Raw genomic sequence first — 72,089 nt, 5'->3', positions numbered from 1 at the left:
CACACTAGCCCAGAATTCTGCCAGATCACTCCCTCTTCATCTCCCACTTCAAAGTGATGTTCACTGTCTGAAAACAGCGATCGCGCGTCGTGCAATTTCGCTAATCTTTCTTTTTACATGAAATCCTCTCAAAATAGCTGAAAGCTACATGCTTTATTTTACATGTTATCCTAATCTAGAAGTTGTCTACAGTTTTATAGATTTTTACAAGAGATAATATCTAAAATATCAAAAATTGGCCAAAACTTGTCTAAAAATTGAATATTTTTGAACCATGGACACACCAACACTAATGCCTAAAGTGGCATTGGCTCTCTAGATCTATAAGGAAGCCGCACTCTAGAGTTTTTCACACGATGTACATGTAGCGGCTCGACACCACCCCCTCATTATGAGGAGAAGCCATGTGTGAGCACGGACATTGGTTGGGTCCTAACTTATATGTGAGATGAGATCTATGTGACCAAATGGAAAAAATGTGACTTTTGTGGATATAGCCTTTGGGTTAGATAAAGTAGTTATGATGGTAGCAACTCAATGCACAATGCATCGAGTTGTGAGGTGTCGAAGTTATCAAGGACCCCTAGTTTGGGGTCCCAGGGCTGCAAAATTGGCCCCTGGTTGGGGGTTCTCAAGGCACTGGCCCCCTTGACAAGGATCTGGGGGTAGCATTCCCGGCCCGAACGGTAACGGGAAAGTCCCTTGGAATATTTCTTGGCCAACTAGGAAAGGTTCATAATATAGTCAAACAGGCCAACTAGAGTACTACCTTCCCAGGCTATAAAAGGAAGACCCCTCCAAAGCCATCGTCATTCTATCTTTCACCCAATCAAAGTTCCTCTAACCACCCTTAAGCTCTTTGCCTATCATCTATCTATATTGCCATCTAAGCTTCACAATGGAAGCACACAGGTGGACACAACTATCTTTTTATCAGTTCGTTTGAAATTAAATTAGTTTCTATTCTTTTCATATTTGTTGTGTGTTCTCTACTCCTTGCTCAGATTCTATCTACTACTCCATGTAATTTCTATAACCTTGTATCCATATAAGCTAGACCAAAGTATAATACACACCATGACATACACTAGTGCACACACATAATATACATTACTTAGTACTCACATGCATTAGCACTCTCCTTACACTGTCCCACCCCTATCCACTCATATTAGCATAGCCTACACATTGAGTATTGCACTTAGATACTCTAACTCTCCCATTGCACTACAGTGTGTACTAGCTCATGTACTAGTGAACACGCACATTAGTACGCCTTCCTCACATGTAACCTAGTGTACATGTCCACTAGTATACCTCCACTTATGTTGAGAAATATGCAATCACACCCATCATATGTGCCTCTTTGTATGGAACAGCTAGGCAAGGAACATGCAGCTCAATCTAGGTAGAGTTGACTTTATCCCATAGGCATAGTGAGGAAAGTGGTACCATCATGCAACTATAAAAGAGTGTACTTGACAATAATTTGAATGCAATGCTATTGTACTTTGTACTTTCAGTTCTTGTCATGTCTACTCGAGATTGTGTTTATGAGTCCAAGCTAATCTAATCTTGGAACCTAATTCACTTGAGTAATAGTTAGTGTGTCTAGTCTTAGTCATCATGTCACTTGTCACTGACTTTCATAGCAAACCTTGCTCAAGGATCCATGTTTCTTAACATGGTATAGGAGCCATGATGAGCATGGTTCAGCTTAGCTCACTGCTCCTCCAACTCCCCACAACCTCAATCCAGCTCAACTTCAACAGATGACTTCATCTCTCACTCCATTTTCACTCTATCTCTCTTCACTCTACCATAACTAGTAGTACCTAGTATTGGAGCTCATGGATCTCTCAATACAAGCCATATCTTTGCATGATTTCTTTTGGACATCAATTCATGGCATTAAGCTCTTAATAGCCTTGCATTTTGTTTTTTTCCATTTGCTATCCAGATCTGCACCAATAATGGTCGTATAGTTGCCGCCATGGATTTAGGTCTCGATCAATTTTATGACCATATGGCAATGGAAGGTTACTATATAAGCTCTCTCCTCATCCAAGCTTTCATCAAATAATTGCTTCTACGAGCTGTCCTAATTGAAAAATCAGGCCCATGTCCAAAAACCCTAAAGGCAACCATAGCCAATTTCACACAAGCTCTTTTTTCACTCTATTTTCTCACTCCTCTTAGTTCAACCAACCTAGTGCCACTCTAATCCACTATACCATTAAAGTTCCAACAAGATTGTCACATCAAATTAGCAATGAGGGGAAGATTCAACCATCAAATTTTAACATCAAGCTCAACAAGCATAGTATATTTTGATACTCATTAGTACTTCTTGGCACTTGTGTCTCTAGACACATCCAAGCAACTCATTTGCTGGTCTGATCTGAGTTTTTTGGTGCTAATTTGACATTTCTCCTACCATCCAGTATGGGGAAAGATACACCATCATGTTGCTTCAAAGGAATGGGTTTCCATACTTGGCAGATAAGGATCAAGTTGATCCTGATGAAGAAGGGCCTTTGGTCAATAACCAGTGGCCAAGAGAAGAGACATAGAGATGCTGCTCTTATAGTAGTATGGCAAAAGAATGATGAGAAAGCCCAAGCAATCATCAAGCTTGACCTTGATAACAATTATATCCACAATGCATGTGATCCATCTCATGCCACTTGGGAAGAGTTGGACACACTTTTTGGTGCCTAATCTAAATCCTCAAAATATGGATTGTTGATTGATTTTTTTAGGTTGGATATGAAGTCTAATATGTCCTTTGTAACTCACCTTAATTATATGGAAAGTTTGCTAACTCAACTTGTAGGGATTAACTTAAACATGGATGAAGACATATGCATTGGAGTCTTGCATAAGAGTCTTCCTCTAGAATTTGGTAATGGCTCCACCACACTAATTAATATGCCAAACTCAAAGTTTGGTAGACATCAAAGCATCACTCCTTAAAGAAGAGAAAAGGCTCAAAGGTAAAGAAGAAGCAAGCACTTCAAAAGAAGAACATCTGATCTATGTTAACAACAAGTACAAAGGGAAGAAGACATTGTTTGTGACTTTTCCAAAAGAATTGGGGTACATTGAAAAAAAAAATTATGTTAGGAAAAGATCATACAAGGCTTACCTTACAACTATCAAAGATGAAGAAGACTATGAATAAGAAGAAGAAGAAGAAGAAGACACTCAAGAGTAGAAGGACAAGCCTCACCAGTCCTTTTATTTCCACTATTCAAATTGACCATTTTAGAGCATTGTATGTACTTGCCTTAATGTTCTTATCATCAACCTTGTACTCCTCATATAACCTATGCACTATAGCATCTACATACTTAGTGAGGCATTGTGACAATATCTAGCTTTGTATGGTTGGTTTTTCTATGTCTACACGTAGCAAGGTTCAACTCATGACAGTGTTTTTTTTAAATGGTTGTGAATGAGGAGGGGTGTTGAGAAATATGCAAGAAATATGCAATCACACCCATATGTGCCTCTTTATATGGAATAGCTAGGCAAGGAACATGTAGCTCAATCTAGGGAGAGTTGCCTTTATCCCATAGGCATAGTGAGGAAAGTGGTACCATCGTGCAACTATAAAAGAGTATACTTGACAATCATTTGAATGCAACGCTATTGTACTTTGTACTTTCAATTCTTGTCATGTCTACTCAAGATTGTGTTTATGAGTTCAAGATAATCTAATATTGGAACCTAATTCACTTGAGTAACAGTTAGTGTGTCTAGTCTCAGTCATCATATCTCTTGTCACACTAACTTTCAGCCTCCATAGCTAAAGCTTGCTCAAGGATTCGTGTTCCTTAACAACTTAGTCATTGCATTCAACCATCAACACACACACACACACACACACACACACACACACACACACACACACACACACACACACACACACACACACACACACACACACACACACACACACACACACACACACACACACACACACACACACACACACACACACACACACACACACACACACACACACACACACACACACACACACACTGAATGAGAAAGATATTTTCCACAATAAAAGAAGAAAACCTACAAGAGAATACAAACTCGATAGGAAAAAAAAAACTATTAGGAAAAAAAACTGAAAGTACCCACTTTTAACTTAAACCCAAAAACATATTCTCTCAAGAAGTTAAGGTGTTGTATATTAAGGTGTCTTTACACACATCATTTGAGGAAAAGAGAAAGCATGTTTGCACACAGTGCATAAGTAGAAGATGAATTGAAAATAAGGCAACTTTGCTTGCTAAATAATTAAAAGATTGTAAGGACAAAATGTAAGGACCAAAGTAATGAAGCAAACTAACTAGAACCCTGGGCCTCAAGCCAATGCCATAGATCCATGGGACTAAGAAGAAGATGAGAGCTTCCAACTCCTATTGCTAGTAGACGACCTGGCCTCAGACTTAGAGAATACTCCTATGCATCACTTTATCAACTACTCATTCACTTAGTCAACTTAGAACCATGGGAACAACACCAAGCACAATGGAGAGAGCAAAAATCTTAGGAAACATGTCTCAAATGTTTCAAGGACACAATCAACAATTTCCAACATGCTGTGGAATTTAACATCTCAACCATGATCCCTAAAGGATGAGGCCATCCATGTGGACAAGATTCACTTGAACGTAGTAGGAATAAAAGTCCACATAGATCTCGTCATGATATACTTATGGCAAAGCCACACAAAATTAAAGGAAACCTAGGATCAACACAACCATGGAAAAAGTACATGGGTGATAGTAAGGATCTTCCTCCTCCTCCTCTAAGGGATCAAATATAGGTGGATGTATAGAGTTATCCCAATCATTACATATGTTTTTAAATATGCAATCATCAACTAGCAATGTCTAAGTACTGTCTTATTCGGGGAGATTTCTTTAGAACTAAAAAATGGGGCTTAAAGTACATAGATTTATTCGCAAATAAGTACAAACTACAACAAAACAAAAATACTATTTTAGAGTTAGGGAAACAAAGAGATCAATTGATTTTGAAATAAACAATATTGGGGGTTTGAAACAATGTAGGAAACTTCAAAATATTCAAGATATGAAGTTGTGAAGTAGGGGTATTAAGAAAAGGGTACACGCAGCGAAGCGAGTAAGATGCTTGTTACTTCTTTCTCCATCTCATAAAGTATTTGTGAAGAAGTATTTTGTAATAACTGAACATTTTGATTCTACATCTATAGATATCCTACAACCCAATGAAGAAAATAAGTCAAGCATGGAGGCATTAATTGCACATGTTAAAATGCTTCTCAATAAGGAAACTATCAAAGGGATCCTTAAGGATCCAAAGTATCAAATGCTAACAAAACAAGAGATTGAGGCACTCTTGAAAGAAAACCAACTTAAGTTAAGCAATATGCACGCCTTATTAGATGAGCCAAGTATATCCAGCAAGGGATAGTACCCTTCAATCAAAGACAAATGAATCCAAGCTACATGGATCAATATTACCAAACCCAATATCACTCAAAAGAATGTGAAAAAAAGTAAATGATGAAGTTCTATAGGTCATAGGAGCTCCATTTCATATCTAGGTACTTACTATGGAGCAAAAGGAGATATGATGGTCTATAACTATATATTTTACAACTTCAAGGCCTTACAATCATACTCTATTGAATATTTGAGGTAAGTACAAATGAATGTAATGGTGTTCTAAAATTTGTACTCAAGCTTAATGAGTGTCAGATTGTGAAGGATACAAAGTTAGAAGAACGGTCACCATCACCATGATGAACATGACACTTGATCCAACCATTTCAAAGAAAATTCAAAATGGCACCATAGTGTCCAATCTAAGAACAATGTCTTCTCTCTAGGGTCCTTTGAGGTAAGTAGTATATTCATTAGTTATACTAATGGTGTGGTTGTGTCACATCCTTGTAATAATATGTGTGAATTCTAGGTTTTGTTTGAGAATTCTAGAACCTTTCATTGGATTTTCCATAATACAAGTATACCCCAAATTATTAGTAATCAAAGAAATGGAAGAATCTTAGATGTAGAAGGATTCGAACGATTCAAAGTAGAGTGGCATCCAGCAAGTGATCTAAAGACCATGAAGTGCATGTACAATGTCTCAAAAGGAGCCAATTCAAAGAGCCCATGGATATATTGCATGTAGTGTTGCAAAGAAACTTGACAAAAAGAATCAGAAAATGCACCTAACATGCACCTCAAATATTCAAATTTTAGAGCAATTTTGGATATTCCCTTTTCTACTATCTATATTTGTACAATGCATGGTTTGTAGAAATTGTTGAGAAATTAGTTTTCTTGTATATATATTTTACCTGGATAATGTGACCTAGGTCTGCACACATCAATGCAATTGCAATTCTTGAGAAGGCATTGTCAGGACACTGGTTTGCATGGTGGAAACGTGAAGATTGAAAAGGATAAGAAAATGTCAAAAGATGATCAAGACATGTCAAAGAAGCTTTCCATTGGAGGTGTGAAATTAAAAATATTTTTATCTACGTAAACCTTAAATAATCATTGCTAAGTATCATTTCACTTAGACAATTCAAGTTAACATGTGGAAGTTCATCCATAATGCAGTTGTTGACCATGTTGATAATGGTGGTGCACTATCATGCAAGGCAAACATTTGGAAGCCTTTAGATATAATCTTTAAGTTTTGTGATATGTGGGTATAGAAGTCACATGACTATTATGCCTTTGAAACATCATTAGAGAGGTTTTAAAAGTTAGTGGTTAGTGGTTAGTGCATGGACAGATCAATATGGTATGTTGTTTTTATAATGTTTGGTAAAGTATAATCACTTAATTGAAAGTACATCACTAATCAAGTACCCTTTCTTATGATTTAACAATACATTATATATAATCACACCCCCCGGTTTGCCACTAAGGAATATGGTAGTCTACCAGTGTGGTCAACTCAAGGTATAGAAGAAACCCATTATTAAGCTCATACCAACTATTTCAACCATACAAGCATTAGGGATATTTGGACTCACTTTTGGGCCCTGTAAGAATTTTTATATTATTGTTCTATTAAAAAAGGGTGCCCAACTCAAGGTATGGAGAAGACCCATTATCAAGCTCATACTAGCTATTTCAATCATATAAGCATTAAGGGAGATTTGGACTCACTTTTGGATCTTATAAGAATTTTCATATCATCATTCTATTAAAAAAACGGGGCCCATGGATAACAATATCCATTAAACCTCAAAACTATATCATCTAACATATCATTGGAAAGGTCTTGATGAGAGGATTCTAACGCACCAACTTCAATTTGGGGTTTATATGCTCAAGTTATGGCCTCTCGATCAATGATTAACCTTTAAAGTTCCATACATTAGCCTTACTCTCATTGGTCCTTATAGAATATTCCCCATAATTCCAAAGCTTAAAAGGCCCAAACTTGAGTCCAAATCTCCCTTAATGATATAGTGGAGGACTAGAGAAAGCTAATGCTTAGGAAGGATTACACCAATGGACCTATAGAAAGGTTATCCAACCATCAAGAGAATAGAAAATAACAAATAAAAAAATTTAAAATTAATAAAGCAATGCAACATTTGGAGAGACAAAGAAGAAAGGAATCGTAGGAGAGTTCTAATGCAGCAACATAACATACTGTGTTGGTGACAAACTAGACAAAGATAAGGAAAGGCTTGGATATCCCCATAAACAATAATTCCTCATCATAAGCCTATATACAATGGAATAAATACTTAAGACATTGTGAAGAAATATTGACACAAATGAACACTTATCAATTTTTGTAATGATCTTCTACATAGATTATCTTTTTTTTGAAAAACATAGTTTCTTGTTAAAATAACAATACAATACTCAAGCTCACTCCTCTACTCGTGGACTCTTTGAAGATTGCCCAACCCCATCATATAATTGTTTCTCTATTTCTTTTAGATCTTATTAATAAATTTTTAGAATTGATCTACTTCTAAGTAGACACACTTTTCCATATTCTATAAGCACATTTGGATCCTTAATCCTGTTCATCAGGAAAAATGTTGCATATACTAAGTGGTGTTTACCATATTGCGCATGGACAAACCAAGGCCTTGGCTAAAAATTCATAGAGCTTCATGTTTCTCCAAAACCATTATCTTTTCTCCATTCCACCTAGTAGGATACTCTCCAAGGTATCTTGATAGGGTCTTCAATGTAAGAAGAGGGAACTCTGCATTGCTCCTTGAGAACTTGTGATAGAAAATAATAAACTTTGAAAATGTGAGGTCTTCGATATAATGGCCTAAGGCAGAGTCCTTCCTAAATCTCCCTCCCATTTTCCGACCGGGTGACCAATGAACCCATCCTCTTATACAAAAAACTAAAAAATAGCAAACATACCTAGTGAATTATAATGAATTTCTTATGAAAATAAATATCATATCCAAATAAACATAGCTTGTGAAATAAAACTTTTGATTTTCATCTAAATTTAGCAACTCCTCACTCCATATTTGGATACTTGACTGACCAATCTACAAAGACTTGGAAGTCAAAATTCCTTCTTTGATTTGCCTAAGTGAGATAAATTCAAATTTTCTTGTGTTGCTTTGAACTCTTCCTTTGAAGGAAGGGTTGACTCATATCGGAGCGCATCCTTGTATATCATGGACGAAGTCTCTGCTACGGGGTAGTATTATGTATCTTGACATTTGAATCCATAAGCAAATACTTATCCCAGTGTGGAGCAATAAAGTTAAAATCGATCTCAAGATTATATGCAATGACGACTAGGTACTAGTCTTCCCTAATGTTAAAAAGGGCTTGGATATCAAACAAGAGAATATATTGCCTTTTGCCAATAGGAAAGGTGGGTAGCAGACCTCAGATCTCCAGTTTGCTCTTTCTCCACCCGATGTACCACATCCTGAATCCAGGAGGGATCACCTGCTATTAGCGACTTCGACGACTGCTACTACATCCCAGGATAGTATATCTCCCTGCATCTGTTACATATACACATCACACCACTTTATCACAGCCGACAGTTGTTCCCCTATCACAGCCGACATTTGTTCCCCTTTTGTAGCCATTATCTGGAGTACCAGAGCTACATACGCACATACACATACACGACACTTATCACACTCAAAGCACCGTATTTTCAGTTTCCAGTTTTTAGCTTTTCATTCGGCACTTTTATTTTGGATAGCTGGACCTCAAACTAGCCATATCGGCTGCTGCTGGGAAACCTCTTGCATCTCATCAGTCTTCACTTCAACAAGCTATTGTCTATCTTTTGGGTCTTGGATAGGATCTTTATCCTCATCCCCTAGCAACACATGCAAAAAAAAACCCATGAAAGTACTCCACAACACAATGCTTGTGATTGTGTGCATATCACTATAGATATGTGTGCTTCATGCCCTCGAAAACCCTCAAGCCATGTTGAACGTTCTTCTTAAGGGCTTTTCAACAAAGACATCCTTAATTCATATGAACATGCCAAAAGATCTCAATACGAACCTTTGTAGTAGATGTCTACTCTACAAAAGTAGCATATTGCTCATCGAGGTACACTCATGAGGCCATGACTAGTTTCTCCACAGAGACAATAATGGAAGACACCCAAGACACCTATGGTGGGTCACAAAGCTCTAGAAACTTCACTATCATCCTTCTCAACCTCTTCTTACTTATTAACTAAACCCACCTTTGTATTCTCCCTTCCCAAAGCTTCAACATCTAATTGACCACTTTGCTCCCTCTCACTAGCCATATCAGCTAGGAAACCTCTTGCATCTCATTAGTCTTCACTTCAAAAAGCTATTGTCTATCTTTTGGGTCTTGGATGGGCTCTTTCCCCTCATCCCCTAGAAACACATGCAAAAAGAAAAAAAAAACCTATGAAATTACTCCATGACATAGCACTTGTGATTGTGTGCGTAGCACTATAAACTTGTGTACTTCATGCCCTCAAAAACCCACAACATTGCCCTATTGAACGTTCTTCTTAAGGGATTTTTGGCAAAGATATCCTTCATTCATATGAAGATACCAAAGGCTCTCAATATGAACCTCTATAGCAGATGTCTACTCCACAAAAATAGCCTCTTGCTCCTCGAGGTACACTCATCAGGCCATGACCCATTTCTCCATAGAGACAATAATGGAAAACATCTAGGACACAAGTGGTAGCAAATACTTTTGTCCCACTCAAGAAAGGAAATCTAAATGCATGCTGCTAGTAGGGGGTGCCTTTACTCCTCCTAGACTCTTGTTAAGGAGTACCTTAACTCCTCGTAGGCTCAAGTCATAGACTCTTGAGCCTCCTTTACATACCGCACCTCGGTAGCATCCATATGCAAAACAAATTGCATAAGAAACTCCAATGGGCATCGATTTTGAAGGTGAACCTACACAATACGAGGAGGAAGCACCTGCATAGTGTGGAGGGGGTGCAAAATTCTCTGAAATAACACACTATGAATGAGAAGCATGCCTCTAGATTTGATCTTCAAATTGTCTCAGGGAAGATCAATCATAAATATATGTATGTATCACATGGGTTCAACATAAGGGATTTTTTAAATACCATTTTTACACATTTTTTACATACAAAAGGGTCCCATATAATGTTGTTACTTACAAATTGAATAGAAAAGGGTTATGTTTTATTAAGGAAAAATTCAGAGATAAGGATATTTATAAATGACCCACATGATATAAAAGATATACGTCTAGTGAATTCCTTGGGAAATTGTCTTGCATAACCAAGCCAGTGCTAGACCTATTTCCTTCTAAGTGTGCATTATATCTCACAATATTAATAACTTACAAGTAGAAGTGCACATTCTTCATTAAAAATAATAGTCTACATTATTACATCTCAAGCATCCTAAGCATCTACTGACCACATCATTCAAAAGATAACAATTAGAAGTCACATATTCTATCAATGGATGTCACTCATTTTGTTGCTCCATTCCATACATGACTCATCTACTGTCAAAAGGGGGTAGCTCAAAGGCAATGCAACCATCAGAATGCTTTGGTAGTTCTTTGACTCATTTAAAAATCTTCATGCTTTGAGACATAGCATAAAAGCTACTATTCATAGGCAAGCATTTGATAAGGTTAAAGACAATAGTGAATCCTTTAATCAAAGAAGGATCAACATCTTCCTTTTCTCCAATCCCCTTGCAAAAATTGTCGCACTGATATCCATAATGTAGAATTGATACATGATCCAAACCAATTGGTACTAAAGAGAGAGAACTTCCTTGTCTTCTTTTCTCCCTCTATCTTATTCTCCCATGCATGTGTTGCAAAGCTCAAACCATCTCCTTCCCTATAGTTGCTTCAAGTTTGGACCTTCTCCTTCCACACACATGCTATAGAGGTCCTAGTACACCTCAAACCTATTAGGATTTTTGTCTGTTGTCATTGGGAATAAATTTTAAATATAGTCAATATGCACATGATTTCATCTCCAATTTTTTTACAAATTTTATTACTATAGAGTTCATCACTGAAATTGTCTAGCTCAAGTGAAAGATCTCTAACTCTCGTGCAAAATTTATGTGTTTTAACTCTTGCTAACTTCTCATGGAATTTCTTTATATTGGTCACACTTGGTTTTTAATCACAAAAGCTATCATTCATATACTTCTATGCAAGTTTCTCTTTATAATGTAGTGCATATTAATGAAAAAATAGTTACATCATCCAAAAAAAGGAGAACAAGCCTCATGATTAAACTTAATTATTGGTCTTAAGTACTTTGTAAAAGTACTTAAACTTAAGACCTTTATGAAAAACTATTTTCATTAGGAAAAAATAAACTAAAAAATGGACCTTTTAGCTGCCCCCCCTTTAAAACAAGGAAAGGAACAGAGAAGAATAGTAAAATAATCTTCTTCTGTATCCATTTTGCAATCTTGCTTTTCTTTTTTATATTATCCATAAAGACTTTGCTCAGATTCCTTCTCTCTTATCATTCAAAAGTTCTTTTTCAAACCAAATTTTATGTTAAAAAAGGAGTGAGTTATGGGAGTGTGGTGCTTGGTTTTCAATGCAAAATGATTAGTAAATATGAAGTAATTCCTTACTCTCTCATAGCTCTATTGTGACCTCTTCTTTGTGATTATGCAACCTTTATTAATGCAAAGAACTAGTTGTATCCCTCTTGTTCACAATCACTCATCCATAACCACTGTACTATGTAATCTATCTATCCTTCCTCATTTCACTAAGCTACCTCCTTTCCCTTGATACCTTTGCAGGTCTCTCTATGCATCTCTACTAGAGCCTCTTGAGACAACCAAGCCTAGCTCTCTATTTCTATTAATATCTCTATGCATCCTCTCCAAACTATCTCCTTATTATAAGCACCAAATCAACTATTTCCATTAACGTCTTTATGTATTTATCTCAGTGTAATAGCACTATTCCTATTAATATATAATTGTATCATTTGGCTTCTCTCTAGGATAAATCTCTAAATAGTAAACCTCATATTCCCATTATCATCTCTGTGTAATCAATTCATATATCTATAACTGGGGCACAAGCAATAAGTAAAATGCATTAAGAAAGAAGGAGTTAAAAGGGAAGTGGAACCCAAGAGGAAGAAGCTTGGCGGTGAGAGCTATGGCGGATGGAGAGCAAGAGCCAAGAGAGAGAGAGACTCAAAAGTGGAAATTCCAACAACCACAATGTGTGGCCGGGCTTTCCTTTATTCAAACTGTCACTAAAAGAATAAAGAATAAGTGACTGTGACGAGCGCTCACCACCTGCAGTGTGTAGTGGTGGGTACTGTCAATGTAGTAATATACGGGCGGCTAGGTGGAGGCGCCTTTACCCCCAACAACCTCCCACTTAAAGGCGAATATGCCCCAGTGAGAGAGAAAAAAGAAAAGACAAAACAACATGTACACATGTACAACAGGATGAGGAAAAAGATGTCATCTCATCCAATGCCCATCAATCTCCTGAGGAAGGCAAAGCGCTCGGTAGTGAGGCTCTTCATGAGCAAGTCTGCAAGATTCTTCTCACTCGATGGAATCTTGACAAGATCAATAGACCTTCCTCAACAACCTCACAAATGAAGTGATATCTCACCTCAATATGTCTCGTCTTTGCATGGAGGACCGGATTCTTGGCCAATTGAATGGCACTCATAGAATCCGAGCGCAGTGTAGGCATAGCATCTGTTATACCAAGGTCAGCAATCAAACAGCCTAACTAGATAGCCTCCTTGCAAGCCTCTATGGTGACAATATACTCAGCCTCTGTCGTAGAAACGGCCATACACTTCTACGCCCTAGACATCCAAGAGATAGCGCCTCCAGCATAAGTGAACGCATAGCCAAAAGTGAACTTTCTACTATCTGCATGTCCTGCATAATCAGAGTCAGTGTACCCCACAGCTCCTGTATCCTGGCTTCCATAACAAAGACACATATCTATTGTGCCCTTCAAGTACCTCATGATACCCTTCACGGCATCCCAATGTTTCTTGCTAGGTGTAGCCATATAACATGCCACAACCCCAACTGCAAAAGCTATATCTGGACGGGTGGCTATCATGGCATACATAAGACTGCCCACGGCTGATGCATAGGGAATCTTGGCCATCTTGGCCCTCTACTCATTTGTCTATGGACAATCGGCCTATGAAACCTTCACATGAGAAGGTAATGGACAACCAATAGGCTTAACATCCTGCATGCGAAAGCACTCAAGGACTTTATGAATGTACTCCCTTTATGACAGATAGAGTAGACTCTGAGATCTATCATGCGTAATGCACATACCAAGTATATGAGAGACATGTCCCAGATCTTTCATCTCAAAGCTCTTCTTGAGCTGAACCTTAAGAACATCTAGCTCCTCGTGAGCTGTCCCTGCTAAAAGCATGTCATCCACATATTAGAGTACCAAAATCAGTAAAGAACCATCACGAGCTTTCTTCGTGTACAAGCACAGATCCATAGGACTGCAGCTGTAGCCTTGTGACTGCATGAATGCATCAAACTTATGGTACCATTCCCTAGGTGCCTGCTTCAAGCCATATAGACTCTTCTTTAGCTTGCACACTAGGTGTTCCCTGCCAGGGTCTGCTAAGCCCTTAGGCTACTTCATTTAAATCTCATCATGCAAGTCCCCATGTAAAAAAGTTGACTTGGCATCCATCTAGTACAAGTCCAGGTCAAGCTATGCAACCAAGGCCAAGACTAAGCGTAGGGTGGTCATCTTGACCACAGGAGAAAAACTTCATCAAAATCAACACCATGCTCCTGCTTAAAACCCTTAGCAACCAATCGAGTCTTGTATGCTGGCTTGGGGTGCCCAGGGGTACTTTTCAGCTTGTACACCCACTTGCATGGCAAAGCCTTCTTACCCTGAGGCAAGGAAACCAAATCCCAAGTCTGGTTCTTATGCAATGAGTCAAGCTCAAACTGCATAGCCCTCTCCCAAGAGTGACAATCACCCTTGCGCATAGCCTCATCATAAGTGAGAGGCTCTCCTACATCTGTAACCAGTATATAATCCATAGAGGGTGCAAAATGGTCAGGAGGTCGTCTAATATCAACATATCTAGCATCTAGGCCATGAGCATCAGGTGATGCTGCACGCTGTCTAGCTGGCCGTGGAGCAGGCTGAACGAGAGTAGGTGGCTCCTCATGAAAGATAACTCTACGATACCTCAACCACTTTTTCAGGTTGCATATGCATTTTGTCCTCATGAAAGATGACATCATGGCTGTGGATCACTTTCTGCGCCTACAGATCCCATAGATGGTAGCCCATCTCTCCTACATCTCCATAGCCAATGAAAATGCATTTGACACTTTTAGGATCCAGCTTATTGCATTTGTCCTTGGACACATGGCAGAATACCTCACATATAAAGACATGCAAATGATCATAAGAGGGGGGACTTGCCTGCCCATACCTCCTTTGCAACATGAAAGTCAATGCCACTGCTAGGCGACCTGTTAATGAGATGTACTGCAGTAGTAACTACCTTAGTCCAAAAGTGTTGTAGTAAGCCAGCCTAGCTAAGCATGCTATAGACCCTTTCTTGTGAATTGTCATATTCATGCGTTCAGCCATACCATTCTGGAGTGGGGTGTAAGGGGCGGTCAACTGACGCTTAATACTCTGCTCATTACAAAACTACTCAAAAGCATGAGATACATACTCACCCCCATTATCTGACCTTAGGCATTTGAGCCTTTTCCCAAACTGGTTCTCTACCAATGTAAGCCAACACTGAAATGTGTCTAAGACATCGGATTTTCTCTTCATGGGATAAGCCCAAACCTTACATGAGTAATAATCTATGAAAGTAACAAAGTACTTTGCCCCACCAAGTGACTGATAGGGCATGGGCCCACATACATCTAAGTGCCCAAGAGCCAAGGGCTCACCCATGCGTTTCTTACAAGACTTTCTATGCGTATTTCTAGTCTGCTGCCATACAAACAATGATCACAAGAATCAAAATGCGAAGAGTCAAAAGGCGGAAGATACTGCAAAGCTCGGAGCATTTTCATTCCTTTAAGAGACATATGTCCCAAATGAGCATGCCAAAGGGATACATGGGGGATAGAACCCACAGACAAAACATGATCCAATGTAGCTCCAGATATAAGTAAGGGATAGAGGCTACTAGACTTGGCACCTCTTGCAAGCACAAGCCTGCCACGAGTAATCTTCCATGCAAAGTCTCCAAAAGACACAAAATACCCTGCATCATGAAGCTGTCCAGCTGACATAAGGCTGCGAGTCAACGCATGTACATGGCGTACATCATGCAAAACAAAAGAACTGCCAGAAGGAAATTGCAGCCTGACATCTCCAATGCCCACAATGTCAAGAGACATGTCATCACCAAGACGCACAGAACCAGAGATGGTACGATAGGTATGAAACCAATCTCTACAGAGTATCACATGAAATGATGCACCTGAATCCAAGAGCCAACACTACGTATACATAGAATGTATCTCAAAAGTCTGTAAGGCATCACATGAAGAAGCTGCAAGTATGTAATCATCATCTGAATCAGTGGTCTGCATGACATTAACCTCTTTTATCTTCACATTGGACTTTGCAGGTACAATATTGCACTCAGAAGACTTTTCATGCACTTTTTCTTTTCCATTTTCCTTGCGCTTATCATTGTGCATTTTATGGCACTACGGCCTAATATGTCCTGCTTTTCCACAATAATGACACGTAAGATCAGACTTCTGTCCACGAGACTTACTGCGACCACGTGACTTGGACCTCGACTTCTAAGAGTCCATGTCCTTATGATCATTATCATGCTTGCCATGCATGCCACCTCTAAGTCAATGCATGTGAAGAGCAGGAAGCATCATTGTTTCTCCCGTTGATTTCCTTAGTCAATAAAGCACTCTCAACATCTTTGATTTTCAGCCCATCAAGCTTGTTCGTGCATATGGTAGTACGAAATACATCCCATGATTCAGGCAAGGTGCCAAGCAGAAACAACGGGTGCAAGTTGTCTTTGAACTCAATACCCTATGACAATAGACTCTTCATGATAGCATGAAACTGACTGAAACGAGATGAAAGGGAGGTCCCCTCCTTCATGCAAAGGTCCATTAATTGCTTTAGTCAATACATCTATGATGCAAGACTTTGATGCGCATAGAGCTCTTGAATCTTCTCCCATAAATCCCATGCACTCTAATTTTCATCTTCAACAACATTATGATTGAATCTCTTCTGAGAGTGACAAAATAATGGTAGACTTGCATAGCTCATCAAGTTCCATCCAAACATCATCATCCATATCCTTAGGTTTAACACCTTTGAAACATAAGGGTTTAATCTGCAACTTTTACACCAATACCTGCCATATTTGGGACTTCCAATACCCATAGTTGGTACCATCCAACTTGGCAATGTTAAGAGAGCTGTATCTTTCAGATGATCAGCCATACTGTTCCAAATCAAAGCAAAAAAGAAAAATTTCAAGTTGATATAATTAGTAGAAAATGCACTAAAACCACTGCTAAAACTGGCTAAAAGGATGGATTTCACCAAGAGAAGCACTTGTCCACCAAATGTGACCAAGATAACATAAAAAAGTAAGCATTACCCTCATAGAAGTGCTCAGAATCTGCAGATTTTAGCTTGCTGTAATAAATGACAGCAGTATGTAAAATTGTCCCAAAATGAAGCAATCACTAATACATATGTCACTGCAACTGTCAGGTAGCAAGATACATCCAACAGTGAGTGATCAGGGGCAAGGAGGTAACAAGAACTATCAAACCAGCAACCTGCCAGGCAAGAGACATCTCATAGGTCTAGAAGTCATGCATGTAATGGGTCTCGGGATAAGAGAAGAGACCAAGCGCAAGCACAACTGATAGAGCAAGAAGCTTGATATATAACCATCCAAGCTGCATACAAAACTGACAAACCTGTGGCAGAGATAGGTGCCTATCCCAATAGGCGTATCAAATCAGCCCACCATAGATAAACTGCAGACATAGAGCTCTCAAGAGAGCAAATGCATGTAACTGTCCCACAAGCTCAAGCTCATCTATAAATAAGACTCTGTGTACATTCGAACATACCAAGAGGCTCCCACTCGAAGTGAAGTCAGATACAAAGAGAGCAAGCAACGCTCTAATACATCAAATATATAGCATTAGACATGCCAAATCCCACTAGGGTACATCCGGAGCATAAATCCCAAGCTATCTCAGACCCGTAAAGCATAAGCCTGAAAGCATTCAAAGAGCATGTAACTGACAACCAAATGTAATGCCTAGTAGATCCAAAATGCTCAAATATATTTGAAGATGAAGCTCCAAGTAATTGTCAAGCATGGGCAAACCAAGTGGCATCCATATATGACCAAAGCATAAATGCAAGAAGCCTAAATGTCAAGTAGTGACAGTAGGCATAGACCAGTCCAAAGCATGCCAACTGAAACCAAATGCCAGTGAATAACGACCAAGTCAAAGCCTAATCCAAGCTCAAAAGCATTCCGGAACCAAGAAGAAGCATTTGAAAACCTCCAAATACATCGGTACGATCATTCAAACCTCCAGTAAGCACCCTTTATCCATGAACCAATGCATACACCAAGTAAATGAGCTTCAGCCCGCCGTATTACAACAAGCTTTTTATTGTTAAATGAAGCTCAAATGGTATTCAAATCTCTTTCAAATCGGTCCCAAAGCATAGACATAGCATCCCATAACATCCAGGCATCTTCGGGCATCAATAGGCATCAAACAGGCAATGCCAAGAAGCATCAAACGGTAAATGTCAAGTGCTGCCCTGTTTTGACAGTCCTAGGATTGTGTATACAAAAAAGGTCTAAAGGGGGAAGCACTCGAATTGATCCCCTGGAGCCAAACACTGATGTTGGGGAGTCCAAAAATGCTCGGGAAGGTTGCCAAGAGTGCCGGGAAGCCGAGGAAGAGCAGGGAAATGCTGGGAGTAGGTCAGCCCAGCCCCCTAAAAATGCACCGAAAATTGCGTTGGCTATTCCTGGGGGATGGGGGGTCTTCAATAGGCCTCGGGGGCACTTGGCAATGTCAAGGGGGCTCTAATGCAACCTAGGAAGAAGCTGATGAAGGTTCGAAAGCTCGGGGAGGAGGTAGGAGATCAAAACATACCTGTGAATGAAGGTGCCATGGTTGCCATTGAAGCTCGAGTTGAAGGTCTTCAAATCCGGGCTGAAGAGAATGCCGGCAAGCTCCAATACCTTTGCTGTGATACCAGTTGAAAGGGAAGTGGAACCCAAAAGGAAGGAGCTTGGCGGATGGAGAGCAAGAGCCAAGAGAGAGAGAGGCTCAAAAGTGGGAACTCCAACAACCACAATGTGTGGCCAAGCCTTCCTTTATTCAAACTATCACTAAAAGAATAAAGAATAAGTGACTGTGACGGGCGTCCACCACCTGCAGTGTGCAATGCCGGGTACTATCAGTGTAGTAATACATGGGCGGCTAGACGGAGGTGCCTTTACCCCCAATAGGAGCCACATATTGCAATAGAAAGCTAAATACACTCTCTTATTTAAGAGGACCCAATGTTCTAGTGACAACCCTTAGGTTTTACAAAGTTACAAGCACATGGGATTGAAGCATGTGAACTTGTGGGTTGATGGGGGGAATCTACCCAATTGATCCCCTAACTAATAAACCTTCAACTTTCTCAAGAATTGCAAATTTTCTAAAGTATGTGTGTGAGGGTAATAATGGGTTGCTTTGTTATACTAAGCAACTCAATGATTAGGCATTCAAATTATTTACTGTTAGAATATAAAGCTCCCATTACTCTTCAGTCAATCTATCTTTATGTATGTGATTGACATTAGCTGGATACAGTTGTACACGTGTGTGACATTCAATAAGTCGGTGTAGTCGGTGACTTAACCACAGTTAGTCTTGGTTAGTCATACCTATGTGTGTAAGTTTCTTTCAGCGAGTATGATGGAAGATAATGGAAGAAGAGCAACAATGAGATGAGGCTCATCTTCTGCTCCACTCTGTCTCTCTCCCTCTCTTCCAACATGGTATCAAAGCCTAAACGCATGAAGCTTGAAGGCTTGGTAGTGGCCATTTGACATCAAGACATCAAATCTAAAGAAAACGTCATAAAACGAGACTATACCTGCAGCCCGTTTTTTTTTTTGCAGAAGCTATATCTTGCTATAGAAATGGTTTTTGGAGAAATGGCGTGCGATTCTTGACCGTTTTGACGTGGTCTACAACTTTGCAGAAAAAGTTTTTTCAAATTCCTCACAAATTTTAAGATATTCAGCACAGACCTGTGCAAACTGGCTATTTACTGCAGGAAACAAGGAGGCATTCATTATTCTTGAAAGGTATGCATTTGCTTGTGTGAGGTTCTATGCTTCATGGCAATGGTAGAGACTTGTCAGGTAAGCTTCACGAAACATTCTTAGCACATTTGAGTGCTCATCTCCATCAAAATCAACATGACATGTTGTTGCGTGATCAGCCTAGACCTGCGTGATGGCGCATGGTTGTATGCTGATGTTAGATCTCTGCAAATGATTGACAACTTGGTCTAAAGCTTGTGTGGAGCCTTTTTGGAGTATCCTTGAGCAATACCTTGCTGCTACAACCTACATCATGTATGCACCTCTGACATGAGCTTGGAGCTCTCAAACTTGTTAAGGAGTACCATTGAAGCATAGGTATATACTGGGAAGAAATATGGACTTGATGTCATGCATTGGAGTTGGGATTTTATACTGAAAAATATTTAAATCTAGAATTTTTTAATGGCTAGAAACTGTCATTGAATGTAGGCAACAAGCATTGTCTCTTACTGAAGCATTATATATAATTTTGGAGCTCCTGTCATTTGTATGACCTGACATATGTATGTTGAATGCTTGGAAGACTAAAGGGAGCATTGGATGCAACTGAGGATTGAAATCTGGAGATGAAACGAATGCAATGACATCTACTTGGCTGGTCATTTACAATAAATGCAGTGTATGACATTGCCTCTCTACACTCCTAAAGAAAATAACATCATTTATCACTCAGGATCTTGAAGGAGTTGATTTCTTGAATGTCAGGTTGCAAGTTTTAGACTGCGTATTCTCTTCACTGCAATAAGAATATATGAGACAAAGATACAGTGCTTGTAGAGTATATATATTGATTAAAACAACTTCGAGTTATCCCACATGCTTGTGGATGTTTCTGAGGCCGTAAAGGGCTGAAATACCATGTTTCTTTGGTGCAGAAAATTACTATAGGAAATTGTCCTGAATTGCAAGAAACTGCCCTGAATTGCAGGAAATTGTCATGAATTGCAAGAAACTGGTCCTGAACTATAGGAAAAGGAGTCAGATACTTATAGGAAGATGATGGGCATAGAATGAGAGAACATCTATTTCTCATCCTATTATACATATATGTACACTTGCCCTTGTCACTTTTTTCTTATTTTCTCCTGACTTAGGCACATTCGCCTTTAAGTGTGAGGTTGTTGGGGATTAAAGGCCGCCCATGTCTAGTTGTCTATATATATCTTGTACTTACTGTGCCTGCATACCTATACACCACAAGTGGTAATTACCCATAACTATTACTTTATCATTTATTCTTTCTATGACAATAGAATAAGGGAACACATGTCACATATTGTCACTATTGGAGTTCCCACATACCATCATCTTGCTCTCTCTCTTGCTCTAATCTCCATTGCTCTTACTTGCTTCCACTTGTACTGCCACTCTTGTTCAACCCTTCCATCTTTCAACCATCCTTAATAGTTTGCTTAGGAGAATTAAGATACGAAAGTGGAGAGTGCATAGCAAATAACACAATGAAGTGGAGAGCAAAAGTAGTGAATCAATGGCCTTATCATATAATGGGAAAATAGAATATTTTGATGTGAATGGTAGTGACTAAAACTGAGATGAAGCCAAAGGGTGAAGGTGAACCCAATGGAGAAGGCTCATGGATATCATTGAGGATGTCAAGCTATGTTTGAAAGCAACCCATAACTTATCTCGGAAATCCTTAATAGGGATTGTAATGCGATCGATTACGTTTTTGCGATATCATAATAATAATATGCCATTAACTCTACAATGTTATGTTAATAACATTAAAAATAACAATAACTAGGTGAAAACTTGATGTGTTGGTTAACCTATAGAATTTTTGTGTTTCCTTGCAAGCCAACTACGGTATTTAAGTAGCCCAATAGGCCCGATGGGCTATGTGGAAAACTTGACATCCTAAAATCGTAGAGGGCTCAGACCTCATTTCTCACTTTTTCATCTTCCTAGTGAGTCCATTGGAAAGTATATTCTTCTTGGGTGAAGAACTTTCCTATAGGATAAGCCCAGTAGTATCTTATGCATTGAGTGGATGGTTTTGATAATCTTTTGATAAGTCAGATTTCATTCTTTGCATAGGGATACTTAAAATAAAAAACTAATGCACATGTAAACAAGATTGGGTTACTTATTCCAATGACATGATGAGGTAAATCTTGATCGTTTGCTAATCTTGGTTCTTGTTTCTTAACAAACATTGGGGCAATCGCAAAGTGCTTTATATCTTGGGTAGTTAGTCCTCTCATGGATTGTATATATCCTAAATATGAAGCAATGGGTTTTAAAAAATAGCAATTAAATCTCCACAACTTTTTTTAATGGGCTAATATCCTATCTTGAGCAATGTTGGTTCATGGTATGGTTGTTGTTTAATGGTATATCCGGACTATGTTGTCCCTAACCAATAGTTTATTAGGTTTGTTTCTCATTAGTTTAAATATGTACTTTAAATTTTAATATTTTACTTATTGTTGATAAGTTGTATACATTCATTGCAAATTATTTAAATATGTAATATTACAATATAACTATGTGAACACTAATGTTCATGTGGTATAAAAGTTATGAATGTTTATAATATTTTTGCATATTTACTTATGTCTATGCATATTTCTTAGTATAAAAGCATTCAATATTCACATATTTATTGCATGTTTACTTATCTTCTTTATAATTCTTTCATGCATTATGTGTTTATTAATTAGTATACAAAGAATTTAATACAAATTTTCACTTTATCATCCAAAAGAATAGTGTTTTTATTATTATATGCAATTGTAAAAAAACGATATAGAAATAGCATTCACATGTGAGTATATTATTTTTTATTTTTAATTACACTTAATTAATATATTGAAGATTGTTAAGATGGCAAGCTCAACACGTGTGCGAACATTGATGATAGACCGCCTGGCTAGATGGATCCACATGTCTACACTTAGCACGTCGGTGGTCATTATGATCCTCACATGGCCATTGACTTATAACTTATTATATTTAGTTTGTTACACCTACCTATAACTGGCATAGTTATAGTGCCAGTTGATTAGTGTAGTTAGTTATGCATTGTTTGACTTAGTAGGCTACTTTCCTTTATGTTGTATCTTATCTATACTTTGTATACATTGTATTGTGTGAAAAAGAAGAAGAAAAAACTATCACAAAAACGTTTTGCCATCTCTCTTCTTATGTACTTGAGTGAGCTTCCTCTTGTGTGTATGGTGTGTGTTCGGCGCAACAACTCAAGCAAGTTTCCCCACCACGTGATTCTTGACATGGTATCAGAGTGATGTCAGTGATAGAGGTGATTTTTAAAGGCTGAAGTGAAGGAGAAGGAACAAGGATTCAAGCAAGCAAGCAACAGCTAGAAAACTCTCCTATTTTCCACTGTTTCTCTTGGATACTGCCTTTGGAGGTATCTGAAGCATGACAGAGTGAAAATCTCAGATTGTTGTGAGATTTAGTGTGCGAGAAAAGTACTGTATATTTTGTACATAAGTCCTTTAAGGCTTGCCCACACGTTTTTTGGCCATATAAGGCCGTTTCAAGTCCTCTTTTAGGCACACAAGATTGTGGACAACAATTTCAGGGCTTACTACAATTTTGGCTATATTGATTGAAAGTGGGTTACACACGTTACAGATTTTAAATATGTAGTTTTTGAGGTGTTTGAAAAGAAGCAAACATAAGTTTTATCTACAAACATGTTGCATATTATATGTATTATTGAGTAGTCATGGTGAAAAAGGTTACTTGTATTGCTGTGCACTTGTTGTGAAAAGAGGTTGTAGAAGACTTGCTTGTTATTTTGTATCTATTAGGACCAAAATGGGCCTGACACTGACTCTCTAAGCACTAGTCGAGCCTCTCTACACTCAAAGAACATACCCTCTCAGCCTCGTGGCTAGGAGCGTCTAAGCGACACACTACCCTAACTTCTATAAAAAAATTTGTGTTTGTTTTGGATTGTAATCCAACGGTTAAACCTTTCTTCGCACACTCCTTAGAGGGAGTCCCTACACATATTGGTGTAAAACACCACGTAAGTACAGACTGAGCAGACGCCCCCTCGGCTAAATGCCACAGCTCCACTACGACTCTCCTACACTTTAAGGATTGACCCCTCGATGCGCCGCTAACACAAATAATATATACATCACAAATGCCACTCTTGTTTTCAAACATTCTAGGAGATATAGATGTTTTCCTCACTAAATAGTCCCCAAGGAAATTGATTGTCTAAACCTATAGCTTAGTATATCTCACATACTCAACATAGATCATATGCATGAATACAATTGCATTGCATCCCCAATAATGATACCATGAGTTGCATGCAATGTAATTGTGTATGAAGCATAGTGCTCAATCATTTTATCATTCAAAAATCAGCATTGTGAGGTGAAAATATATTTCTTTTAATGATTTTAATATACATGTAATTCTGTGTTGCTGATGGTCAACCAAGCACCAAGCATTCTTGTGTTGCTCGACCCTCTTAAACTTAAACCATAAACATCATATATGCCATGAATAAGCAAAAGATCAAAATTTAGAATCTTATCAGCAATTAGTCAACCTCAAAGCCCCTCCTTCTTCCTACTGCTTAGATTATGCATGCGCTGATAGGTGTAGGAAGCATTTTTAATGTGTTTTTTCTTTATAAAAGTAATAAAGACTCCACTTTAACACAAAGAAAAGGCTGAACTGAGGCTCATCCCTCATGATCTAGCCATGTCACACATCCACATACATAAATCTTATTTTTTCTTATTTTTCGAATACAAATATTTATTTATTTATTTATTTTTTCTAATTTTTTCTTATTTATTTATGTAAAAAAATACTATTTTTTATTATCTATTTTATATCATTTTTTATTCCACACAAACCCCATAAACACCACAAAAACCCCAAAATTGACCAACACAAAGCATCCATCTCTATTAAATCTAACCTGCAGAATTTGTTTGGCCATTTGTCCATATTGATAAAAGATTCTTGGTTATTGTAGGTACATGTAGTACATCATGCATGCTCTTTTTCTTGCCTTCAGGCAAGCATCAACAAAGGTACAACTCCTTTATATGCTGAATATTATGCTGGGTGTCATCCCCAGCACAAACATGTCCATGCAAACTTGCAACCATCTCATCAAACCATTCTCCATGGGGTGTCATATGATTTGAAGCCCCTAAATCAATGCACCATCTCTCATCTCTGTTCTGCCTAGATACATTCTTAGACACATGCTGCATGGCAAACAATCTGTCATCTTGATCATCAGGAACTCCACTAGATGAAGCATAATTATTAATGATTAAAAATATGAAAAAGATTAGAAGAATATTTGCTGACAGAATTTCATTTACTTGGTGATAATAGTTTAGGGTGGTTGGGCAGTGCATTGAAGTTTGGAAATTGGAACTTGGAATGGGTAGATTCTAGAATGGGAAGGGTGGGTAGTATCCAAAGTGAGTTGTGAGTCGTGACCATTTTTTCAAATTATTTTTTTACTCCCATCTCCTTGAGTCCCTGGTCTTTTTCATCTTCTAGGCTCTAGCTCGTTCAACTCCATCTGCCACTTACATCTTCATCTTCATCTTCAGCTCTCCATCTTCATCTCATCTCCTCTCCTTATCTTCATCACCCTCCTCCTCCTCGATCCTCCTCCAGTAGCCGGGCTTGCTTCTTCTTCGACTCCTCCTTCTCCTTCTCCTTCTCCTTCTCCCCCTCCCCCTCCATCTCCATCTCCATCTCCATCTCCATCTCCATCTCCAGCTTTGGCTCCTCCTCCTCCTCCTCCATCTTCCATCAACGGCCTGCTGCCCTACCTCCAACAACCCAACGTCCAGTGGCCTCCTTTATCTTCGGCTCCTCCTCCTCAATCCTCCTCCAGCGCCAAGTGGGCCCAACATCCAACGGTCTCCTTGCCCTCCATCTTCATCTTTGGCTCCTCCTCCTCGATCCTCCTCTAGCAGCCTACTTCTTCTTCAACTTCTCCTTCTCCTCCCCCTCCATCTCCATCTACGACTCCTCTTGCATCTTCCTTCGGCGGCTTGCAACCCTTCATCCCCCAGTGGCCTAACCCTTTGTCTAGCACCCTTCCTAAGCCCTTTATCCAGTGGCCCACTTCAATTTTTAGAATGTGGAATTATTTGGTACAAGGTTTTTGACAACCAAATTATGAACTTAATGTAAAATACCTTGAACTTTTAGACAGTAAATTTGTGACCTTAAAGTATCAAAAAAAAATTACAAGTCCACACATCCAAAGGTTTTTGTATTGGCTGTAAAAAATGTTTTTGGTGAACACTGGGAGGGAAATTGAAGAATCAGGATATGAATCAGCCTAGAACAAGGCCGTAAATGTAACGTACAGGCGAGGAAATGTGGTCGATGTCAGGATTCGATTCAGGAGAGAGGCTGGGGAGACTCATCAGTGCATAATGGAGTACGGGTCGACTGCGGGTCTCTTGGCGCTCGCTAGGATTTCTGGTGTTTGCGGTCAATGATTTAGAGAGAGAGAGAGAGAGAGAGAGAGAGAGCGAGAGAGAGTGTGGTACGTTAGTAGAGAGCTGAGGAGGAGGAGGAGGAAGAAGGGGAGCGATGGAGGAGCTTGAGGTCGTCCTGGACGTCCAGGGGGCGGGCGGTGTCGTTGCGGATGCGGGCGAGCCGGTGGGAGGAGAGGTGCTTGTGCCGGAAGCCATACATCTGCAGGATCTGGTTGTCCGCGAAGTTGAAGGCGCGCTCCATGTGCCTGAGGCAGCGCTGGGCGGCGTAGTCGGAGCCCTTGCCGCAGGGCTTGCACCCCACGAAGTGCGTCACGAACGGCCAGCGGTCGTCGCCGAGGCCCGGGTGGTACTTCTCCATCATCGCCTCGTACTTGTCCACCAGGATCACCCAGTAGCCGTGCAGGTAATAGGCGCTCTCCAGGTACACCTTGCTCCCCCACCGGGCCCGCTGCGTTATGAGCAAGTAGATCATGGCCGACTGGTCGTCCGCCTCGAACTCCGGCCGCCCCTCCAGCGCCCGCGTCAGCACCCGCCCCGCCTCGTCCCGGACCTTCCCCTTCGGCCCCATCGGCGCCCACGCCTCCAGCAAATCCAGTGACCACTGGCAATTCCTCAGCAGGAAGCTCCCCGTATTCAGCCCTATCCACGTCTTCTTCTTGTACACCAGCTCATCCCAGCCATGAAACACCGCATTGTAGTCCTTGTACCTCTCCACCGGCAGCTCGAACACCATGTCCGTGAACATGGCGTCGCTGTCCATCCACCATATCCACTCCACCTCCGGATGCGACAGCATCAGCCGCCGCAGCAGTGGCAGCTTCGCCCAGAACCCCGACATCACCGTGTCCAGGTGCGCCATGTTGTAGAAGATCTCGATGTTGTGCAGGCGGCAGTAGTCGATCTTGTTCTTGATGGACTTCACCAGGTAGTGGTCGCCCACCGGGTTCTGGCAGGGCGCCGGCTGCGACCCCGTCACCAGGAGGATCCGCGGCTTGCCCTTCACGAAGCTCGGGTACTTAGGGTTTCGGGCCAGCCACGCCGTCCGCTGCTCGTCCCAGTCTGAGATCTTCATCCCCAGTGAATATGGCTTCCCGGCCGCATAAGGCTCCTCCTTCTCGTCGTCATCCTCCGCGCCTTTCTTCGACAGCGTCGTCCTGGATGCAGCCGCCTCCCTGCGCGCAGACGAAGAAGCTTCTCCTGCCGTGAGCCTATGGGAGATCACCTCCGCTGTACCGTCTGTGGAGGTCGATTTGCTGCGGGAGCCTGAAATGAGGAGGAGGAAGAGGAAGAGGCCGAAGCAGCTAAGCGAAAGCTTGAACATGTTTGGCAGGCCTTTCAGTACAGCCAAGCCTGGGGGCCGAACTCGAGCATGCATGGCGGCGGCCAAGAGCTGCTTCGATTCTCTGTATGTGGAGAAGAGGAGGCGGAGAACGAACGAGAGAGACTCTCGACGAGAAGGCAAAATAAACGGAAGAGTGGTGGTTCTTCCCTAACGCCATACTGTCAACGGCTCTGCCTTGGCGCCCGCATGCTGAGGTGGCCAGCAGAGCCAACGGTGTCAAAAGGCCACATCAGCATTTCTCATCAATGACATGTTTCTTTTGCCAAGTATACAACGCTAGGCATTGTGCCACGTAGATTGGACGATGCGTGTGGGACCCACCCTCGCCTTTGACTTGGGTCAGACTTCTGTATGTTCAGGACCGCGGTCTTCCCATCGACCGACGTATGGTCGGCCATTCGGTGATCATGGCTCCCAATTACTAAAAGAAAGCGTCCACAATTCTGAGCGAGGACCATCTTTTTGCTTCTTGATATGTGTATATCAAATACTTGCAATATATATGACAGCCTCTCGAAAAACACTCTTTCATAAGAGTATCCATATATTTGGCTTCCTATCGCAACTTTTAAGGGCAAGTTAGCACAAATAAGATCAACCTCAATTATTCATTTGGCAATATTTATTGGACTCCTAATATACTTGTTGGATGCATCAAGTGTTCAATGAACGTATGTGTGGTGCTAACAATTATGGATAGGGGTTTGAATCAACTCTCATCCTATATAAAAGCCACGATAATGTACAAGGTTTATGAAGTGTAGGTGGGGCCCGAAAACTATTGCAATAGTCTTGCACTCAGAGGATAATAGTAGTGGATGGCACCATTGTTCAATGGTTTGGTAGGATTGTTGAAATAGAAATTTGTTGTAACAATGACAAAAAAAGGCTAACATTGTAGCATTCCAAATTCTCCCTTTGCATAGACAACACCACCATACACATGCTAAACCTACTAATCCTAATATGTAAAGAGACTAAGAACTTTCTAGAGACTAGTAAACAATGAGATAATCAAAGTAAGTTTACATAATCTTAGCTCATTGAAGTGTCATACATGTGGCACATTGATCGAGACATTGGGCTCAAAAATAGTTATTTTTAAAAGTTTGTGTAGCTTCACAATTCATGAGAAATTAATTTGCGTTGGAAGAATCTTCCAATACCAATCATATTAAAGTAGGTTAAGATCATGTGAATCAATTTGATGCTCCAAAGCACATGCCCGATAATGTTAAAGCGTGCATTTGGTAGTATAAAGTCAACATAATGCTTCAATTCTCCATGTCCTAGCATAAGAAAAAATTTGGTTATACTTTTGTTGAGAAAAGAGGAGAGTAACACATGGTTAGAGATCCTCAATTTCACCTCTCTTTTGCAAAAAATGAAATTAAATATGTAAAGTGCATTGTTGCATTAGAAAAGCTAGTTTGAAACTCAAACTAAGGAAGCACATATGTTTTATAGCCAGCCACTTTGTTGGTGGAAAAAGACATGTTTAGTTGTTTAAAGTTTGTTGTACATAAGTTCCACTTCAGAAAATAGGACTCCTCCCTAAAAGCAAGCACAATAGAGTGAAATGTGAGAGGATGATTATTATACTACTCTTTAGCACCAGCTTCTACGAATAAAGGCATTCCTTTAACTTTCTAAATGGTTTGCAAGGTCGCTAAGTTTATGATTTTCCATCCTTTCCAATTTTCATAATCAATCCTACCTCAATCATCAAGAACCACATTCTTGAAGGTAATGCACCCATTCAAGGAAGCAAAATTAACCACTCTCTCTCATGGCCTCTAATTTCATGATCTAGCCTAACCAAGAATCTAATTTGCGGTCAAGTGTAGCTCTTGAATCAAAGGAAGATAGACAAGGACAAGAATCACTTAGTTCTAGTCTAAAGATGTGTTGATTAGTTGCAAGGCTCTTGCTGATTTTGATAGTCACATCTCCTTGTAGCTTCATAAAAGGCAGAGCTCGAGTGGTAGTACACAAGCGGAAGCAAGAGCAAAGTGAGAGCTATGGTGGAGAGAGAGAGAGAGAGAGAGACTATATGTGGGAACTCCAACAGTCACAATGTGTGATTGGCCTTCCCTTATTCAATAGTCACTAAAAGAATAAAAAATAAAGTGACAGTGACGGGCACCCACCACCTACAGTGTATAGATATGTGATCATGGAGTGTAAAATACAAGGTAGCATAGGCACAAGCGCCTTTACCTCCAACAACCTCCCCCTTAAAGGGGAATATGCCTCTAGTAAGGAGATAATAAGAAAAAAGTGTCAAAGTACAAATGTACATTAAGTACAACATGATGAGGAACATATGTCATCTGATAGTATGCCCATCATCTTCCTAAGGAAGGCAAAATGTTCTATTGAGAGACTTTAAGTGGGCATATCTACAGGATTCTCATCAATCAAGATCTTGACAAGCTCAACATACTTGTCCTCTACCACCTCCGTGATGAAGTGATAGCACATCTCAATGTGTTATCACTTCATCACCTCAATGTGCTTTGTCTTTGCATGGAATACCAAATTCTTAGCCAATTGAATAGCACTTAGAGAATCCGAATGCAATGTATGAGTAACAGTAATATCGAGGTCTCCGTTACTAGATGGCCTATAACAGTAAGGCCTTCTTGCAAGCCTTGTGCATTTCAGCACCCCCTTGGACATCCAAAAAACAACACCTCCAGTAAAAGTAAAGATATACATAGAGGTGGACTTCCTACTATCTGCATATCTTGCATAGTCACAGTTAGTGTAACCCATGATTGTAGTATCTTGCCCACCATAGCAAATGCTCATATTTGCAAGCAGTGACTTCTAGGTACCTCCTGATACTCTTCAGTGTCCTAATATCATCGGCTAGGTGTAGCTATATAGCATGCCACAATTCCCACATCAAATGCTATGTCTAGATGCGTGGCTATCATGGTATACATCTGGTGCACAGATCGGATGCCATAAGTGCGCGTAGTGAGCATCAGAAGGTCCCCAAGGACAAAAGAAGTCTACTTTTTACACAAAACTCAAGGTAGAAAGCATGCACGACATGAACAAGAGACCAATTGGGTGCAATCTCCCCCCATGCCTTGTGTGAGCGCTCCACAAAGCATGTATTTTATGTATTAATCATCTTCAAGCTCAAATAATAGCCCAAATTACAAAATAGCACGCTTTTGGCTTTTGAGTTTGCTTTAGTGCTAAATAGAAATAAAGCTAATGGGCGGGCTCCCAAGGAGTCAGGCATACCCAATACAATGCCCAAATACAAATATAATAATCGTGCGCCCATGCGCATACAAAAATAATAAATAAATATCCAACGCCTTAATAAATAGGCGCGACAAAATATAGGTGCCATGCCTAAGATATGCGCCCATCAAAATATAGGTGATAACTCGAATACACGCTATCCTCCAATGCTTTCCTCCCCACTGCTGCTATCTCTACACATCAACTGAAGCATTCACAATCGTTAGTAAAATAATACAATTAAACCGACAAAAGTGAATACCTAGCAGTCTTCAGCTACATAAATAAATCAATTGGTTAGAAATCAATCCTAACCTTAATTTATCACGAGTGCACACTCTAAACTCATAAACGTTTATTAATTTAATATGTATTTTGCGGAATCACCCGCTATGGAATCACCCATGTACACACTAAATTAACGAAACGCCCGAAAAGAATAGGCGCCCCCATCGACTTCTCGCACAAAGAATCCACTTTGTGTATGAGCCTCGGTAAACAAAAGTTTACGGAATCCATCGTAAAACCTCATGGAATCCACCATGTAATATGCCTCCTGGCATCATACCCCCGAGGTGGGATAACAATTATCCTCAATTGCTATTAGCTCAATGTGGAGTTAACAGAGTGGGGAAAGCATTTAAGTCTCTAGCGTGCATCCATTGGGCCTCTTCAACAAGATGGTTTTTAAACTTGACCAAATATCTAGAGTATCTACGGCCAGTTCTAGTGGTCATAAAGTCAGTATCTATAATAGCTTCAGGCTCAAGGATTTCAATCTCTTCATCTAACAAAGGTGGGTTTTCATAAACAGGGTGTACAGGTAATTGGCCTCTAAAGGGTCGTAATAAACTAATATGAAAGGTGTTGTGAATTTTCCAATGTGGTGGTAGTTCTAGTTTAAATGCATTGTCATTGATTTTGTGAATGATCTTGAATGGTCCATAGAATCTAGGTGCTAATTTTACAATTGGATGTTTATCTGCACTTTGTAATCTACGTTTTTCTATTCTTAACCAAACATAATCATCAACTTTGAAATTCATGGCCTGTCTTTTCTTATTTGTTTGCTTTGTATATGATTGCTGGGCTTTGGCAATCATATCTTTAACTTCATCAAAAATAGTAGCGTGCATGTTAGCAATATCATCAGCACTCTGAATCTTATTTGATAAAGATGCAATAGGTGTAGACAATCTATAACCATAAATCACTTCAAATGATGCTTTCTTTGTAGCTGTGTGTGGTGTATTGTTATATGCAAACTGAAGTAAATGTAGATGTGTATCCCATGTGTGTGGTTTTGAAATAGTGTAAGCACGTAAAAGATCTAAAATAGTATTGTTAGTAGCTTCTGTTTGACCATTTTTTTCAGGATGAAAATGCAGATGAAAAATCAATCTTTGTTCCTAAGTTAGCAAAAAAATCCAAAAATTATTACAGAATCTAGAATCACGATCAGAAATAATAACTTTTGGTAAACCATGATTAGTGAAAACAGCTTTCAAAAACGATTGAGCTGCTTGAGATGCTGTTAAAGTTTTCTTGCATGGAATGAAATATGCTTGTTTGCTAAACCTATCTACAATAGTCCAAATCATATCATGGTTAGCTTTAGTGTTAGGTAAACCAGTAATAAAATCCATAGAAATATGTTCCCATGGTCTTGATGGAATAGATAAAGGCATAAGTAAACTATACTGTTTACCATGATGTCTCTTAACTCGTTGACAAACTAAACATTCAGAAACAAAGTTAGATACACCAGCGTCCATATGTGGCCAATAAAAATCTTCAGTCAATGTACGTAAAGTAGATATAATACCTCTATGACCTTGATATGGAGGACAATGAATCTCATTCAAAACAAAAGATCTAAATGGAACTGTAACACATAATCTCTTTTCATAAAATATGAATCCATCATTGTAAGACAGTGAATCAATAGGAATCCACTTATTTCCAACTAATTTATTCCAATCAGCTTGAAAAGTAAGATCCTAATGATAAGTATCTTTCATAGGGATAAGAGAATCAAATGATATGATAGAGATATTATGAATGGTTGGTCTTCTACTTAAAGCATCGGCTACTACATTTTCTTTTCCTGGTTGATATTGAATAAGAGGATGAAAACTCTGAATGAAAGCTGCCCATTTGATATGTCGGTCAGATATTTGAGATTGACTAAGGAGATGTCTAATGCTTTGTTGGTCAGTCTTAATCATCAACTCAAAACCCATTAAGTAATGTTTCCATTGTCGTAAGGCTTATACCACAACTAGTAATTCCTTATCATATGTAGAATATTTAAGTTCAGATGGTTTTAGTTTACAGCTAGAATAGGCTATGGGATGATTATCTTGCATAAGTACGGCTCCTATTCCAGATCCGCTAGCATCGGTAACTACTAAAAAGAATGGTCTATTGAAATCAGGTAGTTGTAATACAGGAGCATGGGTTAATGCATGTTTCAATAAATCAAAAGATTTTTATTGATTATCAGACCAATGATAAACAATACCTTTCTTTAAAAGTTTAGTCAAATGCAAGGCAAGTAATGAAAAATTTCGCACAAACTTCCTCTAAAAACTAGCAAGACCTAGAAAAGAACGTAACTCATGCACATTTTTAGGTATGGGCCAGTTTAATATTGCTTCTATCTTCTTAGGATCAACCTTAATACCTTCAGATGACACAATATGACCTAGATATTCAATCTCTGTTTGAAAGAACTCACTCTTTTCCAGATTAGCATATAATTGATTATATTTCAACAACTTGAAAACTAAAGACAGATGTCATAATGCTCATTCTCATTTTTACTGAATACCAATATATTATCGAAGAATACTATAACACAATGCTGATATTTCAAAAATATGCGATTCATCATTTGACTAAATGTAGCAGGTGCATTAGTCAATCCAAAAGGCATCACTAGAAATTCATAATGTCCAAATTGTGTTCTAAATGTAGTTTTGAATATATCAGATTTATCTAATCTCACTTGATGATAACCAGATTTAAGATCTATTTTACTGAATATAGTAGAACCTTGTAGTTTATCCATAAGATCATCTACCCTAGGAATCGGATATCTATTCTTAACAGTAATCTTATTTAGGGCACGATAATCAATGCACATGCGATAAGTATTATTATTATTCTTTACTAATAAAACAGGTGCGCCAAATGGAGAACTACTAGGTCTAATTAATCCTCTTTTTAATAATTCCTCTACTTGATTTTGAATTTCTTTCTGTTCAATCTGGTTATGCCTATATGGTGCTTTACATGGTGGTTGTGTACTAGGAATTAAATCTATTTTCTGATCTTCAAGACGTGAAGGAGGTAGTCCAGGTGGTAAATCTTCAGCAAAACAATCTTTAAATTGTGCAAGGAATTGTTTATGCCTAGGGTGCATATGTTTTTCTGTAGCTTGAAGTTCATTAACCCAAATTAAATAATATTTACTACTTTTACGTAGTGCACATTTAGCTTGAGTATGAGTAAGCAGTGGAAAATTATTAGATGCGTACATACCATGCAATGTAATTTATTTTCCTTGAAAATAAATTTTAATTGAATGCGTGGAATAATCTATGTTAGGATTATGCTGATGGCGCCAATGCATACCTAGGATAATATCACTAGACTGCAAAGATACAACTAGGAAATTTCTACGTTCAGTATATTCACCAATTTTAATTTCTATGTCATGCACCTCTTGTGTTCCATTATATCTTGTGCCTAAGAATGTTGCTTTAATGCGATAATGTGTAGAAACAGTTTGTAATTTCAATTCTTTCACTAACTTTGCAGAAATAAAATCATGTGTACTACCATCATCATGCAAAATAATCTTTTCTTTTTCATGCACTAAACATTTCATTGTCAATAAAGAATGTGGAGTTGGCATACCTGGTAAAGTATCTGAAGGAATAGCAATGTCGTCTTCATCTTCCATAAAGTCAGGCATTTCCTCATGGTCTTCATCTTCCATTGCTCCAAGATAATTGATATGGCCAGGTGGCTTCTTCGATTGGCAATTGATATGGACAGGTGGCTTCTTCGATTGGCAATTGGCTGCTAAATGTCCAGGGTGATGGCATTTGTAACAAACTATAGGTTTGGCTTTAGATACATTGATGGCAATGGCAGAAAGTCTAGGAATATTAGGATTTGGCTGTGAGGATGGCTTAGGGTTTTGATTGGTATTTGATGGCAAAGCAGGTGGTTTTGTCCAAGACTTACGGAAAGATGATGAAGGAAAACGACTTTGATTGAATCTTCTAAAATTTGAATTGAATTGCTTAGAACCATAGTTACCATTTGCTTGAAATTGTTGTGGACTCTTGTCTCTTCCTCGAATCTTGCCTTCAGTGTCATGAGCCAAAGAAATTGCATCTTCAAGGGTTGTAGGCTTAAACATATTGACTTCAGCGTAGTAATGCCCAAGTAAGCTAGACATAAATTTGCGTTTGTGAGTCACTTCAGGTACGTCTTCAAGCATTTGGAGTTGGAGTAGGGCATTCCAAAAACATTTGGTGTATTGAGAAATAGGCTCACGATCTCTTTGCTGTAGAAGATCCCATTGCTTTATGGCTTTTTCATGGAATTGAGGAAGAAGGAAATTTTGCATAAACTTCTTTTTGAAACTCTCCCAGGTAGTGGGACATTCAATACTCTTACGAACCACGGTCCACCAAAGAGATGTTCGATCGACTAAATGATTAGTGACACATTTAATTTTGTTTTTTTCAGCGTATGTCTCTTCATGAAAGTAATCATCAAACTGACTGATGAATGCAAGTACAGTCTTTCCATCTCGAATTCCATTGAAAGTACGGAATTTGAAATTTCTTTTACTTATCTTTGTTTCTTTGCAGATGGATTGAGCTTCGAGCGTCGCATCAATGGTACGTCGGATAAGATCTTCGGGTTGTGGTCCTTCTTTGCCGGTGGTAGATCATTGCAAATTGGCCAATTAAACTTGCAAAGCTTGTCGGGCTCTTCATTCTTCATCAAGCTGCATTATAATTAAATCCAATTTTTGTTCCATCGTAGGTTCGAGAAGGTCGCCTTCAGCCATTAAATCATCCATATTTTGTTCCATCATCCTGTAAAAATCCAAAAGACCTCACACTCTCAAAATCCAATTAGTGGGATGAGCGTAGCTCAAAGTCAGATATACAAGGCTTATAAATTTTTGTTTGGCTTTTACGGTCTTTGTCTTTTGTGGTTGTGGGATTTGTTGTCTTCGAAGAAACTGCGTATGACCTTCTGCGTGTGCTGAAACTGGTTTATCAAGTCTGCGTATGCGAACAGAGTCTTCGAGGGAACAATTTTGTAGTTTTGTGCTTCTACACAGGAACAGTCCTTATGGGAGTTTTTGAAATAAGTCAGTTTTAATCTCTATGGACTTGGTGAACTTGCAGAAGTTGTAGACTTGCAGAACTTGTATGATTGAACTTATATGAAGCTTAAATGACTTAAGCTTAAGAGAACTTAAGCTAACTAACTGAATCGTCGAAATCTGAGGGGGGGGCCCGTTTTTTCCACCGCCAAATCCGTTTAGAAGGTGTCGAGTTAGTAGACATCGAAGTTTATGGGCTTAAGCTCTTAAATAAGTTTTTAAAGCTTACTTAAGCTTTTGAATTAAGCTTAAACTTTTGAAAGTTATGGAAACTTATCTGTTATTGATTGTGGAAAAATGACTTGTAGTGAGAGATGTAGGAGTGGTCCTCCGCTTCCTCAGACCGGTCCTTCACGATCAGAGGCTGTAGGCAGAGGTTCTTGACCACCAGGAATCCACCCGTATCAACCGTTCGCGATGAAGCTGACTGTAGAGCTCGATCGTTCCAAGAGCTCCACCTTCGTGCAAGATGAGTAGCGATTGGAAGCGCTCAATCTTAGCTTTGCTTTGATACCACTGGTGCACAGATCGGATGCCGTAAGCATGCGTAGTGAGTGTCGGAAGGTCCCCAAGAACAAAGAAACTCTACTTTTTGCACAAAACTCAAGGTAGAAAGCATGCACGTCATGAACAAGAGACCAATTGGGTGCAATCTCCCCCCATGCCTTGTGTGAGCGCTCCACAAAGCATGTATTTTATGTATTAATCATCTTCAAGCTCAAATAATAGCCCAAATTACAAAATAGCACGCTTTTGGCTTTTGAGTTTGCTTTAGTGCTAAATAGAAATAAAGCTAATGGGCAAGCGCCCAAGGAGTCACGCATACCCAATACAATGTCCAAATACAAATATCATAATCGTGCGCCCATGCGCATACAAAAATAATAAATAAATATCCAATGCCTTAATAAATAGGCGTGACAAAATATAGGCTCCATGCCTAAGATATGCGCCCATCAAAATATAGGTGATAACTCGAATACACGCTATCCTCCAATGCTTTCTTCCGCCACTGCTGCTATCTCTACACATCAACTAAAGCATTCACAATCGTTAGTAAAATAATACAATTAAACCGACAAAAGTGAATACCTAGCAGTCTTCAGCTACATAAATAAATCAATTGGTTAGAAATCAATCCTAACCTTAATTTATCATGAGTGCGCACTCTTAACTCATAAATGTTTATTGATTTAATATGTATTTTGCGGAATCACCCGCTATGGAATCACCCATATACACACTAAATTAAAGAAACGCCCGAAAAGGATAAGCGTCCCCATCGACTTCTCGCACAAAGAATCCACTTTGTGTATGAGCCTCGGTAAACAAAAGTTTACGGAATCCATCGTAAAACCTCACGGAATCCACCGTGGCATGGAATCCTCCGTGTAATATGCCTCCTGACATCAACATCAAACTTCCCATTGCGGATACATAAAGAATCTTGACCATATCGACCTTCTCCATATCTAACTAGGGATGATATGCATGATTGACCTTCATATGGGAAGGTAAATAATAGCCAATATGCTTAACATCTTGCACATGGAGGCACTCAAGGACCTTATGTATGTAGTCTTTGTATGACAAGTAAAGGAGTCCCTCACACATGATGCGTATGCCAAGAATATGTGAGACCTATCCCATGTCCTTCATCTCAAAGCTCTTCTTTGAGTTGACTTTTCAAGGCATCCAACTCATCATGAGCTCTTCCAGCAATCAACATATCATCCACATAAAGTACCAAGATAATAAGGCTACCATTATGAGCTGTCTTCATGTAGAGACACAGATCCATATCATTATATGTATATCCTTGTGAATGCATGAAGATATCAAACTTGTGGTACCATTTCCTAGGTGCATGTTTAAGGCCATAAAATCTCTTTCTCAACTTGCACACTAGGTGTTCCTTGCATTTTTTTCCCTTAAAGCCCTTAGGTTGCTGCATATAAATCCCATCATGAAGGTGCCCATGTAAGAAAGCCATCTTTACATTGTTGAGATGGCAAGCTTAATATGTGCAGACATTGATGATGGACCGCCTGGCTAGATGGGTCCGCACGTCTACACTTAGCACATCGGTGGTCATTATGATACTCACATGGCCACTGACTTATCACTTATTATATTTAGTTTGTTACACCTACCTACAGCTGGCAAAGACATAGCGCCAGTCGATTAGTGTAGTCGGTTATGCACTGTTTGACTTGGTAGACCACTTTCTTTTATGTTGTATCTTATCTATACTTTGTGTAGATTGTATAGTGTGTGGAAGAAGAAGAAGAAACCAGCAAGAAAACATTTTGGCCTCCATCTCTCTTCTTGTGTTTTTGAGTGAGCTTCCTCTTGTGTATATTGTGTGTGTTTGGCGCAGTAGCTTAAGCAAGTCCCCCCACCACACGATTCTTGACATGGTATCAGAGCCATGCCACTAAGAGAGGTTGATTTCAAAGGCTGAAGTGAAGGAGAAGAAGCAAGGTTCGAGCAAGCAAGCAATGGGTAAGAAGCTCTTCCATTCTTCCACTCTCTCTCTTGGATAGTGCTTATGGAGGCATCGGAAGCAGGGTCGAGCAAAAATCTCAGATTGCTGTGAGATTTGGTGTGCGAGCAGACCACTGTATATTCTGCAGATATGCCCTTCAGGGCTTTTCCACAATTATTTTGGGCGTCTGATGCCATTTCAGGCCCCGTTTTAGAGTCGCAAGGTTACGGACAACAGTTTCAAGGTACACTGTGATTTCAGCTATATTGACTGAAAGTGGGTGTGTAGGTTACAAATTGCGAATATGTAGGTGTTTGCAAGAAGCAAACATAAGGTTTATCTGCAAACAGGTTGTAGATTACATGTATTGTTGAGCAATCAGTGAAAAAGGTTGCTTGGTGTACTACTATGCACGTGTTGTGGAAGATTACAGAAGACTAGCTTGCTGTGTTATATCCTTGTTTGTGATAATGGCAGAGAACAGTGGAAATCCCAATATTGAGAAGCTCGACAAGAACAACTACCCTTCATAGAAGTTTCGTGTGATAAACTTCTTCATTGGAAAGGGCCTTTATGAGTTTGTCTCAGGTTAAGAAAAGGAGCCAGAGCTGGGTATCTGAGAACGGAGTTTTGAGCCCAGGATGTGCCTAAAATTTACCAAAAAATCTGGAATTTAGGGAAAAAATATTCGACATCGAAGGCGGCGGTGCAGCTAGGACGATTTTAAGCACCAAGTGAAAGACGACTTTTAAAAGGCGCCCGAGCGACATTTGTGAATTTTTGATAATTTTTCAGACTGCCGTGCGGGATGCCGGGAGCTTCCAGTCAGTGCGGGATGCCGAGACGGACGCGCATGATTTTTCAGAGGCCGAAACGGAGCCTGGACACGGAAGAGGCAAAAAATTGGCCAAGAGTGAAAAGGTGGACAAAAATTAGGCCAAAGGGGGGGTGCCCTTTGGGACCTTAAACCCCCCTCCCTCATTTTTATCAAAATGCGGTGTGGAGAGATGGCGACATCTGCAGCATGGCGCCGAAAATTTCGCTACCCCCCCCCTACAAAATCGTTTTTTGGGCTGTAAGCAACCCATAGAACAGACATTGGCTACCAACTTCTCCTTCCTCCCTGATCCTATCGCCGGTCCTTGCGCAAGAGATGGCTGGCTAAATGAAGAGATCAGAATCTAGTCTTTCTCTCTCCTCCCTCTCTCTCCTCTCTATGGGCTATTCATGTGCACTAACTTGAAGTAGGAATCGAGAAGGAGATTGAAGCAAACGGTGATGGAGATTGATGGAGATGCTGAAGATTGATGTGTAGCATTGGATTGAGAGCAATGGAGGCTTCGCCCACCACTGGTCATGCAGTCATTTAATGCGTCTCAGGTTTCGTAAAAACACGGTATGACCATTTTTATGAAGGAAAATGAAGTTTTTTGATAGTTTATGATGGTAATGATGTTCTTATTGGATGAAAATTTGTTTGAGTGCTGGTTTCATCATGATTAATTGTTGTTTATAATTTTTTTTTTGATTTTGCAATGATTTACATGCGCTATTTTATTCTGGTAAACCCGAAATGCAATTTTTAAGCAGTAAAATGGTAGTTTTGTCATTTCGACGGGTGGGTGAAATGTGTTTCTATGGGGAAAAATGAAAAATAAATTGAATGGTAGTATGCTGCAGTGATTGGAATAAGAAAAATAAGAAAATAGCATATTTTATTGACAAATAAATCAAGAAAATAGAAAAAATAAAGGGAAAAATAGAAATACACTTCACAAAAATAAGGAAAAATATAATGATTGTTTGTGGATGTGTGGTAGTGGCAAAGCATGAGGTTTAGCCTTAGTTTGCCCTATCTTCTTGTCAAAGTTTGTGATTTATCACTTTTCATACATCAGAACATGACAAAATGAACCTCTACACCTATGCAACGAAAGCAATACCAAAACGTAGGGGGTTGGGATGTTTGAATGGTGCGATTTGCGTGCTAATTATTGCTGATTTTCTGATGCACATCATGACATAGAGTTCGTTGTATCTTAATGGTGCGCAGATCGGTCGCAGATAGCTCACGTAGTGAATCCCGGAAGGTCCCCAAGAACAAAGTACTCTACTTTTTAGCACAAAAACCCATGTAAAAGCAAGCACGACAAGAGGCAAGAGACAAATTGGGTTCAATCTCCCCCATGCCTTGTGTGAGCGCTTCACAAAGCATGTATTTTATGTATATTTCCAATCTTCATGCTCAATAATAGCCCAATTACAAAAATATGACAAGCTTTTAGCTTTTGAGTTTGCTTTCTACAAAAATAGTAAAATAAAGCTAATGGACGGTGCCCATAGAGTCTGGCACGCCCAATCTCAATGTCCAAATAGAAATAACATATCCAGGCGCATAAGCGCATACAAAATAATAATCGATAATCAATGTCTCAATAGACATAACAAAATATAGGCGTGGCGCCTATCAAAATATAGTCCAAATGTCCAATACCCGCTAGACTCCAATGCTTTCCTCCGCCACTGCTGCTATCTCTACACATCAACTGAAGCATTCACAATCGTTAGTAAAATAATACAATTAAACCGACAAAAGTGAATACCTAGCAGTCTTCAGCTACATAAATAAATCAACTGGTTAGAAATAAATCTTAACCTTAATTTATTACGAGTGCGCACTCTAAACTCATAAACGTTTATTAATTTAATATGCATTTTGCGGAATCACCCGCTATGGAATCACCCATGTACACACTAAATTAATGAAACGCCCGAAAAGGACAGGCGTCCCCATCAACTTCTCGCACAAAGAATCCTCTTTGTGTATGAGCCCCGGTCATCTAAGTTTACGGAATCCACCGTAAAACCTCACGAAATCCACCGTGGAATATGCCTCCTGGCATCATTATTCACTTTTGTCGGTTTAATTGTATTATTTTACTAACGATTGTGAATGCTTCAGTTGATGTGTAGAGATAGCAGCAGTGGCGGAGGAAAGCATTGGAGTCTAGCGGGTATTGGACATTTGGACTATATTTTGATAGGTGCCACGTCTATATTTTGTTATGTCTATTGAGACATTGATTATCGATTATTATTTTGTATGCGCTTATGCGCTTGGATATGTTATTTCTATTTGGACATTGAGATTGGGCGTGCCAGACTCTATGGGCACCGTCCATTAGCTTTATTTTACTATTTTTGTAGAAAGCAAACTCAAAAGCTAAAAGCTTGTCATATTTTTGTAATTGGGCTATTATTGAGCATGAAGATTGGAAATATACATAAAATACATGCTTTGTGAAGCGCTCACACAAGGCATGGGGGAGATTGAACCCAATTTGTCTCTTGCCTCTTGTCGTGCTTGCTTTTACATGGGTTTTTGTGCTAAAAAGTAGAGTACTTTGTTCTTGGGGACCTTCCGGGATTCACTACGTGAGCTATCTGCGACCGATCATTGATGCCAGGAGGCATATTCCACGGTGGATTTCGTGAGGTTTTACGGTGGATTCCGTAAACTTAGATGACCGGGGCTCATACACAAAGAGGATTCTTTGTGCGAAAAGTTGATGGGGACGCCTGTCCTTTTCGGGCGTTTCATTAATTTAGTGTGTACATGGGTGATTCCATAGCGGGTGATTTCGCAAAATGCATATTAAATTAATAAACGTTTATGAGTTTAGAGTGCGCACTCGTAATAAATTAAGGTTAAGATTTATTTCTAACCAGTTGATTTATTTATGTAGCTGAAGACTGCTAGGTATTCACTTTTGTCGGTTTAATTGTATTATTTTACTAACGATTGTGAATGCTTCAGTTGATGTGTAGAGATAGCAGCAGTGGCGGAGGAAAGCATTGGAGTCTAGCGGGTATTGGACATTTGGACTATATTTTGATAGGTGCCACGTCTATATTTTGTTATGTCTATTGAGACATTGATTATCGATTATTATTTTGTATGCGCTTATGCGCTTGGATATGTTATTTCTATTTGGACATTGAGATTGGGCGTGCCAGACTCTATGGGCACCGTCCATTAGCTTTATTTTACTATTTTTGTAGAAAGCAAACTCAAAAGCTAAAAGCTTGTCATATTTTTGTAATTGGGCTATTATTGAGCATGAAGATTGGAAATATACATAAAATACATGCTTTGTGAAGCGCTCACACAAGGCATGGGGGAGATTGAACCCAATTTGTCTCTTGCCTCTTGTCGTGCTTGCTTTTACATGGGTTTTTGTGCTAAAAAGTAGAGTACTTTGTTCTTGGGGACCTTCCGGGATTCACTACGTGAGCTATCTGCGACCGATCATTGATGCCAGGAGGCATATTCCACGGTGGATTTCGTGAGGTTTTACGGTGGATTCCGTAAACTTAGATGACCGGGGCTCATACACAAAGAGGATTCTTTGTGCGAAAAGTTGATGGGGACGCCTGTCCTTTTCGGGCGTTTCATTAATTTAGCGTGTACATGGGTGATTCCATAGCGGGTGATTTCGCAAAATGCATATTAAATTAATAAACGTTTATGAGTTTAGAGTGCGCACTCGTAATAAATTAAGGTTAAGATTTATTTCTAACCAGTTGATTTATTTATGTAGCTGAAGACTGCTAGGTATTCACTTTTGTCGGTTTAATTGTATTATTTTACTAACGATTGTGAATGCTTCAGTTGATGTGTAGAGATAGCAGCAGTGGCGGAGGAAAGCATTGGAGTCTAGCGGGTATTGGACATTTGGACTATATTTTGATAGGCGCCACGCCTATATTTTGTTATGTCTATTGAGACATTGATTATCGATTATTATTTTGTATGCGCTTATGCGCCTGGATATGTTATTTCTATTTGGACATTGAGATTGGGCGTGCCAGACTCTATGGGCACCGTCCATTAGCTTTATTTGACTATTTTTGTAGAAAGCAAACTCAAAAGCTAAAAGCTTGTCATATTTTTGTAATTGGGCTATTATTGAGCATGAAGATTGGAAATATATATAAAATACATGCTTTGTGAAGCGCTCACACAAGGCATGGGGGAGATTGAACCCAATTTGTCTCTTGCCTCTTGTCGTGCTTGCTTTTACATGGGTTTTTGTGCTAAAAAGTAGAGTACTTTGTTCTTGGGGACCTTCCGGGATTCACTACGTGAGCTATCTGCGACCGATCTGCGCACCACTTAATTAAGAGGATAGTAGCACTGGTGTTGTCTCGGTGCTATCCTTACATCGCTGCAACGAGTTAGTGAATGAGCATTGGAAAGCCTGGTTGTGCCCAACATGTTTCTGATTGAAAATTATGTTTGAGCACTTTAGGATCATCCACCTTTGCATATGCATGTCAACCATGGTATCAGAATACAAAGGACTGGATGCATAGCACCTGTTTTCGATTATGATGACTCACGCTTGAGTGTGAAAAGACAACCTAAGTCGTATGATAGACGTTCGTTTCTTGGGAGATTATTTGGTAAGGACGCATGGTATCTCCTGGAATACGTTTAAAATGAAAGAGTGGATTTTATTCGTTTGTTCTATATGTTGAGCAGCGCATCAAGGGGCCAATTCCTGCGATGTAGGAGAGCTGCAGTGAGGCCGCGGTGAACCCACTGAGAGGTTGCCTCCCATGTATGTGATTAGCATGGCATTTATTGCCAATATGTATGGGTTCTCCCTCTGTGGAGTTTATAGAAAGGGAAACATTGGACTAGAAAACTATAAACGCATAGATTAGGATTTAGGATAGTTCGTCCTTTAGTAGCAGATAGACGCTCCTGGCCCACGAGGCCGTGAGGGTGTGTTTGTCTGTTATGAGCATGAGGTCCGACTAGTGCCATAGCCAGTGCCAGCCCATTTGAGGTCCCATCAGTATCCCTCCGACTCTGCAGATGAGTTAAAAGCATGGAAAAAGTGGAATGCGAAAGACAAAAAGGTGATGTACTAGCTATCTGCAGTAATTGATAATACTATGCTGGGACATATCAGGAATGTAGAAATTTCACATGCAGCTTGGACAATTTTTGAGAGCATGTTTTCAGTAAATACAAAGGCACGAAAGATTCAACTTAAGCAAGAGTTGAATGCCTTGAAGAAAGGGAAAATGTCTGTCAATGAGTATGTGTTGAAGTGAGGAGCATTGCAGATGCTTTAGCAGCAATTGATGCAATGCCGAATGATGATGATTTGGTTTCATCCACTCTGAGTGGCCTCAACAATGAGAAGGCATGGAAATCATTTGTTACTTCAGTATATGTACGTAAGCCATTTCCAGATTTTGATGAGCTGATCTCTCTCATGATTACTAAAGAGATCAATATGTAGGGTGATTCATCTGAAAGAAATGGTGAACAGGTCCAAGCATTTTACTCGAGTTCAGGAAGGGGATGTGGTAGATCCTCTTCGAGAGGCCATGGTATGGGACGTGCTGGCGATAACCAGCAAAACAGGTTCAATCAACAGTTTGGTGAAATGTAGGTTTCCGGAGGCAAAGGAAACTTTAGAGGCAGGTGGAGCTCTAGAGGAAGAGGTGGATGGCAGATAGAGGTTCTGGCAATTCTGCTATTGTTTGCCATTATTGTGGCAAAACAAGCCATATTGCAACCCATTGCTATGCAAAGAAGGATGATATTCGTAGTAGTAAATTGCAGCAAGGAAACTATGCATCGTCTTCACGACAGAATAAAGACAAAAATGAGTGTCTATTTGTTATGCAGCATATGATGAATGCAGTTACAGGAAAGGGGACACATGATGATGTATGGTATGTCGATTCAGGTGCATCTAATCATATAACCAGTCATGTTGAAGGGTTTGGAGAGATGCAGGACTTACAAAAACAAGGTTATGTACAGACAGGTGATGATTCATGCCACCCAATTTTACACATTGGAAAGGTTCCCTTGTCCTTGTATGATGGCCAGACAAAGAGTTTGACAGATGTATTACATGTGCCATCAATTACAAAGAATCTAGTATCTGTTGGCCAAATGGTAGAGCAGGGGTTGCAGATCCGATTCAATGCAAAAGGTTGTTTTGTAGAAGACTTTAATGATAAGTGCAGGTTGGTCACAAAAGGAAGTAGAGTTGGCCGAATGTTCACTTTGGATGCTGGAATTCCTGCAATGGATGCTGCTATGTATGCTAAAGGAAAATGAGTAGTTACAGATATTGAAATATGGCATAAACGTATTGGACATGCAAATGTGCAAAGGCTGAAATTAATGCAGTCCAGAGGATTGGTTACAGGGTTTCCTTCTTTTAGAGTTGTAGAATTGCATAAAGTCTGTGAAGCATGCCAGTTTGGTAAGTAAGCAAGACAATCCTTCTCGCATGATAGAGAAGTGAGTAGAAAAATACTTGATGTAGTGCATACAGATGTTTGGGAGCCTACACAGAATGTATCTCTTGGTGACATCAAATACTGTGTCACATTTATTGATGATTGTTCAAGGAAGTTATGGGTATACTTCATGAAGGAAAAAAGTGATGTGTTTGAGCACTTCAAATATTTTAAGGCAGCTGTTGAAAAAGAAATAAGCTTAAAAGTAAAGTACTTGAGATCAAATGGAGGGGGAGAGTACCTCTCTAATGAGTTTAGTGGCTTCTTGAGGACTCATGGGATAAAGAGGCAATTTACTTGCAGGTATATCCCATAGAAAAATGGTGTTGCAGAAAGAAAAAACAGGCATATTGCAGAAGTTGCACGGGCATTAATGGCTGAAAAGAATATGCCCAAACATTTTTGGTCTGAAGCTGTCCATATTGCTGTTTACATTATGAACAGAACTCCCACAACTGCAGTTCATGGGATTACTCCTGAAGAATGCTTTACTGGCAAGAAGCCTGATGTATCGCATTTGAAGGTATTTGGCTGTGTTGCATACGTTCATGTGCCAGATGAGTTACGGAAGAATCTTGATCCAAAGGCACAAAAATGCATTTTTATCGGATACTCTTTAGAGCAGAAAGGGTATCGTTGTTATAACCCTGTCACAAGTGAGTTCAGAGTGAGCAGAGATGTTATCTTTGATGAGATGGGCAGTTGGTGTGCACTTACTAGTGATGTATTAGATGATGATAATGATCAGGACAGCTATGTGAAAAAAGAAAAACAAGAATCACAGAGTCTTAGTGGACCAGAAACATCATCTGGTACTATACCTACAGTGAGCCCTTGGTCTAGGAGACTAAGGAGTAGCTCCACATCTTCAGGTGGATCTATAAGTGTTGCAGAGAAGGACAAAGGAAAGAAGAAAGTGCTGGATGGTAATGATGCATCTACCAGTCATTTGGGATTGGATGGAGATTCTAGTGGTTTGGAGAGCTTGGATGATGAGCTTGGTATTCCTTCAGTCAGGACACTAGATGTATAGAGAGCTCATAGTAATGTAAAGGCTCCATTGAGTAATCCGGTGGTACGCAGATCTAGTAGGGTCCGATATCCTGTTAAAAGATTTGGTTTTGAAGGTTATGCAGCTCACCATTATGCTTATATGGTGAAACTAGTTGAGGATGTTGAGCCCACTTGTTTTGAGGATGTTGTTGGACATGCTCATTGGGATGCAGCAATGGATGAGAGATGGCTACATTAGAAGCCAATAAGACTTGGAATTTGGTAGCCTTACCTAAGGATAAGAAAGCTATTGGATGTAAGTGGGTTTACAAAGTCAAGCATAATGTAGACAGTTCAGTTAGCAGGTATAAGGTTAGGCTGGTTGCAAAAGGCTATGCTCAAACATATGGCATAGATTATGACGAGACATTCAGTCTAGTTGCTAGGATGGCAACTGTTAGGTATGTGATTTTCTTGGTAGCAACCAAAGGTTGGAGTTTGCAGCAAATGGATGTTAAGAATGCCTTCTTGCATGGTGAATTGCAAGAAGAAGTGTATATGGAGCAGCCAGCAAGTTATGAGGATTTAGAGCATCCCACATATGTGTGCAGGTTAAAGAAAGCGCTCTATGGGCTGAAGCAAGCACCTAGAGCATGGTCTGACAAGATTGGAGAGTATCTTGTCAATATTGGATTTTGTATTTTTGATGTTGATCACTCACTTTATGTGAGAAAGGGAGATGCAGGGTTGGTCATCATAGTCATCTATGTGGATGACTTGATTATTACAAGTGACAATGACAATGGGATTGTTGAAGTTAAGGACTTCTTGAAGAAGAAGTTTGAGATGAAAGATTTGGGTGAGCTGAGATACTTTCTTGGTATTGAGGTGATTAGATGTGATGATGGTATATGGCTGTCCCAAAGGTAGTATGGCTTGGATATGTTATCCAAGTATGGTATGACAGCATGTAAGCCTCTTTCAGTACCACTAGAGCAAAATGTGAAGTTGAGTGCTGATGTTGGGGATGAGATAGAAGACCCTACTATGTTCAGGAGAATAGTAGGGAGTTTGATTTACATGACTATCACAAGGCTAGACTTGAGCTATGTTGTTGGCCTTGTTAGTCAGTTTATGTAGATGCCTAGAAAGCCTCATTTGGATGCAGTTAGACGTATATTGAGGTATGTGAAGTCCACTTTACATTATGGACTTTTTTATGAGGCAGGTAAGGACGTACAGGTCTTTGGATACACAGATGTAGATTGGGCTGGTAGCATGTCAGATAGAAGATCTACAAGTGGATTCATGTTTTTCTTTGGTAGTGCAGCAGTTACATGGAGCAGCAAAAAGCAACCTACAGTTGCTTTATCGAGTACGGAGACTGAGTATAGAGGTGCTGCTATGGCAACATGTGAGGTGTATGGCTGCAAAAGTTATTAGGTGATTTGGATGTGCAGGGAGATGGTCCAGTTGTCATTCATTGTAACAACATGAGTAGCATACAGCTAGCTAGGAATCGAGTGTTCCATGCTAGGATAAAACACATTGAGGTGCACTACCACTTTGTGAGAGAGAAGGTATTTGCAGGAGAGATTGACTTGGTATATGTCAGCACACAGGATCAGATAGCTGACATTTTCACAAAGGCATTGGGTGCAGAGAAGCTTCGAAAGTTTCGAAGCTTACTTGGAGTTGCAGAGATAGAGTTGAGCTTGAGGGGGAGTGTTGAGATGCCAAGCTCAACACGTGCGTACATTGATGATGGACTGCCTGGCTAGATGGGTCCACACATCTACACTTAGCATGTTGGTGGTCATTATGATACTCACATGGCCACTGACTTATCACTTATTATATTTAGTTTGTTACACCTACCTACAACTGGCAAAGACATAGCGCCAGTCGATTAGTGTAGTCGGTTATGCACTGTTTGACTTAGTAGGCCACTTTCTTTTATATTGTATCTTACCTATACTTTGTGTAGATTGTATAGTGTGTGGAAGAAGAAGAAGAAACCAGCAAGAAAACATTTTGGCCTCCATCTCTCTTCTCGTGTTCTTGAGTGAGCTTTCTCTTATGTATACAGTGTGTGTTTGGCGTAGCAGCTCAGGCAAGTCCCCCCACCACGCGATTCTTGACATACATCCATTCAACAAAGGTCCGAATCTAACTACATAACCGAAGCCAATATTAAGCATAGGGTAGTCGTCTTGACCACAAGACAAAAGACCTCATCAAAGTCAACACAATGCCCTTGCTTAGAATCCTTCGCAACCAATATGGCCTTATATGCTAGCTTCTGATGTCCAAGGGTACTCTTCAACTTGTATGTCCACTTGCATGGCAAAGCATGCTTTTCACTAGGAAAAGGAACCGAATCCCACATATGACTTTTCTACAATGAGTCATACTCTAACTACATGGCCCTCTCCCAAGAGTGACTATCACCATTATGCATAGCCTTATCATAAGTAAGAGGCTTACTAGCATCTATCACCATAGTTTGCATAGTTCATGGAGGGCACAAACCAATCATGCTAACATCTATCTCTAGTAGACTATCGTAAAATAGACTATGGGGACTGTACATCTTGTCCAACATCATGATCATGGGACATTGGAATAGCAGCTACAAGTTGTCTAGCTGGCTATACAGTAATAGGAAGCTCCTCCTAAAATATGACATTGCATACCTCAACTACCTACTCGGGCTACTTATGTGTCTTTTCCTCATTGAAAATAACATCATGGCTATGGATGACCTTCCTATGGATCCCATAGGTGATAGCCCATCTCACCTACATCCACATAACTAAGAAATATACATTTCACTGATTTAGGATCTAGCTTATTTCTTTTGTTCTTGGGAACATGGCAAAAAGGCTCACATCCAAAGATACGCAAATTAGCATATGATGGAGGTTTTCCAAACCGTATCTTCTCTACAACTTGATAACCAATAGCAGTACATGGGGATCTATTTATCAAATGTATGGAAATAGTAACTACCTCAATCCAAAAATGCTACAATAAGCATACCTGGCTAAGTATGATTCTCTCTTGAATTGTCATGTTCATGTGCCCTGCAATACCATTTTGGTGTGGGTTGTAAGGGGCAGTCAATGAGCACTTAATACCCCGCTCATTGCAAAACTACCCAAATGATGTTGAGACATATTCACTAGAAATCTTGTCTTTACTCAAGGTTTCAAGGCTAGTGGCCTCTATCCCTTGCTTGTATTTGTCTCTATTGATCATGTTTTGACTGTGGCTAACATATCACATGTATCATTATGGCATTGTTGCCTTGCGCATATATCCTTAAAAGGAATGAAAATGCATTTTCGTTTACAATATCTTCTTCTCCTTGACTACAAATGTTTTGATTCATGTGATCATTGTCTTTATGGTAGGTAGACGTGTAGTTCTCATAAAAAGTCTAGTATTACATGAATGTGTGAGCCTATGGCTCTCGTTGATTCTAGTGTATGTGGTCCCATGCCCTGTCAATCACTAGGTGGTGTGATGCACTTTGTGACTTTCATTGATGATTATTCGAATAAGGTTTGTGCATATCACATAAAGCAGAAATAAGATGTATTGGCTATCTTCTTTGAACGTTGGCTTGCTCTTATTGAGAACCAATTGTCTAGGTATAGGCTAAAATACCTAAGGTCATATAATGGGCTGTGGATAGAACAAGTATCAGATTCAAGATTATGGTCCTTGTTTAAATTTCCTGCCAAAAGGAGAGTCATTGCAAGATGCACCCGAATAGGGTTGTGATCCCTATTTAACGAGCCCAAGGAAACCGTATGGTTTGTGACTTGATTCAAAATTTTGGGCTAAGGATATTATTTAGAGAAGCAATGGCTCACGCTTACGATCATGTAAGGCTAGTTGATTTTACCCAATTTGGGAGACTTTGGGATGAAGATCCTGATGCACACATATAGAGATTTTAAGTAACTTGTGTTGCAAATGAGATAGTTGACAATCAAAAGCTTCACATTTTTCCTACAACATTAAAATATGAAGTAGCGATGTGGTACGATAACCTAGATGCTTAACATAAGGGGACTTCTACTGCCCTATCAAAAGTATTCTTAGAAAAGTTTCAACAATAAGATTTCGAGGTTAGCCCTTCAATATGATTATTTGTCTCAAGGGTTGACTGAGAGTGTTGAGCACTATATTGAGCATATAGAAATGATTATTCGCAAAATGAATCCAACCCATAAAGTGATGCCAAGAGGCATATTCCACGGTGGATTCTGTGAGGTTTTTATTCCATGGTGGATTCCATGAGGTTTTTTGATGGATTTCGTAAAACTATATTTATTTACACAGGCTCGTACACAAGATGGATTCCTTATGCGAGAAGTTGATGGGGATACATGTCCTTTTCGGGTGTTAGATTAATTTAATATGCATGTGGGTCATTCTGCAAAATACATATCAAAATAATGGACGTTTATGAGTTTAGAGTGCGCACTTGAATTAAATTAAGGTTAGGACAGAGTTCCAACCTATTTAATTATTTGTAGCTGAAGATTGCTAGGTATTCACTTTTGTTGGATTTTATCTTATAATTTTTTAACAATTGTGAATGCTTCAGTTGATGTGTAGAGCAGGCAATGGTGGCATTGGGTAGCACCGGGCGATGGCATGAATTCAAAATACCTAGAAGAATTACTATTTTTATAGATGTACACCTTATCACTAAAGGCATAGCGCTAATATTTATTTAAGAACGCTTATTTATTAAAGCACTGACAAAACATTTATTATTTTGTATGTGCATAGGCACTCGGTTAAATATTTAATTACCTGATATTTGTATTTGGGCACAACTCGACTTTTGAACGCCCAAACGCCTTACTCTTTATTTGGGCAAAAGCAAAAACAAAAGCCAAAAGCATGCTATTTGTAAAGTGGGATATTTTTTAGCTTGGAGATAAATAAATCTATAAATGCATGCCTTGTGAAGCACTTACACAAGGCATAGGGGGAGATTGCACCCAATTTGTCTTTTTGACTCATGTCATGCAAACTCTCTTTTTTCTTTTATGAAGGTTTTGTAGAGTTCTTTGTTCTTGGGGAACTTCCGGCATTCACTATGCAAGCATACATCATCCAATCTATGCACTAGTGGTATCAGAGCAAAGCTGAGATCAAGAACTTTCAATCGCTTATCATCTCGCGCAAAGGCAAAGCTCCTAGAACGAATGGACTCTACAGGATATCTTGTGACGAAGCGACAATATAGGCATGTTCTTGGTGGTAAAGAACCCCATGTTGTATTCTCAGATTGCGAAGGACCTCTCCCAGGAGGCGGAGGACACTCAAAAGCCCCTTTGTCAAGAAGTTTTTTCTCAGAAGGAAATTGCTAATTTTATGTTAATTGTTAAGCTTATTGTTTAAGCTTGAAAAGAGCTTAAGCTTAAGATCTCCACAAATTCAACAATCCGTGGGGGCAGCATGTACTAACAGCCGTCAATTTTGTCATGAAGATGCCCCCGTCCTCCCACGAATTCTCCAAATTTTTAAGCTTTTTAAAAAGCTGAAAGTTCTAAAACTTAATGTAAAAATTCAATTACCAATCTCCTACAGAGTAGGTGTTCGCACTGTGGTATTTCGGAACCAATTTCGAAGTTCCAGCAAGCCTCTGTTCCCACCTGCAACTTGGCAAAGTTGATTCACAACAAGCAGGCTGTCACACGCAGTCTATGTAGAATACTTTTTCGCTTGGAAGAAAACCATTATCAATTGCTGTACTCGAGAAAAAGCAAGATTGTAAAGGAAAAAGCCTATTTTTTAAAAGCAAGCCTTGTAAACCCAAATTTGAGATATGCTTATCCTTCTAATGAGATTTTGAGTGTATGAGGTTATTTGAAATTTTTGCAGGATGTCCAATCATCACATGGATGATTTAATGGGCGAAGGTGATTTGCCAGAGCTAACTATGAAGAAAAAATTGGATCTAATCATGATGCAACTTCAAGAAAAGTGAAGGGCATGACAAAATTTGCAAGCACAATTGGTTACACTTCAACAATCCAATGTTGATCAAGACGGAGCGCAACACCTAAAGATGTTATTCGACGTACAATTGATGAGACACTCGATGCACAAGCTCTTAGAGAAGAAGCCAAGATAAGTAAAAGAAAGTTCAAATTTGGTACTTTTAATGGGCAACGTGATGTCAAAATTGTTCTTGCTTTCATCAATCAGTTTGGCGACTATTTTCATGAAGAGCAATATGCTAAAAAAGATAAACTTAAATGCATCACTAACCATCTAGCAGACAGAGCATCATTATGGTGGACTGTTGTTTGCAAGAGTGTTGATTGTCTCTTTACTTGGGAAGACTTTCAAAAGAAATTTTTGCAAAATTTCCTTCCACCTCAATTCCATGAAAAAGCCATCAAACAGTGGGATTTCCTACAACAAAGAGATCGTGAATCCATCCCACAATACACTGAGCATTTCTAGAGTGCCTTACTACAACTTTGAATGCTTGAAGATGTTCTTGAGGTGATCCACAAGTGCAAGTATATGTCTAGTTTGCTTGGTCACTTCTATGCGGAAGTGAATATGTTCAAGCCAAAGACTTTGGAGGATGCGATTCCTTTAGTGCATGATGTTGAGGATAAATTCATGGACGAGAAAAGCAACCGCAATAATTTTTAATTAATGGTAACTTTGATACAAAGCAATTCAATTCTAACTTTCGAAGATTCAATCAAAATCGCTTTGTTCCTTCTTCTTTCCGTAAACCTTGAACTCGACCTCCTACTTTACCATCAACTGCTAATTCAAACCCTTACCAATATACCCAATATACCCAAACTTCCAACCCTTACCAATAATGTCTCAAAAGTAAAACCTATGGTTTGCTACAAGTGTCATCAACCTGGACACTTAGCAGTGAACTGTCAATCCAAGAAGCAAGCTATTCAAATCAATCACTTGGGAGCAACTAATGATGAGGACCATGAAGACATGCAAGACTTCACTGAAGATGATGATGATATCAGTGATACTTTAGATACTTTACCAGGTATGCTAGATCCTTATTCATTATTAACAATGAAATGTTTTGTGCATGGTCAAGAAAAGATTGTTTTACATGATGATGAAAGCACACATGACTTTATTTATGCAAAGTTGGTAAAAGAATTGAATTTACCTACTATTCCAACTCATTATCGCATAAAGGTTGCATTCTTAGGCAGTAGATACAATGGTACACAAGAAGTTCATGACTTAGAGATTGAAATCAGTGATTATGTTGAGCGTAGAAATTTCTTGGTTGTGCCTTTGCAAGCTAGTGATATTATTTTAGGAGTGCCTTGGCGTCACAAATATAATCTTGACATAGATTATTCCACACATTCCATGAAAATTCATCGTAATAGAAATCAAATCACAGTACATGGATTGCATACCTTTGATATTTTTCCACTGCTTAGTCACACACAGGCTAAACGAACATTGAGAAAAGGTAGTAAATCATACTTAGTATGGGTGAATGAAATTGAAGCTAAGAAAAATCTGATGCATCCTAGGCATACACAATTTTTTTCACGATTTAAAGATTGTTTTGCTATTGATTTACCACCTACACATTCTGAAGATCATAAAATAAACTTAATCCCAGGTTCTAAACCACCATGTAAAGCACCTTATAGACATAATCAAATTGAGCAAAAAGAAATCCAAGCACAAGTTTGAACCGAGGACTCATTAGGCCCAGTAGTTCTCCTTTTGGTGCACATGTCCTATTAGTTAAGAAGAAAAATAATACCTATAGGATGTGCATTGACTATCGTGCCCTAAAGAAAATCACTGTTAAGAATAGATATCCGATTCCTAGGGTAGATGATCTCATGGATAAACTACAAGGAGCCACTATTTTTAGCAATAGAGATCTCAAATCTAGATATCATCAAGTACGATTGGATACACCTGACATTTTTAAGACTGCATTTAGAACTCAGTTTGGTCATTATGAATTTCTTGTTATACCTTTCGATTTGACCAACGCACCAGCTACATTTAGTCGTACGATGAATCATATATTTTTGAAATATCAAAATTATGTGATTGTTTTCTTTGATGATATATTGGTTCTCAGTAAGAATGAGAATGAGCATTGTGAACATCTATCTTTAGTTTTTAAATTTTTGAAAGATAATCAATTGTATGCTAACCTTGAAAAGAGTGAATTTTCCCAAACCCAAATTGAATACTTAGGTCGCATTGTTTCTTCTTATGGTATTCGCGTTGATCCTAAAAAGATAGAGGCAATTTTGAATTGGCCAATCCCTAAAAATGTGCATGAGTATGTTCTTTCTTAGGTCTTGCTATCTTTTATAGAAAAATTGTGAGAAATTTTCATTGCTTGCATTGCCTTTGATGAAATTATTAAAGAAAGGTGTTGTGTTTCATTGGTTTGAAAACCAGCAAAATTCTTTTGATTTGTTGAATCATGCTTTAACACATGCACTTGTCTTGAAATTACCTGATTTTAATTGATCATTCTTTCTAGTAGTCTGATGCTAGCGGATCAGGAATAGGAGCTGTCCTCATACAACATTCACATCCCATAGCCTATTCTAGTTGCAAACTTAAACCTTCTGAAATTGAAGTATTCCACCTATGATAAAGAATTGCTTGTTGTAGTTCAAGCCTTACGTCAATGGAAACACTATCTAATGGGATCCGAATTTATGATTAAAATTGACCATAGCAAAGTATCAAACATCTCCTTAGCCAGTCACAAATTTCAGATGGTCATATTAAATGGGATGCTTTCATTTAAAGTTTTCATCCAGTTATCCAATATCAATCAATAAGAGAAAATATTGTTGATGATGCATTGAGTAGAAGACCAAATATCCATAATATTTTTGTTCTATCTTTTGATTCCCTTATTCCTATGAAGGATACCTATGACCATGACCCTAGCTTTCAAGCTGATTGGAACAAATTAGTTGCTAATAATTGGATTCCAATTGATTCTTTGTCTTATTCTGATGGATTTGTGTTTTATGAGAAAAGATTGTGCGTCACTATTCAATTTAGATCATTTGTGTTGTACGAAATTTATTATCCCCCATATCAAGGACATAAATGTATTATTTCCACTTTAAGAACATTAATTGAAGATTTTTATCGACCACAAATGGAATCTAAAGTTTCTAACTTTGTTTCTGAGTATTTAATTTACCAAAGAGTCAAGCGACACCATGGTAAGCAATATGGTTTGTTAATGCCTTTACTAATTTTTGAACGACCATGGGAACATATTTCAATGGATTTTATAATTGGTTTGCCTCACACCCACCAAGCTAATCATGATATGATTTGGACTATTGTAGATTGATTTAGCAAACAAGCATATTTCCTTCCATGCAAGAAAACATTAACTACATTTCAACCTGCACAATTGTTTTTGAAGATTGTTTTCACTAACCATGGTTTACCAAAAGTTATTATTTCTTATCATCATTCTAGATTTTGCAATAATTTTTGGACTACTTTGTTTGCTAATTTAGGTACAAAGATTGATTTCTCATTTGCATTTCATCTTGAAACCAATGGGCAAACAGAAGCTACTAACAATACAATTTTAGAACTTTTACATGCATACACAATTTCAAAACCCCAAACATGGCATACACACTTGCATTTACTTCAGTTTGCATACAATAATACACCACATACAACTACACAAAAAGCACATTTTTAAATCATTTATGGACATAGATTGACTACACTTGTTATATCATTGTCAAACAAAGTTAAAGCTATTGATGATATTACCAATACGTATGCTACTATTTTTTCTAAAGTCAAAGACATGATTGTGAAAGCCCAGCAATCATACACTAAACAAGCTAACAAGAAAATACAAACTATGAGTTTCAAAGTTGATGATTATGTTTGGTTACACATTGAAAAGAGAAGATTGAAAAGTATTGAGAGACACCTTGTTGTTAAGTTAGCCCCTAGATTTTATGGATCTTTCAAGATCATTCACAAAATCAATGACAATGCATTTAAATTAAAACTACGCCAACACTGGAAAATCCACAATACTTTTCATATTAGTTTGTTACGACATTTTAGAGGCCAATTACATGTTCATCCTGTTTATGAAAACCCTCCTTTGTTAGAAGAAGAAACTCAAATCCTTGAACCTGAAAGTATTCTAGACACTAACTTTACGACCATTAGAACTGGCCCTAGATACTCTAGATATTTAGTTAAGTTTAAAAATCATCCTATTGAAGAGGCCCAATGGATGCATGCCCGTGACCTAAGTTCTTGCCCCCCCACTACTCGCTCCACATTGAGCTAATAGCAATTAAGGACAATTGCTATCCCACCCCGGGGATATGATGCTAGGAGGCATATTCCACGGTGGATTCTGTGAGACCACAATGGATTCCTTGAGTTTTTTATTCCACTGTGGATTTTACGGGGTTTTGCAAAGGATTCTGTAAAACTATATTTATTTGTTGGGGCTCGTACATAGGGTGGATTCCTTGAGCAAGAAGTTGACGGGGATGCTTGTCCTTTTCTGGCATCATGTTAATTTTATATGCACGTGGGTGATCCCATGGCGGGTGATTCCGCAAAATACATATTTAAATTAATGGATGTTTATGAGTTTAGAGTACACTCGTAGCAATCTATTTATTTATTTTATAGTTGAAGACTGCTAGGTATTCACTTTTGTCGATTTAATTTTATTATTTTCTAACAATTGTGAATGCTTCAGTTGATGTGTAGAGCAGGCAGTGGTGGCGTTGGGAAGCACTGGGCGATAGCGTGTATTTAAATTACCTAGAAAAAATTATCATTTTTTATGGGCACGTGTCTTATCATTAAAGGAGCGGCACTAATATTTATTTAGGTGCGCTTATTTATTGAATCGCTTCACAAATATTTCTTATTTTGTGCACATGGGCACTTAGTTTATTGGACATTGTATTTGGACAGAGTCCAATTAACAATACAATTTTAGATATTTTACATGCATACAAAATTTCAAAATCCCAAACATGGGATACACACTTACATTCACTTCAATTTGTATACAATAATATACTGCATACATTTACACAAAAAGCACCTTTTGAAATCATTTATGGACATAGATTGCCTACACCTATTACATCATTGTCAAACAAAGTTAAAGCTACTGATGATATTGCCAATACGCATGCTACTATTTTTTCTGAAGTCAAAGACATGATTGCAAAAGCCCAACAATCATACACTAAACAAGCTAACAAGAAAAGACGAACTATGAGTTTCAAAGTTGATGATTATGTTTGGTTATGCATTGAAAAGAGAAGATTGCAAAGTGTTGAGAGACACCCTATTGTTAAGTTAGCCCCTAGATTTTATGGACATTTCAATATCATTCACAAAATCAAAGACAATGCATTTAAATTAGAACTACCCCAACACTAGAAAATCCACAATAATTTTCATATAAATTTGTTACGACCTTTTAGAGGCCAATTACCTGTTCATCCTATTTATGAAAACCCTCCTTTGTTAAAAGAAGAAACTAAAATCCTTGAACCTGAAACCATTCTAGACACTGACTTTGTGACCACTAGAACTGGCCATAGATACTCTAGATATTTGGTTAAGTTTAAAAATCATCCTGTGTTGAAGAGGCCCAATGGATGCACGCCCGTGACCTAAGTGCTTACCCCTCACTGCTCGCTCCACATTGAGCTAATAGCAATTGAGGACAATTGTTATCCCACCCCGGGGATATGATGCTAGGAGGCATATTCCACGGTGGATTCCGTGAGACCATGGTGGATTCCATGAGTTTTTTATTCCATGCAAAATTCCGTGAGGTTTTGCGGTGGATTCTGTAAAACTATATTTTTTTGTTGAGGCTCGTACATAGGGTGGATTGCTTGTGTGAGAAGTTGACGGGGATGCCTGTCCTTTTCGAGTGTCATGTTAATTTAATGTGCACGCAGGTGATTCCATGGCGGGTGATTCCACAAAATACATACTTAAATTAATGGATGTTTATGAGTTTAGAGTGCACTCGTATTAAATTAAGGTTAGGACACAACGTATTTATTTATTTTGTAGCGAAAGACTGCTAGATATTCACTTTTGTCGCTTTACTTTTATAATTTTCTAACAATTGTGAATGCTTCAGTTGATGTGTAGAGCAAGCAGTGGTGGCATTCGGAAGCACAGGGCGATAGTGTGTATTCAAATTACCTAAAAGAAATTATCATTTTTGATGGGCTCATATCTTATCATTAAAGACGTGGCACTAATATTTATTTAGGCACGCTTGTTTATTGAAGTGCTTCACAAAAATTTATTATTTTATATGCGTATGGGTGCTCGGTTTAAATATTTCGTTATTGGACACTGTATTTGGGCATAATCCAACTAATAGTACAATTTTAGATCTATTACATGCATACACAATTTCAAAACCCCAAACATGAGATACACACTTGCATTTACTTTAGTTTGCATACAATAATACACCACATACAGCTACACAAAAAGCACATTTTTAAATCATTTATGGACATAGATTGCCTACACTTGTTACATCATTATCAAACAAAGTTAAAGCTGCTGATGATATTGCCAATACGCATGCTACTATTTTTTCTGAAGTCAAAGACATGATTGCAAAAGCCCAACAATCATACACTAAACAAGCTAACAAGAAAAGATAAACTATGAGTTTCAAAGTTGATGATTATATTTGGTTACGCATTGAAAAGAGAAGATTGCAAAGTGTTGAGAGACACCCTGTTGTTAAGTTAGCCCTTAGATTTTATGGACCTTCCAAGATCATTCACAAAATCAATGACAATGCATTTAAATTAGAACTACCCCAACACTGGAAAATCCTCAATACTTTTCATATCAGTCTATTACGACCTTTTAGAGGCCAATTACATGTTTATCATGTTTATGAAAAACCTCATTTGGTAGAAGAAGAAACAGAAATCCTTGAACTTGAAACTATTCTAGACACTGACTTTATGACCACTAGAACTGGCCGTAGATACTCTAAATATTTCGTTAAGTTTAAAAATCATCTTGTTGAAGAGACCCAATGGATGCACACTCATGACCTAAGTGCTTACCCCTCAATTCTCGCTCCACATTGAGTTAATAGCAATTGAGGACAATTGCTATCCCACCCCGGGGATATGATGCCAGGAGGCATATTCCACGGTGGATTCTGTGAGACCATGGTGGATTCTGTGAGTTTTTTATTCCACGATGGATTCCGTGAGGTTTTGCGGTGGATTCTGTAAAACTATATTTATTTGTCGAGGCTCGTACACAGGGTGGATTCCTCATGCGAGAAGTTGACGGGGACGCTCTCGTGCTGCTACGCGTACACCATGTAAAAAAATCTAGAGTGTGGCTTCCTTTTAGATTTAGAGAGTCAATGCCATTTTAGACATTAGTGTTAGTGTCCATGGTTCAAAAATATTACATTTTAGTCAATTTTTAATATTCTAGATATTACCTCTTATAAAAAAATCTACAAACCTATAGACAACTTCTAGATTAGGGTGACATGTAAAAGAAAGCATGTAGCTTTCAGCTAATTCGAGAGGATTTTATGTAAAAAGAGATATTAGCGAAATCACGTGACGCGCGATTGCTATTTTCAAGAAACGAACAACACTTCGAAAGTGGGAGATGAAGGAGTGAACTGGCAGGATTCTGGCCAGGTGTCCTAGTATTTAACCCCCCTTTCGGAGCCACTGGAAGGATCAGATTGGCAATCTGAGTAGCATAGAGGAAGGTATTATTTTATACACGTTTTTGTCTATTAGAGTTATATTTTCTCATAATGCCGAAAGAAACTGACATGCTTCATCTTTGTTAGTATTCTTCTATATTTTCTAATTCTTTTTGGAAGTATTCTTCTACATCTTCAATCTCTTTGAACCCCTTCTCTTCTATCTACTTCTCTCCTTGAATCTACCTTCACCCTGCTGTCACTTATCTTCAAGAACTTGGCTTGAAACCTTCAACCCTTCTCTTATCTCTACCATCTCTGGAGTCTAAGCTCTTGAACCCCCATACATTCTTCTCTTGCCAAACCCCTGTGGTGACCTTCAACCCTATGTGCTGTGACATTGGTGAACTCGACGTGAAGGTCGGTGTAAGAGAACTCCGAGATGGGGGATTCTTCAGGAGATTCTCTACAACAATTGATGCCCTACAGTAGACTCAACAACAACAAATCCAAATGTTACAACAACAACAACAAAGGCAAGAAGAAGAGAAGATTGATTCCACATCTATCAAGGCCCTAGAAGAAGTTGGGCGTGGATTAAAACAATTTAATGGTCAAAATGTCTCAGTTTTCATTCGTTTGTATGTTGAGAAAATGCTCTTCTTTGGTGTACCGCAACATGCATGGAGCCATTATTTTGCCAGATTAGCCAAGCATGGCCCTCAAGAAAGAATCCATGGTCTTGATGCAGATTGGGCTACATTCAAAAAATCCCTACACGAAGAGTTCTTCTTAGAAGACTTTGGCCTTATGGACGAAGAAAAGTTTCATTGAATGGGTTGAAAAACCCAACAAAGGTTTAGCCGCAACAACTATATATCATGATTTTGAAAGTAAATTTGGACAACTTGATGCTAAAGACCAACAAAGTATGGAAGGTCAGAAGATTGAATTATTCCTTAAGGCTGCAGATCTCATTCTGCAAGAAAAGCTTGCTGATCACCTAGAAGATGCTACCTTCGAATCATGAGTCAAGACTGTATGGACAGATGTTATTGATGCAGTTAACATGATTGCTCGAAGAGAGCAGATGCGACTAAGATTGGGCTCTATTTCAACTTCAAGAACTCCATTGATGAAGCTTGTTCCACCTTCAAAATCCCCTATTCCTTTGACTAATCAACCAACTCTTTCTTCTTCTGTTCCTTCTAAAAATGATGTCATGGATGAACTTATTAAAAGCATGCATGACCTTCATTTGAATCTTACAGAAATTAGTTCCAAAGTAGAGAAGCTAGATGTCAAAGTTGAAGAACGAGGACGATCATTAACTCAAAGACCCATGAGAGAAGGCTTTAAGAGGCACTGTATTTGGTGCGATAGCCAACAACATGACAAGAGGGAGTGTTCTGCCTTCCGTGAGGCTGAAGCACAAAAGCTCATCTTTTGGAAAGACGAAAAAATCCATGTAGCTAAAACTACTATTCCACTAGAGCCAAATTTTGGCAATGGTGGAATGAAGAAAATATTAGAAGATATAGCTGTAAAGAATGCCTATGCACCAATTGATGCAGCTACCTATGGGCTACAAATTGAGCCAACTAAATCAAGTTTGAAAGCATGTAAAGCTAATGTGCAATCTAAATTATGGATGTAGGCACTAGATCAAATGGAATGTGGTAAACAGCCAAAGAAGATTTGGCTAATGCCAGTCAGTGCATTCGATGAATAATTGGTTGGAAAGAACCGGTAGATTCTTTTTCCACCTTTGCATATTTGGCTTACGTCAATCATAAAGAAGTCTTGATTGAAGAAAAGAGAAGAAGAGAAGATGAACTTGGTCCTTCCTCTTCTGGCCCTCCAAAATGGGTAACTAGAAGAACACTTGAATAACCAAAACTTGTTGAAAATATAACCCCAGATCAAGAGATGAAAGATGCACCACAAACAAAGAAGATCGAAGGAAAGAAGAAAGGCAAGTAGCCAGGCTACAAATTGCAGTCTGACATAGAATCTACAACCGATCTCAAACGAGTCCTAGAAGAATGAATTCTAGGAAGCAAAATTGAATTCACCTTAGGCGAAATTCTTGGAATTGCCAAACGTGAATTCCATGATGTAATTATTAATGTAATCAAAAGGAAAAGACAATATGTTTGTGATGAAACTGAAGAAACAGTGCATGCTTTTTTGCAAGTTCTTTGAGTTTTTGTGCAGGATGAAGAGAAGCTGACTTCACAAGGAATTCATCTTGAAGCAGTTAAAGAATTAATTGCAGCAATTGAAGCTGAAGATAAAGAAAACATGAATGTAAAAATTAAAGAAGTGAAAGCTGAAAATGTAATGGTCGACTGGTCCAAACCAGTTGGGCAGCCCACCTCTCAAAAAGGCCGTCTACAGTACATGCATGAGGAGGAAGAGGCTCGGTTCATTCCAAGCAGTCACTACTCCTGTACGCATTGGGAAAGAGCAACAATGGAGACAATTGTCAAAATTGGAGAAAAAGAAACACCATGTATTGCACTCTTAGACCATGGCTCGGAGATAAATGTCATGGCAAGGAGTCTCTATGAAAGTGGGGGATGGCCCATAGATGTTGATCCAGCATGGCGAATGAGAGTTTCAAACAACTCTTCTGGAGAGTTATATGCTGCATGTCCTAATGTGCAGGTAACTATTGGAGACATAAAAGACAATTTTTACTTTTTTGTTTAAGACTCTTGTAGTTACCCTATCATTCTTGGGCAACCTTACATTTCTGAAGCCCGCTTGGAAACAAAAGCTCTTGATGATGGTTCTTCCTATGCTCGAATTCGAAGCAAGGATCAAGCTAATAGAATAGAAAGTGAAAAATTTCACCTTGATCTTGGCACTTGAAAATAGAATATCTTCATTATACAGTGTTGTAATATCAACTTTTTAGCAAGCACTAATGGATAAGACAAGGATAATATATTATAATTAGAAGAAAGGAAGTACTTTGATTTTTGGGAGACAAAAATATTTACCTAGTAATAGATTAAAAATATTTATTATTTAATTTTTATTCTCTTAAAATATAAAAAACATTAAACAAGCAATAGATAGAAGTATTAGTGATATTGTGTATCATGTCAACTTTAGGACTAAGACGATTTTATGTGTGCAGGATGTAAGAAGCTGGGAATAACAAATAAGTGTTAATAATGTTGATATTATGCCATGTCACACTGACATTGGTATAAAAGGAGAGATGTAAATTTTCACATCTTTTTGACATATTAATACAATTACAGTCTTTCTCTCCCTTCTTGCTTACAGCTTCTATGGCTTCCCCTTCTTTCCTGTCTTTCTCTCTCTAAATCTAGTCTTTCTCTCTCCTCATCACTCTTCTTCTCTCTCTTCCTGCAGTCTTTCTCTTTCTTCTACAGTATTCTCTCTCCTCTTTCTCTCTCCCTAGTTCTCTCTCTGACAAGTGGTATCAGAGCTTGAGTCTTTGATCCTTTATTTTCTTCCATTTTCAGTCCCATTTTCCTATTTCAAAATCAATTTCAGACAAAAATGGTACAAGACAGTGACTAGTGGAGTGCTGCAAACATCTACAGTTAGTAAGAGACTACATCTGGAGATATCCAAGGTCAGATATGGCGGATAAAGGCTTAAATGGCTGGACGTCATCAAAATTTATGCAAAATTGAAGGTAACTAGGGTAAAGGATGGTTAACCAGGCTTAGTTTGGGAACAAACTGTGGTTACTTTGAAAAGAGGGGTTTCTCTTTCCCCTTTCCTGGAGTTTTCTGCAGGTTTCATGGAAGATCAGCCCTAAAGATGTGTTCATTTCTCTCAAACCCCTGAGTTTCTTGGCCAACAATCACTTGGAATAGTTTCCTCTGATCAAGACCTTCAGAATGAGCACAAGGTTGCTCAACTATGCCTCAGCCATGGAGCCAGAAACAGCCCTAAAAATTGCATCGCAATTTTCGGGCTGATTCCAGCCCTGCCACCTGCTCAGGTTGCTCCATCTTGAACCATGGCACTTCTTCCTGATCATTGGCAACCAAAATCATCAGTTAGATGAGAAGATGCAGCTCCATTAAAGGTTTCTCAGCCTCTTCATAAACCCTAGGTGAACAGTCCATGGCAGCCATGAAAGCTTCAGCCGACCTTTCAATTTCCAATGATTTCTTGAAGATTCTTCATCCTTTTAGCCCGTGGGATCATCTCAGCAAGGATTCTTCAACAAATTGCAAGGATTAAGCACGAAATGGTTAAAGATTGAAGACCAAGAGCTTCTATGGAGCAAAAATTTGGGGGAAACAGGTTTAATGCTTCAATTTCAAGCATTTGAGGCTCCAAGATTGTTCTTAAGCACTGGATAAACAAGCCTTATGGATTATTTTACCAACATTGGACAACCGGGGTCTCTATCAAGCATATGAGATTGATCAAGTCATCTTCAACCATGTCAAATGTACTCTTCTTCAATTCTTAATCTCTCTCATTAATCCAATTGCTGAGCTTAATCCATTTGATTGAGAGATTAAAGAATTGAATATTATTCATCAAATTCTCAGCCAACCTTTACTTGAATCCATCTATTCATGAATGCAATGCTTGCTTTATGCATATTAGTTCCAATCGGTGAATTAGAGGCTTCAATCTGAAATTTCAGCATAATACTTGAATCCTATTGACTGAATCCATTGATTGATGAATTTGTTTACTCTAATCCGATTGATTGGCTGAATTTCTTTTGCCCAAGATGAAATATTGTAAAAGGGTAAGTATTAGCAATCAGTGAGTCACTGAATTGCATCGGTAAGACCCTTCTCCTATCCCAATTTTTCTAATCTCATTCAATTGCATCTCATGAAAGGCTGAATGAATATTTCAAAAATGCATATCATGCTGATTGCTTAGAACACTAGCCTCTTCCATGTTGATATTCCCACTGAGGAAAAAGGTGGATGGCGGGGGAGATAGTGGGACAAAAGAGAGGTGACCCTCCCTCACTATCGAAGATCCCGAAGGGATGCAACCAACCGACTCGGGGGAAACTTTGCCCACCTCCCGGTGATTCGGAGCCCGTGTAGGGAGCCTGTCATGCCGTTTTATCCCTCACACAGGTACAAAAAGTGGAGGATTGAAGATTGAAGACTTTCCAAGGACTCAAGTACCTACAGGACCAAAATAGGGTAAAACAGAGAATTTACAGGCCACTTATAGGGTATTTACATGTGGTTACAGGTACACCATTCATTGCTGAAGCACAGGTGTATGTACTACAGGATACCCACAGGTCCTATATACCCTTTTGCAGGGTTTGATAGCCATTTGGGGTTATTATCTTGCATTACAGGGTCAAAATAGGGCACTTACAGGTCTAGACAGGGTGTAGGACTGGACAGTTCAGACTCTGAAATCCAGCTACATAATTTTCTGTCCTAAACCTGTTATAGCGTGCTATAGCTCATCTCGAAGAAGGCATTCTTAGCTTCGATTTGCACAAAAAAATTCTGAAATCGGAGTTTCCTAGCCAAAGTTATAGCCGTTTTTCTGATAGGGGGTACTGCAGGACTGCACTAATATGGCAGGACATAAAGACAAAAATAAGGTCCAGGAGGATTATGCTCAGAAAATCAGGGATTCCATGATGGATAGCACATTCCAAGAGAACCCTGAAGAGCTTCAAAAACAAGGAGAAGTCAGTATACTCAATGATACTTTGTGTGCCCATGAACAAAGACATAGGGAACGACATGAGGCCATTTTGTCAAGAATGGAGCAGATGGTTTTATCTACTGATCAAACGAAGTCTTCCATTGATAAGTTGGTGGATTCAACTACTCAAACCAAGGCTTCCATTGATAAGTTGGTGGAATCTAATGCTCAACTTATGGCACAATTTTCTCAATTAATACAGTTGCAAATGGGATCAAGAGAAGCTAATGAGAGTGCTTGTTCAAACAGTGGCCTTCCAGTCCCACTTCAGCCATCTAACCAAAATGGTCATGGAAATGGGATTATTGGAAGAAGAGGCATTCCAAATAGTCAGTATGAAGTAGGAGAAGCTTCACAAAGGCATGATGACTATTTGGGCAGTTTGAATGGGGCTAATACTCAAGCTTTTGGACTGCATACTCAAAATTCCAGGGGTATTTTACCAACAGGAAGATTACATAGTAATTCTCAGCCACCTGTTGGAAGATTTCAGTCTCAATTTGGAGGTTCAATACTTGGTAATCCTGATCAGTCAATTTTGGGACATCAACCCTTTCATGAAAGAGAGTTTAAGGACAAAATTGTTTTAGCCAAATTCAATGGCCAATCATCTTCACCATCAGACTTAGAGGAATGGACCTCTAAGATGGAGTCCTACTTTGATATATACCCTAAAACTGATGATATGAAGATTCACTTTGCTTCCTTGCATCTAGAAGGATTTGCCCATACTTAGTGGAGGTATATCAAGAAAGAGAATATACTTGTAGAGAATTGGGAAGCTTTCAAGGCACTTATGGCTGAAGTCTTTGTTTCGCCTCTTGAGAAAGAGAAGTTAGCACGGAGATGGTATGGTTTGGAACAAAGGGGCCTAAGTGTAAGAGAGTATACAAACCAATTCCTCAACTTGACCATGTATGTTGAAAGCATCAGTGATGAGGCTAAGCTTCACAAGTTTATGTATGGTTTGGAGCCATCTTTGTCAGCTGATGTTATGGTGCAAAATCCTACTTCACTTTTCAAGGCTATTGAGCTTGCGGAGCGCTATGGAAGAAAGTATAGGAAAGAATCTTCATTTCAGCCTAGTTATGGATAGCCAAGGACTGTTTTAAAGCAGGGACAAGTTGGTAACATTTATGGCAGCAATCATGTGCCTAATGGGAGCTTACGAGTACAAACTTATCCTCCATTTAATGCTTCTAGGCCTCAAAGTAATTTCATGACAACAAACAGTCCAAAGGTTGAATTCAAGCAGGGGGACAACAAGCCTAAGTCTATTTTAGCTAATACAAATCCCAAATCTATTCCCATGGATCTTTACAAGGAAAGGAAGGACAAGGGCTTATGCTTCAAGTGTGGAGAAAAGTATACACCTGATCATGCTTCAAAGTGTGTATACAAAAATGTCAAGCCAAAGCTTCAGAGTATGCTAGTTTTTGAGGACTTTGAAGATACCATCCAACCTTGACAACTCTTCTTGAGGAGTATAGAGATTTGTTTGAGGTACCTACTTCATTGCCTCCTAAGAGAGCGGTGGATCACCCCATTGATTTGGAGCCCAACTCAAAGACAATCAATAAGCCATCTTATAGATTATCAAAATGTGAACGAGAGGAAGTAGCCAAGCAAATCAAAGAGCTTCTTGAAATGGAATTCCTTGAACCAAGTTCTTCACCTTATGCATCTCCAGTCCTGTTAGTCAAAAATAAAGATGGATCTTTCAGAATGTGCATTGACTACAAGGATCTTAATAAGATAACAGTGAAGAATAGGTATCTATACCCAGGATTGATGATTTGCTTGATGAGCTTAAGGGGACTTGATTATTCACGAAGATTGATTTGAGATCAGGGTATCATCAGATTCGCATGCGAGAGGGTGATGAAGTCAAGAGTGCTTTTAGGACTGATCGTGGGCTCTATCATTTCTTGGTGATGCCATTTGGGCTTACAAACGCTCCAGCTACCTTTCAAAGCCTGATGAATAAGATCTTGCAACCTTTCCTCTTTCAGTTTGTCTTGGTGTTCTTTGATGACATTTTGATCTATAGCAAGACATTACAGGATCACTTGGCACATGTGAGGAGGGTTTTTGATGTGTTGAGACATTTTTTGCTAAGGAGAAGAAGTGCTCTTTCATGCAGACTGAAGTGGAATACTTGGGACACATAGTCAGTGAAAAAGGAATACAGGCTGATCCCAAGAAGGTGCAATGCATAAGAGATTGGCCAACGCCTACTACTACTACCTCTCTTAGAGGATTCCTTGGTCTATCTTCATTCTATCGCCTATTTATAAAGCATTATGCGGCAATTGCAGCTCCTTTGACTGACAGGTTGAAGAAGGAGGCTTTCTTTTGGGATGCTCTTGCAGATAGCAGCTTCAACCAGTTAAAGGAACTACTTACTTCTGCTCCTATCTTAGTATGCCCAGATTTCTCCAGAGAGTTTACTATACAGTGTGATGCTAGTGGCCATGGCATTGGGGCTGTTTTGCTTCAGGAGCATGGAGTAATTGCATTCGAGAGCCGTAAGCTTACAGATAAGGAGATGGCCATGAATGTTTATGACCAGGAGATGTTGGCTATCCTGCATGCAATCAAGAAGTGGCACCATTACTTATATGGCAGCCGATTCAGAGTACATAGTGATCACCGAGTACTCAAGTATTTCCTTACTCAGTCAAATCTTACTCCAAAGCAACGTCGCTGGGTAGCTACATTACAGAATTATGACTTTGACATCACTCATACAAGGGGCAAAGATAACATAGTGGTTGATTCTCTTTCTCGTATGTGGGCCTACAAAGTGTCAGCCATGACAGAATTACATAATGATTGGATTGAAGAACTACATGAGGCTTATCTTTTAGATGAGGAATTCAGTTGAATCTTTCAGAAATTACAGTAAGGTCTTATGGAAGAAAACTCACATTACCAGCTTAAAAATGGTCTTATTTGGTGGAAAGGCAAGATTGTTATTCCCTCTACTTCTTCTTTTAAGCGAAAAATTATGAAGGAGTTACATTCTTCGCCTTTAGCTAGACATTTGGGAGTTTTCAAGACTTATGATAGAATCAGCAAAAGCTTTTATTGGAAAGGACTGTGGAAAGATGTCAAGGACTTCGTTATGAAGTGTATGCCTTGTCAGCAAAATAAGGATAGCACCCATAAGCCAGGAGGTTTGTTACAGCCATTGCCTATTCCTACGGGTAAATAGACTCATATTACTATGGACTTTATCACTGGCTTACCTACTACTAAGAAGGGGTGGAATAGTATTTATGTGGTGGTTGACAGACTCACCAAAACAACTCATTTTATCCCAACAAAAATTCAGTTTACTGCTTCTCAAGTGGCCAACCAGTTTATGGAGCATATTTTTAGACTATATGGATTACCGCAGGTGATTGTCCATGATAGGGACTCAAAGTTTATGAGTAACTTTGGGCAGGCGATATTTACATCTATGGGCACTAAGTTGGCTCCATCAATGGCTTATCATCCCCAAACTGATGGACAGATAGAGAGAGTTAATAAATGGTTGGAGACTTATCTTTGCCATTTTTGCTATGATGTCCAAACCTCATGGGATTCTTGGTTACACCTGGTTGAGTATGCTTATAACAATTCCACTCATGCGAACATAGGAGTTTCACCCTTTGAGGCTTTGTATGGTTACAAGGTGCCCCTACCCATAGTTATCTTTAATGAAAAGATCAATTCTCATGGGAAGGAGGAGTTGAAAAGAATGCAGACCCTTCTTCAGCAATGCAAGGTGAATCTAAGGAAGGCTCAAGATCAAATGAAGATGTATGCTGATGAGAAGAGGAGGCCTTTAGAGTTTCAAGAAGGAGAGCTGGTTTTGTTGAAGGTGCCCAAATCCAAGTACTCTACGTTAAAAGATGGATCCAGTAATAAGCTTGCCCATAGGTTTTATGGCCCTTACAGGATCCTTAAGCGGATTGGAGATTTGTCATACAAACTAGAGCTTCCCTATTCTACAAAGATTCATAACGTCTTCCATGTTAGTCAGCTCAAGCCCTATTATGGTGATCCAGTGGGTATAGTTGATGAGCTGCCACCTATTGATGAAGATGGTCTTGTTCAGTACATCCCAGAGGCTGTTATAGGTCAGCGTGAAAAGAAGCTTCGATCACATTCTATTGTGGAATATTTGATCAAATGGAGAGGTTTACCATCTGAAGAGACTTCTTGGAGACCTGATTCTATATTGGATGAGTATCCATACTTGATGGAGACATTGATGGCTGAAGCCTATTGCTTATGGAGCTAGTAATGATGCAGACTGGTTCAGGACAGCACGCTGTTTTAGAACAGTTTTTATCATACCTAATTTTCAGAATTAAGCTATCTATATGGGCTTAAAGTACTCTTCAAGAGCTTCGTTTTGATATATGGTACATCTCATTTGGACACTTCTATCAAAAGTTATGGCAAATTTGGTCCAGCAGGGACTGTTTATTCAGCAAGTTGTCTACTTTGTTCTGGGACTATTTTTTGAAGACTTTATGGCTCCATTTGCTTCTGAAGTATTTTAAATCATGTATATAGTTGGGCCTTACTTCTATTCTTCAAATTCAGCTCTTGTAATGGTCATTTTTCATTCATTTCCTATTTGTAAAGCTGTAAAACAGAGTAGTACTATGTTCTATCCATCTCCTTTCTAGTTGTTTCTAGGTTTGTTTTTGAGGACAAAAACTTTTGGGAAGGGATGGATTGTAAGAAGCTAGGAATAACAAATAAGTGTTAATAATGTTGATATTATGCCATGTCACACTGACATTGGTATAAAGGAGAGAAGATGTAATTTTTCACATCTTTTTGACACATTAATACAATTACAGTCTTTCTCTCTCTTCTTGCTTACAGCTTCTATGGCTTCCCCTTCTTTCCTATCTTTCTCTCTCCTCGTCACTCTTCTTCTCTCTCTTCCTGCAGTCTTTCTCTCTCTTCTACAGTATTCTCTCTCCTCTTTCTCTCTCCCTAGTTCTCTCTCTGACACAGGATGCTTCGAAGAATATGAAGGATACAACTTCTTACTTGATATTAGCTCTTGGGAGTCTTTTTCTCATCATACCCTCAACTATGATTAGCACTATGGGGTTTCAAGTTTCAATATCCTCAATTGTGATTCTTATTAGCACTATTAGATTTCAATACCTAAATGGTGGCTTGATGTCATGGGATGATACTACTCATGCTATCATATCCTAGCAAATATCTTAAGATCTCTTCCCTTGATTTGTAAGAAGAAATAGAAAGGACTTGACTCTATTTCTTTCTCTCAAAACTCTGCTTCTAATGCATACTGATTT

At 39.0% G+C, this 72,089-nt stretch overlaps 1 protein-coding gene across 1 annotated transcript; it reads right to left on the bottom strand.

Moving 5' to 3' along the window:
- Positions 1-26,185: 26,185 nt before the first annotated feature.
- On the bottom strand, positions 26,186-27,948 carry LOC148013790 (xyloglucan 6-xylosyltransferase 2-like). Its single transcript, XM_087668158.1, has one exon. It carries the CDS (start codon positions 27,805-27,807, stop codon positions 26,485-26,487), a length of 1,323 nt encoding a protein of 440 aa, XP_087524284.1. The 5' UTR covers positions 27,808-27,948; the 3' UTR covers positions 26,186-26,484.
- Positions 27,949-72,089: the final 44,141 nt, after the last annotated feature.

The sequence above is a fragment of the Lygodium microphyllum genome, chromosome 26 (genome assembly GCF_053477565.2).
Source record: "Lygodium microphyllum isolate KBCC chromosome 26, Lygodium_microphyllum_v1.1.10, whole genome shotgun sequence".
Classification (NCBI taxonomy): domain Eukaryota; kingdom Viridiplantae; phylum Streptophyta; class Polypodiopsida; order Schizaeales; family Lygodiaceae; genus Lygodium; species Lygodium microphyllum.
This window is presented reverse-complemented; position numbering and strand designations above follow the sequence as displayed.

Coding starts and splice junctions, on each gene's coding strand:
- LOC148013790 (XM_087668158.1), bottom strand. CDS start 27,807: ATGCATGCTCGAGTTCGGCCCCCAGGCTTGGCTGTACTGAAAGGCCTG.